The 72,089-nt window shown below is 35.7% G+C and overlaps 2 protein-coding genes across 5 annotated transcripts; both read right to left on the minus strand.

The window, feature by feature from the left end:
* Window positions 1-10,479: 10,479 nt before the first annotated feature.
* On the minus strand, window positions 10,480-35,489 carry LOC145643076 (nuclear pore complex protein NUP160-like). Of its 4 annotated transcripts, none has more exons than XM_081694253.1 (28): window positions 35,336-35,489; window positions 34,881-35,083; window positions 33,899-34,031; window positions 33,498-33,762; window positions 33,337-33,397; window positions 32,965-33,113; window positions 30,619-30,704; window positions 30,038-30,142; window positions 29,676-29,773; window positions 28,430-28,550; window positions 27,521-27,703; window positions 27,178-27,370; window positions 26,475-27,043; window positions 24,871-25,033; window positions 22,954-23,231; window positions 22,668-22,855; window positions 20,878-20,954; window positions 20,447-20,793; window positions 19,979-20,047; window positions 19,574-19,889; window positions 19,092-19,217; window positions 17,902-18,010; window positions 17,732-17,803; window positions 17,440-17,560; window positions 14,696-14,803; window positions 13,922-14,059; window positions 11,324-11,497; window positions 10,480-11,234 (listed from the first exon to the last, which is right to left on the minus strand). In XM_081694253.1, exons 2-28 carry the CDS (start codon window positions 35,069-35,071, stop codon window positions 11,196-11,198), a joined length of 4,479 nt encoding a protein of 1,492 aa, XP_081550379.1. In that variant the 5' UTR covers window positions 35,072-35,083; window positions 35,336-35,489; the 3' UTR covers window positions 10,480-11,195. The 4 variants fall into 4 exon arrangements, with proteins under 4 accessions (XP_081550379.1, XP_081550373.1, XP_081550382.1 ...); XM_081694247.1 differs by having other exon boundaries at window positions 10,481-11,234; window positions 19,092-19,220; window positions 35,340-35,489; XM_081694256.1 differs by having other exon boundaries at window positions 10,481-11,234; window positions 19,092-19,220; window positions 32,965-33,107.
* Window positions 35,490-62,003: 26,514 nt separating this feature from the next.
* Window positions 62,004-64,247, minus strand: LOC145630624 (uncharacterized). The gene has a single exon (XM_081682848.1). The coding sequence runs from the start codon at window positions 64,245-64,247 to the stop codon at window positions 62,004-62,006; it is 2,244 nt and encodes a 747-aa protein (XP_081538974.1).
* Between the last annotated feature and the right edge of the window lie 7,842 nt (window positions 64,248-72,089).

Consider the following 72,089-nt stretch of genomic DNA (forward strand, 5'->3'; position numbering starts at 1 on the left):
GCTGGTTCATGACTGGGGAATACTTTTGGCACTTGTCACACTTTTTCACATATTCCAGTGCATCTTGCGTCAAAGTTGGCCAGTATGCACCCCTTCTAAGAACTTCTACTCACAGTGCCTTTCCACCGATGTGGTTGACACATATTCCTGAGTGTCTCTTCCATGATTTTCTCTTGCTCCCACTCTGGGATACACCTTAGCAGAGGTTTTGAGAAGCCCTTCTTGTTGAGTTCCTCGTTCATCACCACGTACCAATTAGCGTCTTTCTTCACTTTCTTAGCTTGCACTTCATCGTCCAGCAGTGAGCCATGAACTTTGTATCCCATTATGTCTGTGAACCAAGCTCGTTGCTGCCCGATGCAATTGACCTGCTCCTTTTCTACGATACTGCTTTCCTCCAGGACTTCCACCATCACCGTCCTTGTGAGGCTCTACAGGGTGGAACTAGCTAACTTTGATAACGCGTCAGCTTGGGAGTTTCCCGCTCTCAGGACCAAGTCTATTTGGAAGTGGACTAGCTGAACTTCCAGCTCCTTTACCTTGGTTACATAATTTAGCATGGTGGATTCCCTAATCTCATAATCCCCCTTCAGCTGACTGGCTACAAGGTGGGAGTCAGTCTGCAGATGGACTTTCTTGGCCCGGACTGCGATGCTCATACGCAGGCCTGCCAAAGGTGCCTCGTACTCTGCCTCGTTGTTTGATGCCTTGAATTTGAACTTAATGGCATACTCAAATACATTTTCTTCTAGGAATGTCATTATGATCCCTGCTCCGCTCCCTGCTTGAGCTGATGATCCATCTACCTCTACCTTCTAGATTCCCACATCATCTTATTTCTCCTCGTACGTGACTTCCATGATGAAGTCTGCTAGAGCTTGCGCTTTGATAGCTGCCCTAGGCTTGACCTTGAACTCATACTCGGAGAGCTCAATGGCCCACTTCAAGAGTCTGGCTGACGCGTCCATTTTTTGTAATGCTTTCTCCAGTGGGTGATTTGTGAGGATTTGTATTATGTGCGCGTAAAAATATGGTTTCAACTTCCTTGTTGTAGTAACTACCGCAAAAGCCAACTTCTCCACCAATGGGTACCTTTGCTCGACCTCAGTCAGCACGTGGCTCACAAAGTATATTTATCTTTGCTGCTTTTGTCTCTATACTAGAAGAACAGCTGCGATTGTTTGAATTGACGCAGAAATGTACAACTGTAATTTTTCTTTCAACTATGGGCTGATCATTGTTGGGAGCTTAATCAGATGCTCCTTGATGCCCTCAAAGGCTTCTTTTTCTACAGCTCCCCACTTAAATTCCTTGTTCCCTTTCAGTATTTGGTAGAACAGTAAAAGCTTTGTCGGCTGACTTGCTGATGAACCTGGTCAGTGCGGCCATTCTGCCTGTCAGCCGCATGATGTCCTTAATGCACTTAGGCTTGGGCAAGCTCAGGACTGCTTCAACCTTCTTCGGATTTGCATCTATCCCTCTCTCGCTGATCATGAAGCCTAGGAACTTTCCCGAGCTTACCCCGAAGACACATTTCTTCGGGTTAAGTTTGATGTTATACTTGTTCAGGGTGGCAAATGTTTCCTCCAGATCCATGATATGCCCTGCCTGCGTGACGCTCTTAACAATTGAGTCGTCCACGTATACCTTAACATTCCTACCCTTCTGGTGCATGAACACTCTATCCATTGTCTTTTGAAAAGTAGCTCCAGCATTCTTCAACCCGAAGGGCATAGCTATGTAATTGTACACTCCCCCCCGGTGATGAATGCAATTTTCTGCCGGTCTGGGTTATGCAGACTGATTTGATGGTATCTTGAGAAGGCATCCATGAAGCTTAACAGGGCGTGCCCGCTAGTTGAATCTACCAGCTGATCGATTTGCGGCAACAGGTAACAGTCTTTTGGGCATGCTTTGTTGAAATATGTGAAATCAACGCACATCCTCCACTGGCCATTTGCCTTCTTCACCATGACCACGTTGGCTAGCCACTCCGGGTAATCGCAGGGCTCAATGAATCCAGCCTCCAGGAGTTTTTCCACTTCTTCCTGGATTGCTTGATTTTTCTCCGTGGAGAAGCTTTGTTTCTTCTGCCTTACTAGTTTAACATCTTCCTTCACGTTCAGCCTATGGACCATGACTGCAGGGTCAATTTCGGGTATCTCATCTGCTGAAAATGCGAAGATGTCCTTGTTCTTCCTCAGCAATTCTATGAGGTGCACCCCCACTACAGGATCAATGTCCTTTCCGATTTTTACTTTTCTTGAAGGATCACCTTCTGTGAGCTCAACTATAACATGCTCCCCGCTGGGAACTGGTCTAGCAATATCCTCCTTTGCGGGCTCAAAATTTTCCATGGCCAGCTTATGTTTATCCTTCTCCCTGTGATATTCTTCGCGCTTTTTTTTCTTGACTTTTTCCTTAACCTGCTCAATGGATCTTTGCTTTGAGAGTGGCTGCTGTCTGGTTCTAGCGGGCTGCTTTAGGGCAGTTATGTAACATTGTTGAGCTGTTTTTTGGCTTCCCCTGAGCTTTGTTGACCGCCCTTCATTGGTTGTGTAAGCCATGGCAAGATGATAGGTGGAAACCACTCCGCCAATATTGTGGATGAGTGGCCTCCCCATGATCACATTGTAAGGTGAGGGGGAGTCTACCACCAGGAACTCTGCTTAAATATCGCGTCTTTTTGACCTTTCTCCTACTCGGACTAAGAGATCGATTATACCTTCCGGGGTCAATCTAGATCTGTTAAACCCGGTGACTTCATAACTCACCCTTTTTAGGTCCTTTCTGTCAAATTATAGCTCTTTGAACGCGCTGATATATATGATGTTGGCTATGCTCCCCCATCTATCAATATTCGGTCAACCTCCTAGTTTGCAATTCTCATTGTTACTACCAGAGAATCATCTTGAGGATAGATTATGCCCTTTTGGTCATGTTCATCAAATGTAGCTCGCGGCTGCGGGGGAAGAGGTGGCCACCTGCGCTTCTCATTATGGTTTATTTGATGTGTCATTTCCCGCAGGTCTGCCCGCGCCTTGTTCATTGTTCCCCTATGCACCGGTCCTCCGCTGATCACATACACCCTACCTTCTGGCTTGCTGTCTCTGTCTCTATCCTCAGCGGGATCTCTGTGACCTCCTCTACGGTCACGGGCTACTCTATCTTCTTCTCTTCTTTTGGGGGGATCAGCTTGTTGTTTGAACTGGTTTAGGTACCCCCTTCTAACTTACGTCGTCTTTCAGGTGTGTACATTCATCAGTTGTGTGGTCGTGGTCCCTATGGAAGTCACACTACTTGTTGGGGTCACGGTTCCTATTAACCATCCTTTGAGGTCTCTGCCACTTGTCATCAGCTTTGTTCATGCTGAAAATGTGGGATCTCGAGTGAGTGAGCAGGGTATACTGGTCGAACCTTCCAGGTCTTCCTCCCCTCTTCGGTTCTATCCTTCTCACCCCAACAGCTCGATCTGCCGCCCTGCGACCTTGCTCAGCTTTGCTGGGTTGGTCAGCCCTGGCTGTGTTTTCTGCCCGGGTGACTTCTGCCCGCTTAACTAGGTCGTTTGGCTCCTTCCTGCTAAGCATTGCTCTGTCAGTCTCGTCTGCCTTAATTAACTCGTGTAATCCCCCGTATTTTTAAATATTTTATAAATGAAATTTTATTTTATTTATAATATTTATTTGTACTTTTTCGGAATTTAATTACAAAAGTTTCAAATTATTAATATTGGTCAAAAATTATTTTAGCACAAACTATTTTATGAACCTATGTTCTACAATTCATGATCATACAAACAAAGCCTAGTCCATTTCATTTACCTAATTGGCCCAATAATTTTATGAGGCCCAATCTTCTTACTTACCCTACAACATTCTCTCCTATAAATACCCCATTAATCCCCAAAAATTTCCCACACCAAAAGGTTAGTCTTATTTTCTCTCTCCTTTGTTTTATTAATTTGTATAATTATAATTATTGATTTATGGATTTTGATTTTATTGGTTGAAAGTAATTTAATTAGTATCAAGTTGTATTTTGATGACTAAACTTTATAATTTTAGATTTTATAAGTATCATAATTTTCAGATTTTGTAAATTTTATAACCTAGGGTTTTTAATTATTGAAAATCATGATTTTAGAGTTTTTATGAACAATTGATTTAGGGCTTTTATAGTAATGATGTTTTGAAATTTTGGTGATTATAACTAATGATTAGTTTAACTTAATTCCAGATAATTTTGAACATGTAAATTCGTGTTTTAGTTTTTAGATTTTCGTTCGTTAATATTAATCCCGTTTTAATCCCGATCAGATTCTGAACTCATCCGATTTTGATGAAAAAATAGTGTTTTCCATGTGAAAACAACGTTTTAAGAAAGACTCACTACCTTTGGTAGTGAGGACCACCCTCTCGTGGCCAAATTCAGCCTCTAAATATGATTTTCGGGCAGTTTTTGATTTTAACGAAGTTTGTTTTTTACTTAAAATATTATCCTTGAGTTTGATTAATAAAATTAATTATGTTTAAAGTTAATTAAACATAAATATATTTTTTTATTGAAGTTTTAAGTGTTGGAAATAGTTTCTAAGTACTACTTTTAATGTTTTATAAAGAGGGTTTAATCACCCATTAAAAAGGGAGATTTTTAGGGGTTTTTATATAATTTTCAGATTTTTATTAGATTTTGAACTTGCTGTAATTTCATGTATAAGAGTGTATTTTAAGGTTTTTATGAAGAAAATTTAAAGAACTATATATAAGCCTTTAATTTTAACTAAAGGGAAGGTTTTAAAGTGTTGTTTGATTTGGATTTTGAAGGTTTTAAAGTAAGTTAGTATTGCTGTAAATTTGATTGATTGGGTATTGATTGAGATGTTATTATTTGGCTTAGGAGAGGAGTTTATTGAAGGTGATTTCTAGTTAGTAAAGTGGCATACCAATTCGTTTGCTCAAGGTACGTATAAGTTACGAAACCTTTCTTTTAGGTGCATGTTTAAGGACGACAGATCGAGAACTTAGTATCATGTATAGGGATGACTGAGTTAAATTGTTTGGTTATACATTGTGAATTTCGTATAACGTGCACTATTTTATATTGCAAGTATTATTTGTGCTCTAATTATGCAAGGTGCGCTTAGAGGCAAAGGTATATTATTGGTGTAATGATTAATTTATTACTCATTCATGATTATGCAAGCAGGATGAGTAAAGGAAGAATTTAAGTCTTCTAAGACGAGGTTAAGGTTTTGGGGTGCCTTATGCACTCAAGGTGTTTATACACCGAGGTAGTAAAGGAATAAATAATAAATGTTGCTTGCCACTAATAAATCAAGAATTGAAATTGAAAAGTTGTTTTACTTGATTGAATTGATATTGGATTGATTGTATTGTTATGCATATGAGTCATCACCAAGTCTAAACCTGTAAATCACGTAAAGTGCAAGATGGATGAGCAATAAAACTCTGGATTGGTGCACTTCTGGAGTAATGACAATCAGAGGTTGGGGTACATGGGGTATTAGCCGTGTACTTTTCTCGAGGCCGTCTGATCTACGAGTCTCTTATTTCAAATATTTTTCAAAACTAGGAGTTAGGTGAGATCTCATACTAACTACGGTCACGGAGTCGCGCCCGTGGTCGTTGGATATTTATTGATGTTTCCGAAAGGAGGCATGGGGTTTTTCTTTTATTGATGTTCCAAATGGAGCATGGGTTGGACAACCTTGTCTATTGCGTAATCCAATGAATAAAAATAATGATTTACCTATTATTAATTAATGGAGTCTTAGTAATATAAATAGTTGAGTCGTGTGTTGAGTCTATAATTTAATGATGCATGATGATTGATTATTAGTAGCATGTTATGGATTTCTTAATTTATTTTGCAGCTTGTATGTACTCAGCTTTGCTGATTGCGTGCTTTGTGTGTCTTTCTTTGGTCATGGCCTTCGCCTTTCAATGACCCTGTGACGATCCAACTTTTACACTTGTAATATTGGGGAGCAGAATTACCACAGGTTCTTACACATGCAGCATTCATCAGGGTTGTGGGATCTTGAGTAGAGAGTTGATTGTTTGCATTTTATTTATTTTGCAAGTTTGAATTTATTTTAATTCGATTTTATTTGACACTAATTCTTTTGGGTTTGAATTTATTCGAACACTGGAATTAATCACTTACTACTTTTATTGGGTTTTAAATAAGGGCCTTAATGGTTCCAAGTTGTATGACTTAATTTGGTTTCATTCGTTGGTTTTGAAACTTATTTATAACTGATTTAGTTTTTCCGCTGCTATTTTCTGATAAAGCCTTAACGTTTGAACACGTGGCGGTAGCACGCCAGTAATTCTCTTGAATGTTGTTCAGGGTCCTCACAAGTTTAAAGAGAGAATTATTGGGGTGTTACAACTCGTGCACTTTACCTAGCGCTTCAGCTAACGTCTTGAGGCTCTTACGCCCCATATACGCTCTGAATGGTGAGCCTGGTAGCAAACCACTCTGCATTGCTAGCAACGCTACCTCCTGGCTAATGTATGGGATGGTTGTTGCCTCCTTGTTGAATCTGGTGATAAACTCCCTCAGGGGCTCATCTTTCCCCTGAACTAGTGACATCAACTCAGTTGTCATCTTAGTTCGATCTACCAAGGTGATAAAATGCTCCATAAACATCCTTTTCAGCTGGTTATATAAGTACAAGGAACCCTTGGGAATGGCTCCATACCACTCCTCTGCCAGCCCCTCTAGAGTTGGCGAGAATGCTTTGCACCAGACTGAGTCCGTCATGGTGTAGAGCACCATGTGGTTCTCAAAAGCCGAGATATGATTCTTAGGTGTTGTAGTTCCGTTGTACCTACAACTTGGCATCTTTATCTTCTCCATCGGTTCCTCCAAAATCTCCCGGCAAAATGGGAATCATCTGGAATAACCTGGATCCATGCTCGCTTCTCCCTATCCAGGCTCGGTCCTTACTCAGAGGCTGGTGACCTGCTGCGGGCAATTTGTCTCTCCGAGCTTCCCTTAGCCTGGGATATTTCCTCCACGCTCCATTCTCGGATCAGATTTCGAGCTTCCAACTCAAACACCTTCTTCCTCAGCTGGACGAGCTCCTTCTACTCGGGAGTGAGGGTTGAGGGTGTTGCCTTCTTCACCGCTGGTTCTGTAGCTGCTGCTACTGGTGATGAGCTCGCTCCCTTACCAAAGTTAGCAAGGATTGTTGTCATCGTTGCCAACTGCTCCTTACTGCACTTAGAGAGGTTTTGCAGAATGGCTGGCATGTTTACGGGCTGCGGTCTTTGGGTTATGGGTGCTGAAATAATGGGTTCATTGTTCGTGCCTGTAAATGGCATACTGTACTTGAAAATGGAACTAGATCCTACCGGATCGACTGGTTTCGACGTTGCTTTAGCTGCAACAGACGTCGATCCAATGGGGTTGGATTTTTGTGAGACGGTGGATTTGGGTTTCTCAGCGGATCCTTTGAGATCGATGGTTGCTAGTGGTGTTATTTGTGGGGTTTGGTTGGCGTCATTGGCTTTGGGTATGGGTGTTTGTACAGCTTCCTCCCCAGCCATGGTGGTTTGTCAACTAGCCCTAACTCAGTTGGTGAACCTCGGGTTAGATGATCATACCCCTCCTTCTAGCGCCAATTGTTCCAGGTGTGGATCCAAGGGTTCTGCTGGATGAGCTGGGCCCCGTCGACAACCTACATAAGGCAACACACGTAAACTCCCCTCGGGGATGGCTCGAGGAACCCCCCTCCAATGCCTAAGTTAGAGAGTGTTTAGAGAGAGAAAGTGTACTTAGAGAGATGTAGAGAGTGTAATAACTTGTGTGTCTAACCTCTTTTTCGTTGTTTATAGGCTGTATAGTGTATGTGGGAAGGGGGTGTAACCGTGTAGGTAGTAATACACACTAGGGTGTAGGTATTAATAACTAAAATTTTAAAGTTCATTTCAAGCCTTCATAATCCCACTAGGCCTAATTTCCTAGCCATTATTCATACCTAGTCCTAACCTAATTTTCTTTGCCTTGAAATCATTACATTAGCCAAAATTTGTGCTTATTTTATTCACAATTTTTTTTCTATGCGATAAATGTGGATGTACATCTCTTGAAAAAAACTTAATTGACGGGAATAATCCCAACTTTGGCCGATTCGCTTAAAATAATCCCAACTTTTGATTATTTTTTAATAATCCGAACTTTAATATCAATTTGCTTCTAATGGTCCCAACCGGTCACCTAACTTGTTATAACAAGTTAGATGACACGTGTCGACACCTAATTGGTCAAAAAATAAAATAAAAAAAAAGTTAAGATTTTTTGTAAGAATAAATAATTTTAAAAAATTACTGTATTAATTAAAATTAAAAAAAATTATTAATTAAATAATTAAAAAAAAAAAAAAAACAACCCCAGCAGCCCCAACCACCATCTCCGCCACTCACCCCGCTAACCCAACCCCCCTGCCTCCAACCTTGGCGTCGCCCAGACCTTCTCCTCCCGCGCTGACGCCGCGCCACCCTACCCTCCGAACCACCAACCCTCCACCCTCTCGAAATCCTTTAAAACTAACGGCCCACTATCGAGTCATCCATTCCTTCGCTTCCCTCCCAAGCGCCGCCCAACATCGGTTTCTTCTATGGCAGCTTGTTCTCTACCTTGGCTCTTCCGATCGCGACGATGATTCTGCTTTAGCCACTGTTCTTGGACGCCGTCGTGGTTATGGCCTGGTGGTTGTGGTAGGATTGGCTATTGGGTCGGGGGAGGTAGGACTAGGGTGGTGGGGGTGGATGGGTTAGGGTTGGTTACCCAGGGGAGGTAGTGTGGAGGTGGTTGGGTCGTTTGTCGTTAACAAGTTGGTGTTGGTGGAATGGTGGCTGGCGTGGTTTGTAATTATTTAGTGTGGAGTTTTTTTTTTTTTTTTTTTTTTTTTTTTTGCAATTATTTAGTTTTTAAATTAATTAATTAAGTAGTATTTTTTTTATATATAGTTTATTAAGTGTTAAATTTTTTTTTTGAATAAATAATTAAGGGTTGATTTTTTTTTTTTTTGAGGGATAATTAAGGGTTGATTAATAACAAATAATCATATTTTTTTAAAACATTAAAATTATTATAAAAAAATTGACCAATCATGACACATGTAAATTAAATCTAAAAAAAAAATATCTATTCAACAGGTTATTGGTCACCTGAGACCATTAAAAGCAAATTCATATCAAAGTTTGGATTATTAAAAAATAATTGAAAGTTGGTTTGGGCGAATCGAACAAAGTTGGGATTATTCCCATATTAGAATTTAAATGAAATATGTATATATAAGGAAAAAAAATATACTACCTCCGGTCCAATTTAGTTAAAACCATTTACTTTTTGGGCCGGTCCACATTACTTACAACTTTCCCATTTCTTTCCTTTTTTTGTAACTATTTAGTGGTAAAATTACCATTTTACCCTTTTTTTTAAAACACCCTAATTACAAAACTGATTTTATCTAATTAGCTTTAACCCTAACATTAATTAACTTATTTTCACCAAAATCAACCCTTAGCCACCGAAACCAATTCCAGCCACCTTCATCTTCCTCCTCAACCCTCATCACCATAATTCATCAAATTTCTACATCTTCTTCCTCATCCCCATTTTTTTTCTCTCTCCTCCTTCGACCATTCCTATTATGTTTCCAGATCTGTGGGTTTGTGGGTTCGTGGATCTTTGGGTTCTTGGGTGTGTGGGTTCATGGGTTTGGTGGTACGTAGGTGGGAGGTTACTGCGGCTCGTCGGTGAGTTTCGGTGTTGGTTGTTTCGGCGGTTGGTGGGTTCGCCTGTGGTGGTTTCGGTGTTGGTTGTTTCGGGGTTGGTGGTTTCAGTGTTGGTTGTTTCGAGGTTGGTGGTTTCGGTGTTGGTGGTTTCGTGTTGGTTGTTTCGGGGTTGGTGGTTTTGGTTTTGGTGGTTTCGGTGTTGGTTGTTTCGGCGGTGCTGGGTTCGGCTGTGGTGGTTTGGTGGTTGTTGGGTTCGTCAGTGCTTAGGTGGTTGGGTTCGGTGGTAGGCGGTGGTGGTGGCCTGGTGGGTGGTTTCTGTATAGCTAGGTGGTGTCGATGGTGGTGGATTTCTTTTTTAAAATTGGGTTGAATTTGTTAGTTTTTTTTTTTTAATTACTTGATTAATACTTAAGTGTATTCCCTTATCTTTCAATAAACATGATTAGGAAATTTTGCCTCAGCCTCCGCAATCACCCCCAAAGTTGTAACTAAATTGGACCGGAGACAGTATTTAAAACGGACAATCGTGAACAAGTCAATGTTACCGTTAAATGTAGGTTTCTTAGCGAATGAGGCTGAAATTCTACCATATAACAACTTATTCCACCCTATTTCCTGTACAAATAATGTGCCCTTTCTTTTTTGCCCAATTGACACTATTGAACCAATCTGATTGTTATGTGTAGGTATATATTGACCCTCTGCCTCTATTTAACAGCTTTTCATGTCTACACCTATTATTGATCAATGGAAACAAAAGGCAAGCATAGGCAGAAACAATCAGCAAAAGCACATTCTTTAGCTGGCTATCGATGAATGTTAATTAGTAGTAATGCACTTCTAACCAGGGGGAATAATTAACATTAACATATACCTTCTGATATCTACTAATAGAATATACATTTGAGCCGGGATGTGAAAAAAAAAAAAAAAAAAAAAAAAAAAAAAAAGATAAAAATTCTCAGCAGAGGTCAGCTGGCAGTTGCTATATGCTAATTGCATTTACACAGCTAATTTCTCCAGGCAATCCAGCTGCTAAGCCATGCTTCTACTGACTGCCAAGACACAGGATGCATACCATGCTTGCAATCAGGCTACGTCCACGAGTCTTTCCGTACTCAGGCTTAAGGAACAAACTTTCTCCAAGATTACAGGGGGCTTGCTATTGCTTCTTTTATGCTCAGCTCCTTATGATTGGCCAGATTTTACATTGATGATGTATATGCTGCAGAGTGCTGGTTTCTTAACATGTACAGGTTTCATTGAACTCAATCCATAATCATTAATTAATACAGAAAGGCAGAATGTGGAAGCAGCTTCTGCGACCAAAAACGGCACCTTTTCTCATCGAAATAAATGTTAAATGATGCCCAACTCTGGACATGATGTTATATGCCATATCAAGTCAAATGCAAATGATAATTCTCAAACAGAAGAAACAGCATCCTCCGAGTCGGTTTTCAACTAAACAAACACAGCAAAAAAAAATATTAATACACACTAGAAAAGCAACTAGACCAGTAAAATCAGTAGGAATGATATAATAAGCATACCAGTATGAGATGGCTCCGTAAGGCTCCATGCAAAAGAACTTTTAATTTTTCACACTGATCAGTCATGTGACCTACACGTATTGACTCTTCAAGGTGACACCACAGGCGTTCAATTGCTGTGTAAGGGAACCAAGTTGCCAAGGGTCTTTTCCTATATACTAAGCCAGCTGGTCGCTGCAGAAAAATAGAATTCTTCAGTATGAGTATAAAACTTTAAGTATATACAACAGACCAGATGTTAGGGAATATGAGCAGAAATGGAGGGAAATCTATGAACTAGTCAAAGTAGCACAAAGAAGGGCATGAAATATCATCTATCAGAGGCTCAAAGATTGTAAGTAGTTGGCATAAGCTGCATAAAAATGGAGTATTTGTTCGACATTCTAATTTGATATTCAAGCCCTTGCAAGCAAAACATTACACATAACACCAGACATTTTACCCAGACTCAATGGTTATTTAAAATACGTGAATTTACCAATTACTAAAATAAGTTTGGACTATGATTAATATAATTCTCTATCCAATAAAAACATTACAATAGAGCATTTTATTATTTTACAAGCACCACAGTAAGAGAGAGAATCACCCTACTGTATCCCCTCGGACCCCACCATTAATCCCAAACCCGAACATTAATTAAGAAGGCAAAGCAAGAAAATGACACACAGACTCCTATTTACTTAATCTAATAGCAAAAGCCAAGACCTTTACACTCCATTGCCTTGTCCTAAAAATTCCGACTTTGGTCCAAGCATTACAGCCATTACTAGACCCTTACCCATTGTCATTCCTATAGATGAGTCAACAATCCCATATCCCATTTACAGGATGTAAGTGGTGTAATCTGAATAGACCATTGTCCCTTATTCGTAGTTGCCGTTGGTATGTCACTTATTCATTAGAACCATTAACAGTTTATAAGTTTTCATAGCTAATTGGTGACTCCTTACGATCCCTGAAGTTTGCCCCTTTGATCAAAGTTAAATCAAATACCATACGGCATATGCCATTCACAATCACATGTGTTACATTCTGTATAAATAATCCAACCCCAACACTTAACTATCTCAGTCAGGCACCATCTTTCCTATCACCAACACCAATACCCCTAATAGCCTCATTTTAATTCTCATGGAAGCATAGTTATGCCACTGTAGGTACCAGATTGCTCACACCACACACCAAGCAGTTAGGATATGTTTATATTATCTAGAAAAAATGCAACAATGGATTATCATGCCTGAAGCTTATAATTTAGTCAACGCAATTATAAAGCAATAAGGCCAGTAACCAGTAATATTCAGCTTCGAAAAACTCTTTGATAAAATGCAATTGTTTTCAAACAGGACGTATATACTATATAGTACTCCCTAAGATCCTATATATTCTTCCTATTTTGACTATGTACCTTTGACAATGCATTACTTAGATAAAACTAAGTGATCAACTATATATTTAAGCTAAACTTCATGGTAAATGTTGGATTCCACCACAAAACACTTATTATCACTAAATTTCACAAATTTTAGTTGTGATGATGAGAAGTATCTCAGAAGACGGTCATGTCCGTCATGTGTATCCCTATATTTACGAAATACTTTAAATGGATAATAGAAAAGTAATCAATCAAAATCAACCTAATGTCCCAACTGAAATCCTGCTTAGGGAAAGGGAAGGCCAAATACTCAAATGCTCAGTCAAACTTCCTATCAGAGAGTTTATTTCCATTACTATTTATCTAAATGAATACAATTAGCTACTATTCCAATGCAAAACATGTTTCTTTCCTAATGTGCACATAATTTAGAAATTTGCAATTTAACGTTGGTTTTAGAATTTAAAAATAAAATAATACCATATGCTATCACCTATGTTACTCGGGTATTGTCGTCAGACCGACTCAACAAGCTAACTAAATAGCATTGATAATTTCATTGACAAAAACTTATAAAACAGAAATTGGTCAACTAGCAAGATGAATCAGATTGAGCTTCAAGTTAAGCTCTCCTCTTATAGATATACTTCTTCTGTTTCTTTTTATTTACAACACTTCACATTTCACATTTGGCAATGCATTATTTCAATCGCACATGTCTTTCATAACTAATATGTAAAAATTATAAAAATTGTGTATAATGAAAGCATAAACTGAGACGGATCTAACAATATCCCATGTCTGTTTTTCTTTAGGTAAGAACAACACAATAATACTTCCTCCGTTTTTTTATTATTGCACCATAGGGGTTGGGTACAAATATTTTGGTAGTGGAAAAAAGTAAGAGAGAGAAAGGTAAAAATACAAAATTGCCCATGTGACATTGATAAATTAAAAAGTGTGAAAAAGCAAGGGTATGTTGGGTATTTGTAGTGTGAACACAAATAATTTTTTTTCCTAAAGAGGAAATGGTGCAATATTTGTGAAACTTCCTAAAATGGCAAGTGGTGCAATAATAAAAGAACGGAGGAAGTATAAATGTTTGGAAATAGACAACTGAATAGACGCATAGAAAGCACATGATGACACAAAAACTTCAAATGCAATCAGGATCTAAATCTAAGTACGTAAACATAATGCCTAAGAAGAAGAAAACCTACCACTGAAGCATAGGCCTCTATGTATTCAATCAAAAGTTCTATGGCCTCCGGATATCGTCCATAATCAACATATAACCTGAAAAGAGTTGCAGGATTTGATTCTTGGCCAGTCATGCCCCTACTTTCTCTACGTGCACCCTGCATGAATTCAATGATAATTACACATCAGGGTACTATCTTCCACTTGGAATTTAGAAGCTCATCTCTTCATAACCAGCAACTTGACTTACATCTCGGCATAACATGGAGAAACACCCACCAAATCTTTTCATATTCAGAATCAACATTTTTAATATAATTTAGCAGCTTGTACTGGCCCTCAATATTTCTCTGTAGCTGATTTTGTCAGCTTGAAAGAAAACTCTGCATATAGGTAATTTTCCGGTCCCCATTTCCCTCAAAAGGCAAGGGAAGAATTGTTTAAGAAGAGATCCTCTTTACATCAAGAGACAGGGAAAGGATAACCCCGGGTATTGGTTGGTGGTGATGGGAGGAGGAAGACTAGAATCCAGAAAACTTTAGCTTATAAGCAATATAAAGCATCCTCTTAATGATTCAGTGGTATAGCAAGACATATAGGGTAATATAAAGGACCAGCAGTTAACTATTTTCCTGCTCCCTGAAGGTAGGGGAGTGGATGTAGAAAAAGTGCATAACCAAACTTCTAATGAAAAATTAATCAAATGATGAAAGAAATATAAGACTTTCAGATTATAACTTATCAAAAGTCTAAAAGTCAAACTGTATAGTGTATTCAGTGGCCTGTAAGATTACCTTGAACATGTTAACTAACCAAAGAGGCAGTTCAATCTGAGAATCAGAGCGGAGGATAGTTTCTGCAACTACTACAGGTAGTCTTCCATGAAATTCTTTGTATTTCTCCTGTAAAACCCCACCAAAAAAGAAGAATAAGAAATGTATTGTAAGTGATATTGTAAGGCTTTCTGAGCAAGAAAGAAGTAAGCGTCACTATTTCCATAAGCTAAGGTTTTGTCCCAAATACTTAACTGAATGTGAGAAGAATGTAAGAAGTATGATAATAATTAGAGATATCCTAGTGTATAATAACAACATACACCAATATTTTTTCATACAAAAAATAAGTATGATTTTAAGTGCAAAACAAAAGAGTATCTACAATCACTTATCGTACTATACATTGATCGACCACATCAAACCCAATTAAGGAGTATTTTATCGTTACCTGAACCAATTGTTTAATCTACAGCTGCAACCGTTTAAATGTATGTAGTTACTACCTCCGATCTTGTTTGTTTGTTACGTTTTCTACTCTAGTATGTTCTTTTTAAATGGTTAATTGGTTACGCTCTTTCTTTTTTCGTACTCTAATCCCATTTACAATGCTCCCTTTATAGCTTATTCTTATCTAAAACTAGTAACAAACCCTCTCTCCTGTTTTTACTTACAAATGCCCTGCTTTCTACACTCTTTTTCACTCTCACTGGTTTATGTTGCTACTCTTACCATCATTACTAACAAAGGTCGTACAGTATACTAGAGAGGTTGGATTTGAAGTATACTAATTAGCATTTCTGATTATCATCTACTTAAACTTAACCACCATGCAGGACATTGATTGATAATTACCAGGAAGCAATAATCAACACAGAGTGACAGGAGAAGTGCTGCGTTATTGACTTATGCATAACGCAGAAAAGTTGAGGATTAACAAGTTAACAACATTTTGCAAGGGAATAAAAACTCTACTTGGCAATATAGTCATCGGACTAAAATTACTCAATTGGCATACTCATGTACTGTGAATTTTAGTTATTTTCCCTTGGTATCTTTATCTCTATTATTTGCTGGGAAAAAAATTTAGTCCCAACAAAACAATCAAAATCTTATTAGCCCATTGACAGCTATATCTTCATTAAAAACAGGGCCTTCATTCACAGAATAGACAAAGTCAAAACAAAAGTTACACATATAACTCATAGCTATCGCATACATCATACACATGAGAAGCATCCAATAGCTAACCTTAGTTTTAAAGGGCACAAGGCGCACCAAGGCGCAAAAGTCTTTGGAGCCTAGGTCACTAGGTGCATAGCACAAGGTGCGCGCCTTTGGTAGGTAAGGCGAACTATATTTGTATAGAAGAAAAAATGTATTGAATAAGTCTAAATAATGGAATTCTGAGAAAAGGTGAAAAGACCATGTGATCAATAGCCAGGGTTCTTCAAGTTCAATTGGGAGATATGGGATTTCTCTCTAGAATGTCCATCACAAAGTCTCATGAAGCTTTACAAAATAAGGTGCAATAAGCATCCTAGAAAAAAGCAAATAGGCAAATGCCTTTTGTAAGTCTTTGAGCCTCGCAGAGCTAAGGCGAAAGCTCTCGCAGCTCATTGTTCCTTGCGCCTAAGGCGCACTTTTTAAAACTATATAGCTAACAATTCTGTCCTTGTTCCAGGTGAAGCAAAGTTTGAAATTTCCACCAATATACATCTCCCTGCAGGATGTTAACCATGCTAGAGCTGTGTTTCTACTACGTTTAGCCAAAAAATAAAAATCACTCTCACTTGCATGCTATGTTCACCGGACTCGGCCAAAATCCCGAAGTGTCCGTGTCGACACGACACGACGCGGACACGGACACGGAATTCGTGTCAGATTCGGCAGTGAGCACTCGGACACTTCAGAGAGAGGCTGAAACTCCATTTTTGCCAACTTGAAATCGTGACTTAGTATAAATTTTTCGCAGACTCCATTGTTTCCGGCACGAGTTGGTCGATATTAGCAAGAGAAAATGAAAATTTTGGTATTTACTCTGATATGAGTGAGGAAAAGATGGAAAAGTGGGACAGCCCTTAATTAATAAGGGTGGAAAAGTGGGACAGCTGTGTGGTAGATTTTGAATTTAGTTACTTTATTTGTCCTTTGACTTTTGACCACTCATTCTCTCTCTTTTATACCAGTACACTTATTACTACATACTTACTTTTACTACAAGTATTTTTTAATCTATATTATTTGTCATGCTACTGTATTATTTAAATTAATCCATTTGAAATTATTTTAAAATAATATTATATTTTAATTTCCAAGGTATTAAACAAAGAAAATTAATGAAATATTTAAATAATTTGTAATGTACTGTATATTTTTTTTTTGTAAAATATGAAAGTGCCGTGTCCCCGCACCCGTGTCCAAATATAGGACAGAGTCCCCGTGTCCTAAAATTTTGGAAATTGACGAATCGGACACTCGGACACGTATCCGTGTCTGACACACGTACCCGAGTCCATGTAACATAGCTTGCATGTACTTCTTCATTCATGTATAAGGAGTGAAAAGGTGTTACCGTGTTAGATGAATCAAGAACTTATTTACAATAAAAATTAAAACTCTGGCAAATACTTAATAATTAGGCTGCTTTTCCCTAATATTTGATCACCGCCATAATTCAACTTACACAAACAGAGATATCAACTTTAATGTCTTCAAAGGAATGCCAATTGTCTCGTTACATCAAATGAAGAGAAAATACTCACAAGATACTGCTCAAGCGCTTCCCACTGATTTCTCTTTGTTAGGACCGATTGAGAGCCCACATTAAATAGTTCTTCCATCACCAATTCATCCTTTGTATATGTTAACAACAGCCCAGGTGATCTACATACAAGAGTAAAGTATAATTATACAAAATAGTAACAAATAAAGCGAGAAGACTTGGAAAGAACAAAAATGTACGGGGTAACAGATCTTGTTTTGAAGTTCTGATATTCTTTTTTTTTTTTTTTTGTAAAAAAAAGGTTAATGGTGCAAACATGAGAGACATCTTACCCAACCATTGGAGAACTGGCTTTATTTGGACAGCATTTCAGGGCCATAGCAGAGAACACTCTTTCAAGTTCCCTGAACCAGTGCAAAAGAAAGCATAAAGACCTAATCAAAAAGAATAGCCCCACTAAAAAAGCCCAAACAATATTTGAGAGAATCAGGAGGAGATATACCTCTTCAATCCAGAATCCTTCCAAAACCGTGTCACTACTGTGAATGCCATATCATACAAATTTGACTCAACTAAAAGGTCCGTGAGATCTGATGGATACTTTTCATTTCCTAGATAAAAAATTTATATTGTAATTATTTTAAAAATTAAAAAATAAAAAAAAAAAAAAATCAAAGAAAGCACATTAAATTTGCAACGAAATGAAAGGATAACACGGACACAAGAAAGACACAAATAGAACAAAATTTGAAATTTTATTTGCAAGAAATCATACGCCATCAAAATTATCAATTAGCACTGTTAAAATCCAAGAGTAGTCCCTCTGTAAAAGAGATAAAGACTCGGGGTAACTGACCAGGTGTTACCAAAGAGCATTATGTGTCATATGACTAAAACATAGGTCAACATTTGCTGATAAAAAATTCATGTGACAATTGTAATATTTGTCCCTCCTTAACAATCACAGTATAAGCCACCTTTAAGATATCTTCAAGGATCAAGCTAAAGTTAATTTTGACTCATACACCTGCCGACTCTAGAATTTTTTTATTAATATCAGTTCCATTCAGTAATCAGTAGCTTTAAAGGCAAAAAAAAATGAAGAAGCTTCAAAGAATCAATTTCTTGAATCATCATAGAAGAAGACATGAAATGAACAGAGCAAAGTGGCTTAATAATCAGCCAACTTCCTTCCACACCTGAGGTCTAGGGAATAAAGCCGCCCCCCCCCCCCCCCCCCCCCCACACACACACACACACAAAAAAAAAAGAAAAAGAAAAAAAAAGATAAGTGTAAGTGTAGGCCTATAATACTAAATAAAAAACGGAAACCAGTGACACATCTCCTTGGCGAAAAAGATTCTCCCCAAACATCTCAATTCCCCTGACTCCAAAAATTGTAAAATTCCCCTTCCACAGCTCTCTGCTTCTAAGCAAATTGCTCAACCTCAGATTTACTAAAACAGACTTCACAAGTTCGCAGCAACCTAGCAAACTACAGAAGTATAGATGAAAGTAAAGAGACAAATAAGTTAGACTAAGGTTACAAACATAATAATTTGATCAGAAACTGCATGAATATAAACCTACCCCCACCCTGGTAAGATAGGTAACAGAGCACATGGACATACAGACAAGCACAGATATTCACACCAGCACACATATTTCAGAGATAAACAACAAGGCTCTTACTTGCATGCGTCCATTTAACATTTGCAAGGGAAAGCAAATATTCTGCAGATGTCACCACAAACTCGTCTTCAAGTTTTTCAATACTAATATACAACTCCTGTCTTTGAGCCGATTCATCAACTCCACCTGCTATATCAAAGTGAAAGAAGTAAATATCGCCATTTTCTTACACTTCCATAATTGTCAAATTAATTACATTCATAATATACCCCAACCTTTCCAATGTAAGAATCCTAGTTCACTTTCCACTAAAAAAATAAGAAAAGTTAAAAACCAGAAACAGGAAAGGAACAGAACTATGCATCACTGAGTAGATGGTCCATTAAAAACATCAACAAGACAAAGAAACTAGAAAACAATTGAAATTAGGAGAGAAAACAAAATGCAAGATCAACATTAGACTAATAAGAGTAAAAGACATTCTTTAATATGTGAGCCAGTGGCTAAGAATTATAGATCAGAAGGGCAAATGTGATGATTACGTTGTTCTTCCATAGTTCTAGCCTTTTTAGTTGGATGAGACACACTGTGCAAATGACATCCACCCATCCGAGAGTCAATCCAGGCATACATAGGGTGAACAAGGTGAAGGCAATTGATAGCAGCAGAAATTCCGTTCAGCCTTTCTTGAAGAGCAAGATTAGTATTCTGGTGACTTCTCAGAGTTATTTCATTTTTCAACTGAACTGAATACATATATATGTATGTTGCTGCTTTTCGCCAATTTTGCTGATGCATCTCAAAGGCATACAATAATTTGTAAGGGCTTGGCCTTGCTGAAATATCTGAACATGCTGCCTGCATAAATGATAATATTTACAGTCAAAGACATGCCATAAACCAGATTTCAGCTCTCAAAGTTCTGACATTCTGCAGTATAAAAATACCTTCCAAGCTAACTCCTGTTCAGCCTTGTCATTTAATCCAATAAAGGGAAGATGGCTGTCACAGAGAATCTGCCAAAAACGTTCACGTACACATCAAATTTCTTTCTATTTGATGAAAGTGGCCTCAATATAAATTCTATAATAAGCTAGAATCACACATTATATATAGGCATAGAGATACTGATAAATGCCAAAGGATAATTAACTTGGAAATTGTCTGCCTTAAAAGCGAAAGCAAATTAATGAATGTGGATCTGACTGCTATTTTAATTGCTACTAGCTCACAGTCTACAAGATAGAAAAAAAAAATAAAAATAAAAAATAAAAAAACTGTTATTCGAGGAAAAATTATGGGCCTTGGCCCTTAAATGGGGCTATTTAATGTAGATAAACAATTATTCTTGACAAAAATAAAAATAAATAAATTAAAAAACTCAACTTGACGCAAACAAAATTTAGACTACCAACCTTTGTTGCACCACGTTCATAAAGAACTATTATGAATCGTCTTAAGCAAATAAATCTGTTCTCATCATCTGGATTTGAAACTAGTGCACAATATGCATCATAGTATTGATCAAGGTCCAAAGCAAACTTGAAAACATTTGCCCAGAGCCTCCCCTTAATAGAAGTTGCTGATTCATCAGAGAAAGAGACCTTAGAAGTATTATCATCAGCCGCAACAGCTTCATCTACCTGCTCAAGGGCGGCCAAAGCAAACTGAGAAGCAACATCACTGATGTTATATTGCTCAAATTTCTGCATGACCCATTGATAATAATGAAGCTTCCATGCAGCAGCAGAGGCACATTTGGCTGTATTTAAGAAAATGCATTAATGATCAGCAAAAAAAAAAAAAAGATCCATCACTAAGGCTGGAAAGAATCTTAGTTACATACAAATTTCCAAATGTGACAGTCCAGCCTCAGCAGACAATTTCTGCAGTGCTTGGGCAGCCCCTTCTCCGGATGAAGCCCTGAAAGTAGAGCAGCATCAGCAAATGTCTATCAGACGATGGATAAAGAGGTCTTACCAGATATTTCATCCTTCAAAGTGCCAAACATTGCCTTTTATATATATAGGGATCCGGTGAGAATAGATCCCTATGTGAGAACACTACATATATACGAGAACAAATCTAGGCCATATGATCAAACAATATCAACGCCTCACATCAAATACACCCCATTAATGGCAAGATTGTAAAAAAGCAAAACTTTTTCCTTTTATTAGATATACTATCATCTTGTTCAATGCTGACAGATTAAAAATTAATAAAAAAAAAAAATCACCACTTTCTCTCTCCTCTGATTCAATACAAGCACAAATTTCTCCCAAATTTGCTCAAAATTCAGTTGAGAACTAGAGATCTACTAGCTTCTCACTAATTTCTTCATATAATCTTCTATCTTTCAAATTTGTGTTCAATAAAAAAGGTTCAATTACAAAATATAAAACCAAGGTTTTTGAGGTTTGCAAACATGATCAACAAACTTCAATGATAATCAATGAACAATTCAGCAGTAGTATTTTTTCGAATTTATGGTTATTAATTTTGGATTTTCCGGCAATTATTTTTTCGAAGATGTTCTTAATTTCGAATTTGCTTTTTTGAACATTAATAATTGATATGATTTCAAAATTTGTAGTGATTTTAATAAGTAGTATATTTTTTTAGCTCATCTGAATTTGTGTAAATTTGCTAATCTAATTTAAGATTTTGAACATGTGATTAAGATTTAGAGTGAGTTAAAAACTAGAACATGTGAGTAAAAATTTAGAACGTGTGAATAAAAAATTAAATAATTTCAAATCAAAAACATATGATTGAAAATTTAGAAAATATGAGTAAAAATTCAGAACATGTGGTTAAAAATTTACACTCATATGAGTAAAAATTTTAGAATGTATGAATAAATTTTTAGGGCATATGAGTACAATTTTGAACATTTGCGTTAACAATTCAGAACACCTAATTAATAATTTGACCAAATGAGTAAAAATTTTAGAACATATGAAAAAAAAAAAAAAAAAAAAAAAAAAAGAGAGAGAGGGAGGGTATCAACACATATGAGTAAAAATTTAAAACATTTGAGTAAACAGCTTAAAATATATGAGTAAAGCTTTAAAACATATGAGTAACAATTTAGAACATATGAGTAAATAATATAATTGAGTAAACCATTTTAAACATGCGAGTAAAACTTTAGAGCACATAGATAAAAACTTAGAAAAATGAGGGGTTCTCGCACATATTGGGTTCTCACATAGAAGGGGTTCTCACAAGGTCCCTACCCCCCCCCCCCTTCCAACACACACACGCGCGCGCGCACAGTCACACACCTCACTTTCAACAAAATTATTGTCTAGGAACCCCAAATAGAGACAAATAACAACACGGCATACACACATACAAGCAACTCCATAGTCTCCCAATTTGAAGTTATTTTTTATTAAAAGCCAACAAAAAACTTCACCTTCTACAGAAGATTGAATGGTAATACCGTAATAGTAAGTTAAGGTAGGGAAAAATGAATCTCAAAGAAATTTTGCAAGTTTTTAGGAGTCATAAGAATAGCCACTTAACTATAAATCCATGAAACCTTCCCAATACCACTCAACTGATGGAAAAAACAATAATGAATATAGATAAATACAGGTAAAACTCATATACTTAACAATATCTTACCTAAAGAAGCATCTCATGGCTTCACTAACTTTTTTCTCCTTTGAAGGTCCACATGGTACCCTTTGAGCCTGAGCAAGAAGTGAGCATCCTCGAAGATGATGAAGTACACACCATTGACCATCACTATTTTGAATGCTTCCAGACAACTTCTCATTTCTCAGATGTGCGTCCACAATCTTAAGCAAATTCTATTACCAGAAGGATGCAGGTAATAAATGGATTTAGCCAAATAATTAAAAAAGACTGCCTGACTATAATGAACAAATAACAAAAAAAAAATATGAACCTGAACAGCATTATACTGGCCATGTCTCAGTAGGCTAAGAGCAATCTCAGTTGAATGCCCAAAAATATATAAAGGAGGTTCGCTAGACATGCCCCAAACTAGCCAACCACTGAAATGTTTAACTAAATTAATGAAGCTTCCTGGATTAGGAAGACAACTTAAAGACTGATAACTCCACCCTTCGGATGAACCCTGTCCATCCAATACTAGAATAAAAGCCAAGGTGAAGTCAATTGAACCAAGCTTTGCAATCCATGATCCTTTACCATTGTCACTATCTGAAAAGAAATAAACAAAAGGACCCAGAATAAATAAAAATAATATTATGAAATAGTATACGAAAGCCTCCACTAAACCCCAACAAGTATACATGGTTGTACAAATCTTCTTCAGACAGCACCATATATTTAATAATTTAATATCCATCATCTGTTAACATCGTACATGTCAGCATATATATGAACAGACAATGCATTTCTAATTTTATCCGCTGCAATGCCTCTACTTCCACATAAGAGCCAAAGCATTAAGATTGACAATGATGATCATAAAGCAATAAGCTGACAACAATATATAGGAAATACACCAAGGGGGTGTCACACTTATAAAAAAGGAAAGCTATAGACAATTAAAGCCCATGCTCTTGACTAACAATCTTTAGAAAAGCAATCTATCTACAGCATAAATATATAAAACACTGATAAGGAAATACCGGACTCCAGATATACAAAATTCTCAAAATTTAAACTTGAAGCGTAGACAAGAAAGAAGCTACAACCTTAAAAACACTAAACAATTAAACTCTTTCTTTTGCATTAGGCTTCCAGATAACCATCTTCCATGCTTTAACAAGCCAACTTTGAATCTCCTTAAATTTCCAGACAGCAAATTCATCCTTCACAGGAAGTTGCAAAAGCCATAAGCGATACCAAAGTAAGAGCCACTCTTGCCAATTTTCCATGCTACTAAAACATCTAATCATTCCTCTCCAAAAGACCTCAAGACCAATTTATCTACAAATTCATTTGAAAGTCTCAAAAAGGTAACATTCTTACACTTCTGGTTACCATTCCATGATAAACTTCGAAGAGCTCCATAAACAAATAAAACCCAAACCTGCTCCTCTGTCCTCCATTTTCCCCTTACCACATCTCGCCTTCCTCAAAGTCTCAAACCCTCCTCCTTCCTCTTTTTCCCTTCCTAAGCCAAGACATCCACCATGCTCATTGTAAAGAGCTCAATAACACTAACCCCGCAGCTATTACATACAACATATTCCCTTCCTCCACCTAAGAAGGAAGATCACTGCAACTTTAGAAAAAGATAAGCAAACATCACTAGTCATCGAAATATTTAAAAACGTATTTGGTTGTTAAATGTAGCGGAATTTCCTCAAGTTTCTTTTCGTCACCACATGGCAGTCGTTGGTAGAGAATCGGTCATATTTCAGAGATGATTTTTCCAGGAGACAGAAAGACACAGGAACTTAAGGGCTGCTATGGTAGTGAGAGCCAGAGGATTATGATGTCTGTGTTGAAGGTTTTTAATTTGAAGGGGGAGGGGGCAGTGGTTATGCTGTAGGCAATGGTGGGGGATGGGGATGGAGGTGGGGTGGTACTAGACTGTAAATTAACCTTCTTTTATTTTTTATTTGATTATAGGGGTGGGGGTGTGACAGAAGCATATCTCCCCTAGTCCCCTCCCCCCCCCCCCCCCCCCCTCCCAAATACCTCAAGGGTTTTCATAGCTGGACCCCACTGGTATCAAATTTACAAGTTGTATAAACCTAATAAATTATTTGGGTTTAATTGTTCAAGTACTTTCAAACCCACACCATCAACTAAACGCACCTTGGCATACTATTTTACAAATTAAAAGGCCGATGTAGCGATACACAGTCATACAAAATTACCATACCTATATTTAATGAGGATAACTGAGAGCTGAAATCTTCTGCTGAATGAGATTCTGATGGCATAGTAGCCAGAAAATGGATGATAAGCCACTCAGCTATTATTTCATGAATCATAGGAATAAGTTCAAGCTGGATTCTAGAAATATCATCAGGTTTCATATGAACCTAAAAGAAGCAGAATCAGGATTTATCAGAATACTTCAGAAGTTGCCAATAGAAGCTTCTTGTTAAAAAAAATTCCTCGCATAAGCTAAAAGCTAAACAAGAGGAAGAAACTTTCAAACTCAGAAGATGAATCTTTTAACATTTTTTAAAACTTAAATGATTAAGCAGGAGTAATTTCTTTGTAACACATATAGTCATATACCCCTTAAAAGACAGAAATTAGTTTTGCGCATTTAATTCTCAAACAAGTGGCTATAGGCTGAATTTGCAATCAATTGGTACTAATTTCTGTCTATCAAATAAGAGATCTGGCAAAAGGCTAGAGGCTGATCCAATAACCCAAATACTAAGGAAAATCAGCACCCTAAAGATCATGTTTTGCACATTAAGAATTTAGCACAATGTAGCAAGCTTGCAACATTTCATTGTATTAATATCAAACCTTTTAACTTTCTTTGGAGAAATATAACTCAACGGAGTGGGGGAGAGGAAGGAGGGGAAAGCAGGTAGAACATCATTTTATGAGAGGATAGTTAGCCAAATTGGTTGAAAAAATAACAACCTCCAACCAGACTGGTAAACAAAAATGCAACATATGACTTTTACACCTAAATTGCTTAGATTTACGGTCTTTTGCCAATGCATGATTTCAAAATTCAAATTTTTATATCTTCAATTACCAACAAGAAAAAAATAGTATCTAACAAGAAACCACGAGACTAATTTTTTTCTTGAGTATAAATCACAAAAGGTCAAACTAACTTATGTGAATAGTGCCTAAAGTCAAAACAAGTCAACTATTATAAATGAAGTAAGATGTTGTGATCTGAAATCATCTCTGCTAATATAAATTCAAATAATGATAAAAACTTAAATTATTGCAGACAAAATTATATCAAATCTATCTTACAAACAAATGGAAGTGCAATGGTACTAAGAATTTATGTTCATAACAGCCTGAGTTAAACAGCACAGATTACCTACAATAACAAATGAACAATGATAATCCCGTTTCATAAGCAGAAACCTACACCTTAATTTTACAGATCAAAAAATATATACAAAGAATCAATAAATAAAAAGGTACAATACAGCACTTAAAAGATTAACAGTCTCCGGAAAGAAAATATTATAAGTATAGGTCATGTTCAAATTTTGGCAGCACCAATACAGGTCTACCTCTTATTATGCAATTGAGATTTGGTCGCAAGATAGAGTTATATTCTATCTCCTACTTTTCTATCATTTATAATGATGCAAACATATTGGACAAAAGAGTACATAGGATGCACAATATAAAGCAACCCTATGAAACAATTTCATGAGTTACAACTCTTACAAGACTAGTATAATTATTAATGAATTAAATTCATATGCATCAGATCATATAGGTATTTGTGATTGAACAATTGGAGTAATAAATATGTATAGCTTATTTTACCTGGGCACTGATGTCCAAAATATAACTTAAAAATAAAAGCACATTCAATGCAGACTCGAACATCATTTCAGCAACTTGTGAGGTGGCCTGAATCATGATGGATATGTTGGCACTCAACATCATATCTGAATTCAGACTTTCTGTGGGCTTTCGAGGTACTAGAAGATTCAAATAGCTCTCAATGACATTCAACACTCCAACCCATCCATTAGCTTTCTTGCACAAACCGTGAATGGATATTAAAGTATCCATGGTGAATTTCCTCAAAGTTTTATGCTCCAAAAGTTCCTCTTTCCAAATAAAATCAGCTCCAAGATCTGATACTGATGCCACAACAGATGCGCTATAACCACATTTCACAGTATTCAGCAAGCGAGTCATTACGTCCTCAGAAGAGGACATTGATTCGCCGACAACTGATTCATAAACAATAGGTGAGATGATTGGGCCTAATCTTCGGCCTATACGCCTAGAGCTGCGAAGCACTTCAAATAGTATCTCACGTTCAAGACCATAGTTAGACGAATCAACCCCAAACTTAGGAAAATCTTCAAGCTCTTCAAAAGTGCCTAGCAAAACAGAAACATTTAAAGTACATACAAGAATGTAAGCAAAATGTTATATAATGTAGAAATTGCACAGCAAATAAATTCAACAGATATGCCAGGAAAAATTAACTAGGAAATGAGGGCAGAATACCAACCATATACAAGCAACTCAATATCCTCTAAGGAACGAAATAGAGATACAGTGTTTTCTCTTATCAATCCAACAGCTCCACTTATTGAATCAATAAGCAAATTGAACGGTGTATTGCTTTTGCACCATCGATCAAAGTACCGTAAACAAAATTCTTTCCAGCATTTAAAGGCTGAAAATGAACTTCCATTGATGGCCTAGTACATAACAAAATTCATTAGAAAAACTACAAATTTGACCACCTCCAACCTCAGAAATTAAATGAGATAGACAATGGTGAATACTTTCTCCAACTTAATATTCCTTTTGAGAAATTAAATAATTAGACATATAGTTAGTATACGAACCTCATGTTCAATAAGCAACAGGATTTCCCTGCTCAATTCATCAATGGTCAATGCCTGAAATTCATAATCTGTCCAGCGCTTGTCATAATCTTCTAATGTTAAACGCAAAACATAACTACTATACACTCCTGGATGTAGCAGCCTGCGTAATATTATAGATGAAACAAATCCAATGATTTGTGTCTGCATATAATACAAAAGGAAATCAGTGAACAGAAAATCGTAAAGCAAAAAAAAATAAAAAAAACTCAAATTTGAAAAGTGAAAACAAACTTGCTTTACTACATCCAATAGTTCGCAAGCATTGCTGTGACAGTGTGACTATATACATTACCAAATGCATTCATGATTCTAGCAATTATCTAGCTGTCTTCCGCAGAGAATTACAATTCTTTTATTATTTTTCTTTTTGTTCAGGGATCTGGCACGAGGATGTCAAAATGGTTTACTCCGTACACAAAATAACCAGTCTTTAGAAGTACAAAGTAGTACCCACATACCTGTAACTTACAACGGTGTCCTAGAATTATATATATTGTAAGAAAAAAACACTCTGAACTTTGACCATAAATCCACACATATCAATACCAACCTGAGTCCAGCTAGCATAGTTTCAATGTAAAATGTCAACGTGAGATAACACTTAATAAAACATGACTCTTAACGCAACTAAAAAATTCTTCACGTAACACGACTTTGATGGTTCCACATAATCTTATTCCACATCATGTGTTAGCATGTTTAAATTCTGTTTGTTTCATATTATAACGTTTGACCTAATATTAACTTATGTGAGCTTAAATTACTCATTTACCCCATCCACTTATGACTAATAGTCCTGTTTGGAATTTATATAGATTCCAATTAAAATGAAATCTAATACTCTTGATAAATGTAAATTATTAATACCTTTGACAATGAAAAGATTGAGCAAGTGGTTTGGTAAAGATCGTCTAGAGAACGCTCACAACTCTGGAACAATTGCTCTGCAATGAAAGCTTCCTGCAGGGAGTAACATTGTCCTTTTTCCCTGCCAGAAGATATACATATAAGAGAATGTAATGTTCATGAGATCTATATACACACCATAACACAATAACGCATCTCATAGTAGTTGTCACCCCTCCAGAACACCTAAGTTAACCTTAACAAAACATAGGTTCAGGGCTACAGTACACATCAAATCATGAAAATTTCCCCATTTAAAGTAAAAATAATTAATTTAAGATTACTACCAATCCTTTTGGAGCTTTTGGGTGTGCATTCTGCAGATACTATAAATGCTCCTTCCGATACTAATTATGTATCGCTTTAAGGTTTTGCACATTAAATAAGGAGGCAGATGAAGTGTAAATATAGCACCTTAGTTTAGAATTACTAGAAAGATAAAATTTTGAGAGTGAGATTAGGGGAGAAAAAACATTCAGCATCAACATTACCTCAATGTCTGCATACATGACTAAGGGATAGATTTACATTTAGTGGGTAAATTATAAATGTTGCAATCAGTCTTACTTTGTTTTCACATTATTGATGAACAAAAGTTCAAGAAGTGCATGCCAGCTAATTTACGTTAGCAATTTGAGTAAAAAAAAAATTAGCTACCACTGATCACTGACAGATAGGTGATCATATTAACTTTGTTCTCACATTCTCAAATGTAAACTATGATTTTACATTAGAGCACCTATCTATTATAAAGAGATTTAAATTTGAATGTTCCATTAATTATATGTTCTACTCTATGCTGCTTCAACATAAATCAGAAGCAATACTCGAGTCCAAAAAAATTGTCATTAGTATTTTTTTTTTTTTTTAATAAGAAGATTAAAAGAAATTCATCTAACTCTATCACAATAGTTCCAAGAAAGGAAGCCTGAAAAAGAAAAAAAAAAAAACAAACAAACAAACAAACAAAACAAAAAAAAAAACTTAGATTTTTTTACTGCTTCAGCCATTTCCCTGTTTTATGGTACTTCTCTAATTTGATAATTCAAAGTTGTGCATGAAAGCGAAGATAGGGCAGTTTGTACTTATAAAGCATACATGTGCAAAGAAATAGCTATAAGAAATCAGAAATGAAGGATAAAGGAAAGAAATTTAAAGAACAAGTTTTCTCAGATAAAATGAGAAATTATACTCAAGTACAACTTACGTATCAACATTTAGAGAAACAAAGTCATGTTGCAGCAATGCATCTTCCATTAGAACCCATATCTTGCTCAGTGAAAATTTTACATCAAACACCTTCCCCTAAACATGAAAAGTTTTCATTAGACAAAGAGAGCATTTCATAAAAGAAACCTGAAAAGAAAGAGATCTTATAGCAGAAGATACCAAGAATTTTCTTTGGGGAAAGGAAAGGGATCAGTAAAAAAAAGCAACAAATTAGAAAGGCACTAAGAAAATGCAGCCCTTTACATAAGGAGGACCAAGAACAGCACAAGATATAAAAACTTTCAAGAAACTCAAAGATCAGCACTGGATTGATAGTCAAGAAAAGATGATATTTATTACCTGAGCCAAAGGGATATACTGTATTGATGAACCAATGGACAAAATGTACTTTTCTCCCGGGGGAAAATGGAGATTACAGATACCAAGTCCCTGTGTGCTCACTCCCTTCACAGTAGAGATGCCAATATATTATAAGAAAGTAACTAAATGAATAATAATAATAATAATAATAATAATAATAATAATAATAATAATAATAATAATAATAATAATAATAATAATAATAATAATAATAATAAAAATAATAATAAAAATAATAATAATAAAAAAAAAAAAATAATAATAATAATAATAATAATAATAATAATAATAATAATGATGATAATGATAATGATAATAATAATAATAATAATAATAATAATAATAATAATAATAATAATAATAATAATAATAATAATAATAATAATAATAATAATAATAATAATATAATAAAAATAAATAAATAAAAAAACTGGGGACCCATTAATTATAGAAGACATAGGAAAACTCATTATCCCCCTCAAAAAAAAAAAAAAGGGGGGGAAATTAACTATCTACTGGTAATATTATGGCTTGACAGTTGACATGACTAAAGCACATACCATGGATTGTGTGTACATGATTGCGAGAGGAATTGCATTTGCATCAACATCTACAGGCCCAACCCATAGCCGAGAGAAAACAGTTCCTGTAAACACCACAAACTATGATAGCATGCCACAACAATACAGAAAACCTACTGCAGTCCTCACAAACATAATCACCTAAAATAAAAGATTTGGGGGGGGGGGGGGGGGGGGGGGGGTGTTGTTTTCTCTACATGATAGAAATAATTCTTTTAAAAAAAACATGAGTAATCATAACACCTATAAAGAATAATATACATGGACACAATGTAGCTTTTCTGCTAAGAAGAAAACAGATTATTGTAAGTGTTGATCAGCTAATGGCAGCTGTCAGAATGATAAATTACACCTAACCTAAGATTATTTTTAGATGTCTACTGCAGTCTTGCCGTGATATTCAACGTGAACATCAGCCTTTGACACTTCGTCTATTAGGATGATACCTTTCAAGAAGACTGTGTTGCCTTAGTGGTGAATTTTGGACTGGTAGTCAGAAGCAATTAAAGATGATATTATGAATAACACTAATGTTAAAAGGAGGTGCCAACATAAATATTGTTTGCATGATAGCAGCACATATTCCAGTCAAGAGCCTTAAAGATCAAACTCTCTGCACTTCTTTGTCAGCCTACATGAAGGTTTTCAGGCCTATAACTCTGACTTATGTAACTTTAGGTGCGAGTATGAGAGGTCTAGGCAAAATGTGGAACAAAATATCAACTGTGACATCGACTCTCAAAGAAGATACAAGCAAAGTAACATTGCTGGTTGATTAAAGGAAAATTGTGTAAATGCAATCTCTACCAGATAATAAAACACCTACTCATTGGTAATAGAATACGTATTTTTGACTAGAAGGGGATACCTAGATGCAGAGTGATTAAATATGTAACAAAGAATTATTGTTGATCACCCTATTTGAGTGTATTTGAAGTGGAACTATAGTTGGGAAGCTGTGTCATAAAGAAGATAGCTTTTGTGGGGATACAGTGTCAAAGCTGGTCTATTATCTAGGAAGCAGAGAGCATCATATTTTGTAATCTACCAAGAGATTGCTAGTTAATTAATCAGTAACCTAGAAAAACATCCGTACGTAAAAAATTTCTACACACAAAAGTTTAGCACAACAACGTGACAAAGAATCCTTTATCTGTTCATGGCAGATCACCGTAGTGTGCAACTTTGTGAATTTCTAGGTTGTTGGCTTCACATCAAAATATCAAATCAATCATAGATATTAGCCAAGGACACAGTATTCACTTGAAAGAAAGGAAAGGGGCAGAACTATCAAAGAGGGGTGGCAAACACACAAATGAAAAGACAGTGTCACAAATTTTAGTACATAACAACTTATTTTGTTATCTACTTGGAGCAAAATGTTTCACTATACGCTAGTCATCTTTTAGAACCTTAATGATAGCAAGATAATAAAATAACATTAACGGGTTACTAGCTTTTTTTTTTTTTGTCCATAATTCTGTAATATTATATGACCCCCTTAGGGTGCTCCACTTATTATCTTGTACTACTTGCATTGTCAAGAGAGGGTGGCATTCACGTAAAATCTTACTCCCTTTAGTATAGAATAACTATACATGTTCGACTTTTGAGCTTTCAATTGAGCTTCTATCATATGTTTTTTCTTAACCGAACGACAAAAAATTAGAAAGGTACTAAATAAATCTCTGACTGAGATGTACTACGTATCTACTAAATTTTTTTTGCATAAATCTAAATTTTTTTGAAGCAATAAAGACCGAACTTAGAATCTTAGCCAGATAAAGTAAAATGTGGAAAATAATTGAGGAGGAAAAAGTCAGTAACACTTGCTTAATTTTTAAAGTGCTATGATTTATACTTAAAAACATTAGCATGAGAAGGATCTTAAACACCAAAGAGATCAATGGCACTAATTTATCAGATTTCATTAACATAAATAAAATAAAAGTTCAGCTATTGAATGCATACACATCAGCCATTTTGCTCCTAATGTTCTACAAAAGCATCAAAAGCAAAATACCACAATGTAAAGTTTGTAAACTACAAAAGCCTCAGAAGTTGTGAGAAAATTACTCTACCCACTATGAAATTTTGCTAAAATATCAACTTTGAGCCATAATGATTCCATACATAATGTGCAAGTTGCAGAGATCAAAAGTAACCATCACTTAATATTTATGACAGATTTAGTATTTTTTTTTTTTTCACAACTCACTATTCTTCCTAATTTCAAAGGAGGACCCATTAGGAAGGAGAGAGGGAGGGAAGGGGGGGAGGGGGGGCGTTCAACTGATTACAAAATTATAAAGTTTAATAGCATACCTGGACTACTTAAAGATTGACTAAAAAGCTTGCTATGACGGAGAAGATCCCAAACTTGTAGACTTCCATCAGAATGAAGCACAAAGACAACCTTTCTGCCATGAATATCTGAGACCACCAAATCCTTCACAGACCCAGCTAATCTGCTTCTGCAACATCGTTCAGACTTCAGAAAAGCCGCATGAATTCCATTTTTCACAGTCCATACAAGCCATAGAAGGAAAATCTAATATAACTATCATTGGATCATCGTTAAGGATTTTACTATTAGGCTTAAGGGAGTAGCTTGAAAAGTAATTCTTAGGTACTCCGTCAGTTCGATAGGGCAACTTTCAATAATAATCAGATGAGTAGAATATGCAGAAAGATAACCTGGACATTAAACCCCACAAGCGGCTTAAAGCTGCCTCATCACGCAACTCATACATGAAACCTGGGAATCAAAACATGCACATTATGAGTGGGTAAAAAAGAAGATTTATGTTTGACAAAGTTGTATCAAAACATAGCATGGAATAAAAAAGGACATCTACCAGGAGCTTTTTCATCAAGTACACCAAGTTTGAAACAAATGACTGAACCATCATCTCTCCCAATAATAAAACAACCAGTTGTAGCAGTGGCAGAAGTTATGGGTGAGCAATCAGGGGAGAAATTTGTATCAAAGTGTAGAATCTCATTGGATGAGAAAACAAAAGCAGCAGCATAAGCAGAGACACTTTTGAGTTGGAGAGAGTAAGCAATGCCCGAGACAGATAACACATACAGAAGATAAATATTGCCATTAGCTGAATTTATCTGTTCACATGCATTTGAAAACCCCATCAGCAACATTTAACTTACAAATATAAGAACTTCTTGGCATTTTTTTGGTACATACTATCACAAACACACAGTTGGACACAAAAAACCAGATAAAAAGAAAGTGATGAACCTCATTCTCGCAAATATAAGCAAATGGAGACAATGCCTCAGGGAACAAGATGCGCAACCCAGCCCTTGGGATGTCTTTATCAGCATTAAGCTCTAATATTTCAATAGCATGTGGCAATCTTCGACAAATACGCCTAACCAAAAGAGTGAGCACATGTTAAGAACCATGCAAAATTCAATGCCGTTCATCCACGTAAAGTCAACTAACATCATCATTCCAAACCTCATCAGACTGGCATTGAAACTCTAAACTTATGTTGCTTTTGTTGTCACAATTTAAAACCCCTTATTCTACCGGATAAGGAATACTTGTAAGAAAATGTTATTTAAAGCTGCCATTTTAGTAAATTTTAATTTCTGACAGTCTCACTTTCAGTAATTGCTCATCAGAGCTATGCACATGTTCCTATAATACTTGCACTAGAATACTTTGTCTTTTTAAATTGCAAATTTTACACTATGCACATACACTACTTTGATCATCTTATTTGATTTATAGATTTGGAAAAATATATTCATGTGGAATGTGGGATCTTGTTTGCTTTGTCTTAATGTATACTTTCAAAAATCAGCTTTTATACTTTTTACTAAAATATAACGAAAGGCATCAACAATTGTACATAATGTGCATTGGCAATCGTAAAATCTTCATTGCAATTAAAAAAGAACGGAGGAAGTATTAGATATGAATAACTTGATAATGGTGAAACACAATCACTTGGTTATGTGAGCCACAATGCCAATAACTTAAGATGTTTGTACACTACTATGCTTTACAATGCCTAGATTTTCACCTATTAAACTAGGAGCAAAAACGAGCATGAAAAAAGACTTGCCATAACAACTAGAATCCATGTTCGTAACATGTAACAAATAGATACTAGCACATCAAATTGGTAGTTTAAAAATATGTTAATTAACACTTCCCTACAATGTACTTGTAGGGAACTCGAAGCACAATGAAGAGGGGATAGAGACAATACCAAACGAGGTAAGTTGGAGGACTCCCAATAACAGAACATGAAGCACAATCTTTGGTAGGCGGAGCAATAGACCGAGAACTCGAAGAAGAAGCATGACTATCGGGGACAGACGCCTCAATCCACTTGATTGAATCACTGTTAATAAAAGGAACCTCCATTCCAACTTTCGAATATGCTCGTCCCTGAGCCATTTTAGCAAAATCCTGCAGCATATTTGCAACCAAATTCAACTTAATCATCAAATTAGGCTCCAAAAATCACACAAAAATTCTTCTTGCTTAAAAGTATTAACAAAATTGCTCGTTATAATTATTCATAAGTTCAGCAATCATAAACAATAGTTCAATAATCCACCTTAGAAGAACCCTAAATTGACTATACTGGCAATTAATGATAAACCCTACATTGTGAAATAGATAATCGATGATTGAAAAATATGAAGGAATATATCTTACTTACGAAGCTGCTTCAATGGAGGAGAGAAAGCTTAGAAGTCGCTTCAATGGAGCACTCCGAATACGCTTCAATGGAGGAGTGATAGAGAGTGAGGTGCAGCGGAATAGAAGTGAAAAGGCTTCGATGGGCCAAAAATATGAAAATTTGTGAGAATATGGGAATTGGCGGAAAATCGGCTTACTTTCTCCCTCCTACTTAAGGCGTAGAGGTATCAAGGCGTAGAGGTATCAATTTGGGTGATTGAGTTGATATTGGTTGAGTTGAGTTGAGTCAAAATTAATTCAAATTTGAGTAATATTTTGTACTTCCTTCGTCCCTAAATTACATTTCTCTTTGGAAATTTACACGGGAATTAAAGAGGAAAGAATAAGACAAATAACAATAATTAGATAATGCAATGGGAAGTACAAAACATTAAATAATGTTTTTGAGTAAAACAAAGATAGATGAGTGATTACTCATGACATGTCATCAATCCTTTGCAAAAAAGAATGACCAATCACATGCTCCTAATTGAAAATTTTTAACCAATCATATTTATTGTAATTTGGCACAAGGATTTTGAAAAATTAAAGGGTGAAAAAGTACATTAGTCAACCAAACATTAAAATTGGAATGTAAATACATTAATTATACATTAAAAGTACAACTGAAAAAGAGAGTGTATTTGGGATATTTAGAAAAAAAAAAACTTACTAAAAATAGAAAGGTGGAATGTAATTTTGGAATACCCAAAATAGAAAGGAGGAATGTAATTTAGGGACGGAGGGAGTATTAAGTTATTCTGCTCATGCGAATTGAAATTTAGATCACATTACTTTCACGTTAAATTGAGTCACTTTTTTATATATTTGCAAGAGCATATGAGATTGACAAAAAAAAAATGCCATTTAAAGGACACTTTGGTGATATTTTTTAAAAGAGAAGGGTGATAAGGTAAATTTTGAGCATGAATAGACTTAACACCATTTGCTCACTGTTAGTTTAAATGTTTAAATAAACAACATTTGCCTAAGGTCATTTAATTATTGTTAACCTTTTTTAAAAAGGTAAGAAAAATTAAACATTAGAAAGTCCTAATTTCATTATTGTTAACCAGTTCCAAACTTCCAATTAATAAACAAAAAGTTAGAAAGAGAAAACAAAACTAAATGTAACAACCAAGCTTGATTCGATCAAAAGCAATGAAGTTGAATTTCTTCAAATTGTAGCACCATCTTCGCATGATATCAATTCCTTTGAAGATTTATGATTTTCTAAATCAGCAATGCTTGGTTGCAAATGGAGCAATACAGCATCTTGGGAAAAAAACAGCATCTTCCATTGAGGACCAAACAACCGTGGATTCAATCACATGAACATGATTAATTAAGTGATTTAAGAGAGGAGAATAACATGGACATATTTAATCCATTCTTAACAGCCAAATCTAACTAGCATTACCTCTAATCCTCACAGTTTTTATCATTGGAATCATCCATCCATAAGCAATTATGCATAATCAGATGAACTCAAAAACTTTGCAAGATATTAGAATTTATGGTAGACAACTACTATATTTTATTTTTAAAAAAAAAAAAAATAAAATAAAAAAAAAAAAAAAAAATAATAATAATAATAATAATAATAATAATAAAATAAAAAAAACAAAGGGTCTTTTAATGCGTGAAACTTAAAATAACTACGGCTACTTATTAATGTAGTAATCCTCAGTATTCCTCTCTTGACATGTAATAACCTCTTACTCGAGGGTATATCTTACATTAACTAGTATATATAAGGAATAACCTGCAGAAATGTCTTACAAAGTTACAAGGGACATATGGATTGAATTTGCACATCTGCAGAAAACAAAGTGCACTCTTCTGAGAAATTTATGCTTGCTTTTGTACAATGGCATCAATTAGGGCCTATTCCGATTTACTGAAAACAACTAAACTACACTGAACTGAATTAAATTGAACTAATTGGGGCTAAACTGAACTGAAATGAATAGAGCTGAAATAAATTGTTTATGAGAGATGAAAATTAGGAACTGAACTGAAATTAAGCTGAACATATCAGGCCTTTAATCTTTGTTACTAGCTCAATAACAATGTAGAGTTCAAAAGAATACACATAAGAGAAAACAAAATGAAGAGAAAGGAAACTAACACTACTTTCGCAAACCATGGTGGAGATCATGGCCCTGGTTATATCTCCTAATAACACAAAATTAAATCATTTAGTAACATTATATTGTTACCTCCAATTGGGGTTATAAGCATATGCGTTGGCCTCGCGCGATATATAAGGTCTATAATGAGTTTAAGCATTTATGTGTTGTATGCTTAACTTTCTCATCCTTTATATGTACGTTGCCCTGCGGTAGGGTATCTTCTCCTCGTGCCCGAGCCTTTTGAAGTTGGAGGCTTGAATCGAGGATTAGAATTCCTCACAATTTGGGAGACTAGATAAAGAGGAAACAATTATATATTTAATAGTACAACGTAAAGAGCCGCCTAAGGATCTAAAGACAAACTCATAAATCTCATTCGTACCTCCCTCCATGGTATGCACAAGGGTTTATATATGATGCATGGGTTTTCCCTCTAATCCCGCCCATCATAAGTTCTAATATGGACTCGGTAACCAGGGTACATACGAAAAAGCCAATCATACGAAGTGGTCGATTCGGTCCTAAAACGTCCTCTACTAGCTCTTCTCGTTCACAATTTTATCACTAGGCAAATGCATATACAGTGCGAGACCTAATTACTATTGGATTAAATTTATTCAAGAAGAAACCATGAAAGTAATCAAGTCTTTATTCTAATTTAATTAATACAAGCATGCGAAAAACAATTAAAACTGGTTATAACCGAAATTCGTGCGTGACTACAGTGGTCACTGCCAAACGCGACCTAAGTTGCTCATAGACGTTTAGCCTTTTTTAGGTGATCTAACTGATTAGTTTGAAATGAATTAATTGATAAATCTAATTTAGGATGTGATTAAACAACATCAAAATCAATTTTTAAATATTTAAAGCATGCGAATATGATTGATTTAATTCCTCAAAGAACGTAACGCTTCTCTTTAGCCAAAGTCTTGCCTTGTGCCTATGGACACTTCGTACTCCGTGATTCCAATGATTTGGTAAGAAAATTTTGATTAAAGGCTAAAAGTTTGAGGAGGACAAGGAATAAAGGAAATCTAATGCAACACATCCAAGTGAACATGAGCCCACTAGTAGATTTTGCCCTCTACTTTGAGCCCTATGACAGGCTAAAGTCATATCACCTAATCAAAAGTATTACCTAAGTCCTCTAACTAATGTAGATAGGGAAGTAGGGTCGAATCCACAGGGAAACAAGTCTTTCTATTCCTAATTGGTTATTAAAATCTAAACTATCTGTAACACCCTAGAAATTCCTTTCCTTTGAAATACCTGTTTTGCTCTTTTTAAAACTCATAATAGGAAAATCTAATACATTACCGCCACCGTGAAAACGGCTAAGACAATTATCAAAGACACACGGCGGAAGACTAATCAAAACCATTCAAAACAAGTCAACTTAAAAAGTCAACCAAACGAAAGTAAAGTTAATACCAAAGTCAAACGAAGTAAAATAAAATCAACCTACAATTTGGAACCACTGTAGGCCCTTATTAAAACCAATCCAACTTCAAAACTTTGCGTTAGTCTCATGAATAATAATATCATAAATAATTAAAGCATTTAACACATCATAAACTTATATATAGAAACTAGCATGATTTGCTCTTCACTCATGCCCCGTCATGAATATGCCTCAATCACCTGAAAAGCTTCTCTTTACTTGTTTCCACTACTCTCCATTAAAAATGGGTCATCATACGGCCAAGGTAAAGACAAGGCCAATGAAGACACAAACACACAATCAGCAAAGCTGAGTACATAAGCGTATTTAAACACACTAACACGCTTTCACCTATCAACAAACACTTATCTCAATGCACCCGTTTACAAGCACACAACAATCAACAAAAACTTTCTCAACTAGACAACTAAATAATTTATTTAGTATTGATTACACATCGAACGGGTTTCCCACCTAACCTCTCCCAATAATGGGGTTACTGACACGGGAGCTAACTGTGCCAGCATCAATAACCACTCGTAAGTGGCGAAATTCCTGCGCATAATAATAATAAAAGGAATGTACAGCGTCCTGTACTCCAGTAGAAGTTATGGTTAAATATAAAACCCCATAACTCCCCCCATATGTCCATACTCAAGGTATATACGTTCCAAGAGTTTTGGTGCGTAATCTCTTTCACTTTATGTTATTTACATATTATTAAACTTGGTGATGACTCTCAAACCATAATCATTCAATCAACATTAATTATTCAATCAATCAAATATACCAATTTAATTCTTGAATAATTAGTGACCACATAATATTTAATGTTGAACCCTTTTTAAATCTACATCGGTGTCAAAGACACCTTAAACGCATAAAGCGCCACAAATCCTATCCCTCGGTGTTAAAAACACCTTAAGTGCACGAAGACACCAAAATATAATTTAACCCTCGTGTACAAAGACACTTAAATAGCTCTTTCCTCATGCTTAAAGCATCAATAAAAATTATATGAACCATAATAAAATTTCTTTTCAATATTCTAAACCAAATTAAACATTTAGTTTAATTAAACATGCATTCTAACATGCCATAAATAAAAGTGTGATTCATATAAAACATGCTAAAATATAATTTCCAATCCATAAATCATCACAAATAAATCATGCTTCATAATTCAATCACCAACATTAATAATCCACAATTCCAAACATAAAACTTAGCGTGATACTACTTGTAATTCAATTAACCAAACCTAGCATGCTACTACATCACCCATAAATATGCCAAATACGCGAACGTACCTTAATTAAGCCCTTAAGTAGCCGATTACACTACAACAATTCCCGAATCAAGTCTCCTACATAAAGAGACAATAACACTATATTACTTCTCTTTGTATACACAATTTCCAGCAACGTAAATTAACTTTAGACTACTTAAAATAATCTGAAAATTATTTTAAAACCCCTAATTAAACTCTTCTTTAATGTTCTTTAATGGGTAATTAAACCCTTTTCATAAAACCACAATTATACTACGATAAATAAAATTCCAGCATTGAATGATCTCCCCGTATGTACTCTCGGACATTTTGTCCTCTGATTAATGCATTAGCTCGGCTTTCCCTAAAAAAAAAAAAAAATTCCAGCATTTTAAACTAATCAATAATCCTTTAAAAACTTCATCAAAATACATCTTTATACTTAGATTATCCGTAAAAACATTGATTTATAAAATCCCTAAATTAATTTAAACAAGAACCCTAAAAATCAAGTCTTGAATAAATTAAAACCCTAACTTTTAATACTTTACAAAAATCCAAAATTAAACCTCTTTATAATCTGAAAATATAAATTAAAACCTTTACATTAAGGTTTTGATACTAATTAAACCAATCTTGAACAATAAAAACCAAGATCAAACTTAATAACAAAGCAAGAAAACAAAGAGGAGAGAGAAGAGAGGAAGAAGGGCGGTACGATGGTGGTGGTCTAGGCGACCACCAGCAAGCCGCCGGCGAGGAGGTGGCCGGCCGGTGCATGTGGGTCGTGGTAGCAGCCGGTGGCAACCAAGCAGCCAATTTGGCTTTGTTCTTCACATAAACAAGAAAGGGAAAAGGAAAAGTAGGGAAATAAGAAAAAGGAGAAAAGAAAAAGAAAGAAAAAGGAAAAAAAAATAAAGGAGAAAACTAACCCTTTTGACTTTGTTGACTTATGTGAGGGAATATTTTGGGGATAAATGGAGTATTTATAGTGTAGTGTAAGTTAGGGTAGGTTTGAGCTTTATAAAAATAATAGACTTTATGGATAAAATTGTTGGCCCATATGTAAAAGAAAATAAGATGATTGGGTTCACAATGGGGATAGGTTACATTCGGATTAATTATTGTTGACCCAAAAATTAAACCTTGTATTATTTAATCCTCTAATTAAAATAATTAACCCAAAAATATATTTTAAAAATAAATAAATAATTTATAAAATACATTAAAAATACGGGGTATTACACTATCGAGTAACCAAAATTGTTTTTATTAAAAGGGAATTAAACTACGAAGATTAAAAGGGAATTAAACTACGAAGATTAAGAATAGGGAGAAATCAATAATAAGAAAGCCTAGGGTCACGGGTTCACCAATAATTAATAATCCGAGATAAAACATAACAATCAATAATTAACATTGCACATATAACGTGATTAACAGGCTCTCGCAATTTATTAATCAACATAGATCTAACAGGCTCTCGCAATTTACTAGCTCTAAGTTCCTATTGAAAATAGCCTTTAATATCAAATTAACATCTGCTCGATTCATCAATTCAATATTGCTATACTTTTACAATCAAATCACATCTGCTCGATTCATAATCTAATTGTAAAGAATTAAAACAATGCAATAAGAAATTATCATGCAATATTATTAATCAACAATAACAAATCATCCCTTCATACTAATTATGGATCCCCCAAAACCCTAGAATTAAACTACTCACACATAATTAAATCTAAATTAAACAAAGCAATAAAAGAAGACATGATTAAAATTAAAGAAAGAAAATAAAAAATAAAGAGAGAAGAAAGAATATCGAAAAAAGGAAAATTGGAATTTCCCTCAAAAGGTAGAATCTTGAGTTAAAGAACAAAAACCAACTAAAAAGCTCTCTAGATTTGAGTATGAGAGAAATAATAATGAAAAACGTAACTAAGAAAGATTACAAAAAAGTATTAAAAATTAAACTCGAAGATTAGCCAAAACGAAACTCCTAAACCGCCTACAAATATGCGCGCCCGATCGGGCTAAGGTCCGCCCGATCAGGCCCGCCTTTTTTCTTCACTTCTGCTTCTGGGAAGCCGCCCGATCGAGCTAATGGTTGTCCGATCGGGCTCGGCTTGCCTTGGTCGTGGCTTGAGCTTCACTTCATCAATTATTTGGGCTCCAAAATCAAGGCCCAACACTTCTCTTCTTGGTCCATTGCTCGGACCGATTCCACGAATCGAGCCCTTAATCACCGATATGATCGATCTTGGGCTATGATCAATGGTCATGATGTGCTTCAAGCTCCAATATCTCGTAGTGGCCGGAAAACCATAGAAAATTCCGACAAATTCGGGGAAATCCTACAAAACAAATGCCAACTCTACAAAACACTAGAAAACACACATTAGTACCAAAAATAGCTCCAAAGAGCTTAAATATGCATGTAAATGACCTTGGGTTGGGGGATAAAATAACATATAAAACATGAATATCAAACTCCCCCAAGCCAAACCCTTGCTTGTCCCTAAGCAAGGCAATGAATCAAAACAAATCATAACTTCACCCTGAGTCACATCTAAAGTCCATAACATAACTCATGGCAAATCCAACAAACAAGTATCATAATCAATCACTCAAATCCATCCGACTTCATGTCTTCCCTAACAATTGTCAAGTAGAGCAAACCACAAGAGCATATAGAATTCAAGACTAGTGCTCACACACTCGACTCTCATTTATGTGTCGAGTAAAGAATGTGCCCGATTGCTCTCCAACCACCCCTTTATTGTGAACAATGCCCTCCCAAACTTACAACACTCGTGTGTTTAAAGAGATAAGCACTCAACCTAGATAGTCGACTCGGAATACATCAAGTCATCCTTCGCATTGATAACAACACTTTCACATCCACACAATTCTATGCACAAAAGTCGGAAGGTCTTTAAAGCTTGTAATGTAAGGCTAGGGTGAAATGTAGGATAAATTTGGGAAAATAGAGAGTAAGCCATGCTTAAAGGGAGCCAAATTCTAGCAAAACCAAGGTTAAAAATTATGACCAAAACATCTCCAACACAACTCAACTCCATAAAAATTCACCAAACAATCAAATTGATGTCTTACAAAATCACCATCACTTACAATTTCACTCTGTAGATACCAAATTTTGATCCTACTTTTGTAATTGTCACTATTAATTATTTTTTATAGTTATCGTTTTTTGCAAATAATTATTATTATTTTGCTAAATATTTTTATAAACTTAATGACGTTTGTTTTATTATTTAAAATGAAGAAAACAAGTAATAATAATGATTTTTATTTATAATTTCCAAAATACATGTTACAATTTGTACTTCTAAACTACTAAATTACAAAATATTGAAGTAAAGCTAACACTACATGTATTTTTACCCTGCTCCACCAAAATAATTTTCGGGCTTTACTTGTGGATTAACAAGTAAATTAATACAACCATTAAGAGGACCACTAGCCCCACAATGTACATGAAGTACACCCTTATCATCTTCATGTCTTCCTCAAAGGTGAAGACAGACTAATCTTCCTGGTTTTCTTGAAACATGGTGGCCGAGTTTAATGGTGATTTTTGTTTGGTTTTTTCGGGTAAGGAGGAAGATGGAAGAAGATAAGAATTAAGTGGTGAGTGAAGGTTTTGGATAAGGGTAATTTCTTTTTATAGTAAAAAGTAGGTATTTTAGACCGTATTTTTATACATATATGTATAATAATTGTATAGTATAAAGTACAATATTTTTTTGTCTTGACAGGGGAGTATGTCATTTTCTTTATAAACAAGCATTGTTTACTCCTTTAGAGTAAAATAAGTATATTCGTATGTTCATTTAGATTGTTAGAGTATTTTTTTATTTTTTTTCTTTATTTTACCTAGTGATTTTTGCGATTTGTGCAATACCCTATTATATGACCAGTTTACCTATAAAGTCCACACTCTAAAGACTCATGCCCAACCCATATAGGGAAATGACAAACATTCCCACACCTAAATGAGTACTACATGTTGTAGTGCTAAAGGGATCTCTTTTTATGTACACTTAGTAAAATATCTTTGTCTTTCTGTCACACACTTCATATTGGATCCGATAAGTATCAATTCGGATCCGTTGAATCAATAATCATTTATTGATGGGAAACGTATATGTGGATAATGACCGAAATATATAAGGAAGCAAAATATATTATTGTTAGTTGTTGGAGTATAATATGAACTGTAAAGCATATGAACTCATGGAGTGACATGGATCATACGTATAGCGAGGATAGGAATGCAAAGGACTGCAGTAATAATGTGAGTTGAGATAAGGAATGCAAGAAGCCTGTATCAATTCGTGGAATGGGAATGAATATGGAGCAAAAGTAGTGGTTTTAACAATCAGTTACATTCCACTATTGTGAAGCTAGTTTTAGGATCGTATCCCCTTGGATTGTTTTTTTTTTTCCTTTTTTTTTTCTTTTTCTTTTCCAATCAGTTTGTTTTGCTTATTCAAACTAGTTTGTGTGTTCTTTCGTCAATTTTGATAAACAATTGTCAATAGTGAATTAATGTTACCTTTTTTTTATCCCCCGCGGTTAATATTGTATTCAATAAATTTCAATTTGGATAAATTGTATCAATATTTATCTAACGCTAATTAGGACAGCTGGATTTCATACGCGTCATATATTGCATTTCACTATTCAAAATACTATTTGACACTATTCCAAATAGTAATTTCCGTTACGTTGATTTGAAAGGAATGGTGTCCTTCGAACAAGTGTATTATTCTGATAGCGGGTTCAGAATTATTAGAAAGCTAATATATTCAGTAAGGTCAAGTGATCGGAATGCCTGGGTGGAGGCCGCTTTCGATCAGTAATATTAATATAATTAATATTACAGCTTAATCTTGACTGAACCCTTCGGGTCACACCCAAGTAAAATATACAAACCGACTCGACGAATTAATTCGGAAGAAATTAATTCGTCGCCCGAGTGTTAAATATTTAGACGTCGGTAATTCGAGCTTGGAGCGTCGAAACCGATCGTCGGAAGTCGAGTAAAATATAATAAAAGACGAGACGCGCAAAATAATAATAAATCGACCATATTCCCAAAATATCCCTAGCATCGGAATGCCCCGAGCATCCGAATGCTAGGGGAAAAAATGTCCAAGCATAGGTGGCTAGCAAGCGCACCAAGCCGAGCCTAGCATGGCTGGCTAGGTGCGTGTTAGCGCACCGTGCTAGCAGCCACGCACAGCAGCAGCTAGCAGCCGCGTGCACGTGGTGCGTGCAGCAGCTAGCTGCCGCAAGCTAGGCGTGCTAGCATCGCACGCACTAGCAGCCACGCACAGCAGCAGCCCGCATCTTGGTGCGAGGTTGGGCTCGGGCTGGGCCATAGGGCCGGTCACTATGGGGAAGCTTGAGGAATATGGGAGCAAGTGGGTAAGGACATGTGGCACAAGAAGAGTATTGAGTGGGGAGCAAGTATGGTCCCCTACTCTCCATGTGGTCCTCACCAACCCATTTCACATGGTAATGCCACTTGTAGATTTATTATTAGTTTGCAATTTTAATTTAATTTAGCTGTGGTACCCATTTTTTGACTAATTAAAATTAGAAGTCAAAATCCCACGTAAGTCGATAATTTGACTAAAAAAAATAAAAATTAGAGTCGCCACTCTATTTTTGCCCGAATAGAGACGGTCTTTTTGTTTATGATCGTTTTCAAATAGAAAACGACATTGACTACATTAGACGAGGCACTATATAAGTATGGTCTTAGGAAAATCAAAAATCTAGGTACGGGGTATAAGTTAGGAAGATCGAACGTTTGGAACTCGTCTCTTCCTCTGTTCTAACGAACAGGCTCTTACTAATACATTGTTAATTGGTTATGATTATTCACATACTTTTCCTTAAACTAATGCATAAAAACATGAAAATTTCCACATTGTCAATCACACTCAAATGTAAAATAAAAGTGAATTAAACCTTACGATATATGGTGGGTTTGAGCATTAAAGTTTCACTACGTACCGTTCATTGTGGGATTTGAATCCACTCCCGGATCAAAACCCTACGTAGTTCTTACGAACGTCCATTTATACATTGTCGAAATTTCATACGAGGTTTCAAGAAAGTTTATATTATTTTTTTTAGGAGAGGTGGTCGATCCATATAGGGTCATTTGAATGAGGTTGAGCAATCTTGCTTTCAAGGTGGAGGTCAAATTATCAAGGTTGAGGAAGTCACTAGAATCAGCGACACCATAGGAGTTTCTTTGAGGAGAATGATTTTGTTTGTAAAATGCGTTTCAATTAACGACTTTATTTAGGGTTGACCAACTTCCAAAAAGAGATTGTGTGGGCTTATTTGAGTGTGCTAAAAAGGAATTTTATTTGGTATGAATTTGAGAAGAATATGAAGGAAATGTGTTTAGATTGTATGAAATTGACTTACGCAGAATGGACATTCTATATGGCTTAAATCTAAATGATAGGTAGTATATGTTGAAAACCTTAATCATGTTAGATTAAGTAAGCGATCTATCAGAGATAATAAAACTTTAAAGTATAATTCTCTGCGGCAAATAGATCATCTTATAACCTATCATGATTGAATATTCAACTTTACCCTCTTATTTAAATATAAGCCATAAACCATAACTCGAAAGATTTATTTTATTAATGAAATAATACAAGCATGCAAGGCCATATTTTGCTTAATTAAAAGTTAGTTGTCTCTTTATTAAGAAATGCATAAGGAAATTTTGCTCTTCCGAACGATGATGGAATTAAAACTTAAACAAGATTTATTTAAAAATTATAAGACATTCTATTCCAAACTAAATGAATTATTTATAATGCTCCTTTCATATAGCCATAGAATGAAGAAGACTTTTTTTTTAAATAAAAAAAAAGTGTTAGTCTTAAAGTGATACAAATGTGTCTCTTTTTTGGATTAATATCAACTTGAGGCATGAGTAATTTATAAATTCTTCAAATGACTTAAAAAAAAAAAAACAGAGGTATACATGATAGGGTGACACAAATTATATAATAATGTTCATTCCATTTTTCCTTAAAAAGCTTAAGGGTTTAAAGTGTCTCTAATATTTCGGACACCATAACTCATGTTCTAACAGTCGGATTTGAGCATATGATAGGTCTTTGGAAATGTCTACAAGTCTTATATAACATATCAAAAATTGGGATTCATCTAACTGTTGAAATGAAAGATAATGAATTTTCTTTAAAAACACTCCAGTTTGGGACGTTCATGGGGAATTGGGTGATAATGGTCAAAGTACTTTGGAATTGGCATGGTCCTTTTAATGGTATGTTAAGAACAAACATTTAGATGATCTGTAGAAAATTCTCCCTTTTTAGAAGTTATTTGATATGTCAAATAAAAAAGTATTCTTGGTTGGGAAAAACAGCCTCAAATCAGTTTGACATTTTAATATCTAGATTTGTAAAAATCATAAAAAATAGAATATTCATCCTATGAGAACGTGTGACCCCAATTTACAAAGCTTAAGGAATCTACTTTCTAGTTATTTAATTCAAATTTTATTATTAAAAAATAAAATTGGTCGAAATTGGAAAATGGACAGACCTGTAGTAAGGAATTTGTGGTGTTACTTTGTCTTAATGTCTAATTTTTTGTGAGTTGGTTAAAATTTATTTTTATAAAATTCCAAGTCTCATACACTCCTAAATACATAAACTTACTGTAAAAAATTTATTTTTTAATTTTATAATGAAAAACAATTTTTTACATAATAAAAAAAAAGTAGTCGAAAATGCTATCTTGCTAGAATTCCATCATTCATTCTTTGGAGCTTCCTTATGCATTTTGTACAATTATCATTGCTTCCGTTTCATACTCTACATAAGGATGATACATACAAGAAAAAAAATCAAACAAACCATGTATACTCACTCTCAAACTCGCTCGCGGTCGGTCAAATTCTACTTGGTTTCTGATACGACTATCGCGCGTCTACCAAATATAAACCTAACTAAAACCTCCTAAAATGTAGTAGGGTAAGCTAGGGTCGATCCCACAGAGAATTGGATTATCAAATTATTACTTGTGTAAGTTAGAAACCCCTGTTTTGAAGAAACAATGATATGATCTAATAAATAAACTACTGACTAGATAACAAATAAAGCACGGAGAAGTAAACTAATAAAAATTAAAATACGATAAAATCAAAAATAATGAAATAGGGAATCGGGAGATGTATTATAGCATTGGAGTATCAATTATTGCTCATCGAATTATACGAATTACATTTATATCTTAATGTTAACCAAGGAACACAAACAAGCATTCAAAACTTCCCTTAATTGCATATATACCAAACAAGCTCTCGGAATATTGTCTAACTAACTAATAATCTAGAACAAGCTCTCTAGACTCGATTAATTAGCCGCATTAATAACAAGGAAGTAGTTAACTTAAGCCACGAGTCTCACAAGCTCGGACTTGTGCAACTCAAAGGGTTGATAATCTTAGGTGTGAGACAAGTTTTAGTCACCAATCACACACCTAATCACTACTAATGGTATTAGCTAGAACAATTACGGATCACAAGCTAAAATTCTAGTCGTCAAACTAACAAATTATACTAAAGATGGCCGGTCTCAAACATAATCAACTAGTTCGTAATTCAAGCGGATTATCAAACCAATTAAGAATATAAACATAATACCCAAGGACTACAACATATCAATTCTCACAATCCAATAATCCAATGCATAATTGATCTCCCTACCCCCCTAATAATTTAGCCTAACATAACAAATATTGAGGTTATCATACTAGAACATATAGAATTCATAGTCAAACTAGTTAACAAAGCAAAATAGAAATAGATACTAGAAATTATATTAAGCAATCAAAGTATAATTCCTAGGAGTAACTGACGCATTCAAGAACAAATTAAGGAAACACTAACTTTATTATTTCCATTTTCTAAACAAAACTTCTACTGCTAATCCAAAGTAAAAACAAGTAGCTGACAATTGAATGTAAACAAAATATATAAAATACCAAAAGCTTCCAGTAGATGATCAGAGTAACCATGCACAGAACCAAGCCACCTCTGTTCACTCGTCTACCACCTCTGTTCACTGTTGGATGTCGCAACTCTCCGCCGAAATTCAGATTATATTCCCTCAATTTTTTGCTCCCCAAAATTACGGATCTGATAACACTCAAAAACTTCCCTAACAGAAAGATAAGGAACTAGCCTTTGATTCATCTCCGTTGCTCCGAGTATTTCGCTCCAATAATTATCCAATTTCATCTTTATCATCTTGTTTGACGGTTTGTTCTCCGTGAAAGTCGGTGAAAAACTCTATGCTTTACTGCAAGGAGAAATGTTCTTGAGCTGCCTCTTTTCTTCACTCAGCTAAGTAGGAAGATATTTTCATTCAAGGCCCAAATGTAAAAGCCTACACAATAAAACAATATTGGGCTTGAAATATTTGAGAGTCAGCTGGCTTGTAAATTTTGCGAATGCAATTTGATGCCGATATTTTCTTTCCTGCAAACAAATAAATAAAATAGTAGTAACTCATGTATAGGATAGAAAATTACTTATTATACTCTTAAATTATCAAATGCCAATATAAAATCAAGAGTTTAATATATAAAAATAATATACTTTTACGGTCCTATCAGTTTCCAAATTAGGAAACCGACACGTATAGTGCCCTAGGAGGTTATGGAACACACAAAAGTAGAAAAGTTAGTAAATGTATGTAAAAAATAATATGAAATCACAAATAAAAAGAAAGAAGATATTACCTTTGGCTTTGAGTAGCTATCTTGAGGAATTAGTCAAGGTAGTGTCAAAATGATCGATTTAATTTTTTTAGGCCAAGTCCTTCTACAATTTTTTTTATATTCTTTTTTTTTTTTTTTTTTTTTTTTTTTTTTTTTTTACTGAAAATAAAAATTTTGATTACCTTTTTTTTTTTTTTTTTTTTATCTAATTATAGTGCTGAAATAATTTAGACTTCTTTTATGAGTTTTTTTTTTTTTTTATAGCTCCTTTCTTAACTATTCTCTTCGATATTTTTTTTCCCTTTCGTGAAGAGTGGGGTGGTATATATATATGGGAGCAAATGGGAGCTAAAATACAAAATACAGAGAATATACTGTTATACGGAATAAATACGTACGAATATAAGAGTTAGGTAGAAATTATAACCAAAAATCGTCTTAATGAGGTAGAGGACAAATAGAATAGCCTACTACTTTATGTAAAACTTAATTACTATTGACCGAACAAAATACAATATTATTAATGAATAAAAATAATTAAAAGTACTAATATAATTTGAATACAATGATTAATTGGTACTACTTTCCTTTGAAGAGTGTACTTACTCTTCGTATATTAAACTTACCATAGCAAAATACGACTATTACACAACCCACTTATCAGAAAATAACAAGGAAAAAAGTTGTTTGCCATTGATTGTGGATAGTCATATCACCTTACCGTTTGGGAAGAAACACGGCTCAGTGATACAACGTATTGTCATATCACACCATTTTCTGATTCTCGTTGCTAAATTACAACCATAGCTTACCATTTTCTTTTTCTGTAGAGATTTGACATATCAAATGAGTGGTAATGGCAAAGGTATCTTTGCTTAGAGCCACTCTTTTACTGTCAAATATTGTCGTCGTTGCAATAACCCGGAAGAGAAGTAGCATGCATACTTACACTTGTTATTTCTGAGTATATGAAACAGAGAAAAGATGACTCATGAAGGTATAGTGGTAATGGTGTTTTTGTGAATAAGGAAGAAGATGAAAATTGGAATAGTAGTACGTTTTTGACAAAGCAAAATGGTAGAACTAAAACAAGTTATAATTAAGGAAGTTGAACAACAACAAAAAAATAATAAAAAAAAAACAAAAAAAATAAAAAAACAAAAAAAAAAAACAAACAATGGGAGCCGTGAGTTTTGGCATTTGCCACTTACATTACATGCATTTCATGCATGTTTTGTGTCTGACCTTGGGTATTGGTAATGGCTTAGTATGCATGCATGCTTTGCATTCTTTTACATAATCAAAATATGCTAATTTGTCCTGTATGATTTGTATTTTTCTTTTTTTTTTTCTTTTTTTTTTTTTAAAAGATGATTGAAAATATTAGAATAATAATAATAGCAATAGGATACATAAAATCAGTTAGTACTAAACTTTTATCCGGGGTTAGAAAGTGATACTTTAGAAACGGTCACGGTTTTAAAATTGTACAGATAAAAGGGTCAATATTTTATATTCTCGATCAGGATATGTCAAACGGAATAAGTGTTACATATGTCAGTGGTAACACATTATTTTTATTTTATGTTATTTTTAAAAGATACACTTACTACTATAATTAGACTAAACAATTACACGATTAGGATATGATAAAATACGGATAAGATTTATCCCCTATAAAAGGGAGATTTCCCTTATCCGAAATCACCCTTTACTAAAAAAAACACACCCCTTGCCTTTTCCTCTTCGGTTTCCATGGCTCCCGGCAACCAAAACCGTCAAGCTCCATCTCCGTTCGACGAGCATTTTCGAGTGCTAAATTTATATCTAGCTTTGATTATGGCGTTAGTGGTACTAATAATGGCGTTAATGATTTTCATAATCATGAATAAATGACGACTTGAAGTTTCCGGTATGGAGTGTACAAGGTTCGAGTTATGCTACAAATTAGCCTCGTGTTTTGTTTGTAAATTAGGAGTACAAATTGTAAGGGTTTTGTATACCCCAAAATTATAAATAAACACTACTTGAACTTGTCTCTTATGTCTAATTATTGCGGTTGTCGTTAGAAAAATTAAATTTTGTTATTATAATTATGAAATTACACAAAATTAACTGGAAAATAGGGGATCAAAATTTGGTGTCTACAGAATGCCCCTCATTGATCGAGTTTGGAACAAACGATGATCAATGATTAGAAAAAGATAGTAAATTTTGATCCTTAAATAGAGTTTATAAAGAAACTAGAGTAAAGTAAAACAAAATGCTAATAATCATGGAGCATTTGCTTAAATATGGCGTGAGAATATTTGCGGTCAAATACGGCGTATTGATTGTGGTTAAAACTTAATCGTCAATTATTTGCAGTTGAAAAATTGGCTAAAAAAAATTGAATAAGTGATTAATAATCAGTTGTGGTTGAAAAACCAGCTTTGATAAATCTCAATTACGGTTGAAAAACCGGCTTAAAAAGTCTTGGTCGATTAACCAATGATCAAGTGTGGTTGAAAAACCAACTTTGGGAGTCTTGGTTGCGGTTGAAAAACCGGCTTGAAAATTTTGATCTATTGATCAGTCGTGGTTGAAAAACCAGCTTTGGAAACTTCGATAAAGAACTTAATCGTTCATTACTTACGGTTAAAAAAAAACGGCTTGAAAGATTCCATATAGGACGGAGATAATAAACAGCTTGAGGCATATCAAAGTGCAACCGTAAAATTAGCTAAAAAGACATTCATAGGATTAATTTGATTCTGTTTGACTATCCTATTCATGTACAAAAAAGCAAGTTTCACGGGTACTTTAACCATGAGAATATGGAGTAAAAAAAACAATTGATTGTTGTCATAACACATGCATGTAAGTAAAGTTTGCATGAAGAAAAATGGCATGTTGTGGGGGGACTAAATGCATGAAAGCTTATAGGTGTTTCAATGTAAGGTGGGGTTTTTGCTTGCCTATATAAGACATGAGTTTGGGTGATCATAATCATCTACTTCTATTCTCCTTTGAAACAAGAATACTTAGTCTTTCTTGTTTTCCTTTCCTCCTTTTCCTCAAGTTTTCTTTCAAAATTATGGATATGAAAGGAAAAGAACCCAACTACTTGAATGAAATCAATGAAGTAGACTACAAAAACACTTTATTTTCCATGGGGGTAGAGGTTGCTTTAGGAGAGAAAAGTTATGCAAAAATCTTCTTTGATTCCCTTCTTCCTCTTCTCAAACTTCCACTTTGCTATGACCTTATTTATGCTTCTACTAAATACTGGGATGAGAAAAAGCATGTTTTTAGGTTTAAAGGTGGGGAGATGGTGCCAATGGTAGAAGAAATTGAAGGCCTCTTGGGTTTTTCCTTGAGTGGACCATTGGTTACAACAAGAAAGTGTACTTCTACTAGTGGTTATTTACATGAGGCTTTAGGCATATCTTATCATGATGGTATGACTTTCCATCATGAATATTCCATCCTTATTAATTGTTTCCTCGAACCTTTTAAAGCAAAAGGTACCAGTCTTAAACTTAATATTTCATATGGCTCGGCACGAAGTCGAGCATGCTTGATTGCCCTCATGGGTCTTTTGTTGTTCAAGGAAGGTCTTGGGTTGTGTCATAACAATGTAGCTAGCTATGTACTACAAATGGTTTATGGGGGCCGATTAGGGCCATTGATCTTGGAAGAATTGGTCCTTAGTCTTGATCATCAAAAGGAACATCCATACACCTTCATGAAGGGGAGCCCACTGGTGCTTCACTTGTGGATGATGGAGAAGTTTAAGTTGGTGAAACCTTTGAACGAAATCAATTACCATCCTAAGATTATCCTTAGTAGGGGTTGTTCACCCTTATATCATAAGATAAAGAAAAGTAATGCTTGGAGCTTTACCCTTGAAGGTGAAATCCAATGGGTAACCTCTCATTTGGGGATCAAAGAAGTCATATATAGTACTGCTAACAAAAGGGGTGTAGTGCTTCCAAGTATCAACAAGATCACTTTTTATTATCTGTGGAGGTGTCTTCGACAGCTCGGGCAGCGACAAACCTTCCTAAAGGATCTTCCCACTGATGAATGTACTACTCATTGGATAGATACCAACATGTTGAGGGATCTGTTCAAAGTTTGGGAACGGGTTAAGAAAATTCCATTTCTCCCGGTCTTAAGAGATCCGACTATTGATGTTTATTATGAAGGGTGGCTTCTCAAAGATGTGGGTTCTTTTAAAAGGCCGAAGATAGAGGATGAACCCTCGATCAGCAATTCGAAGAGGATTAAGGAAGAGAAATGATAAAGTCAAGAACGGAAAGATTCAAATGCCCCCCGTTTTTTTTTTTTTTTTTTTTTTTTTTTGCACTTGAACCTTTCACGTAATAAGTCTAGGTTTTCCTTAGCACTATGGGCATTTGAAGCGTCGAATTAGGATCGGATGTCATCTTATGTAACATTGTGTTTTTAAGGTTGGAATTTCTCATTGGAATGAAGTTTTTCTTTAAAAGTCAACTCAATTGTTGCTCTAAACATTGACATTTGTTACTTGAAATTTAAAGTTTATGATCACGAGATCATGATTTAGAATATTCCATTTTATGAGCCCAATCATGTATTTTAACCGAAAATGGAGGTCCAAAGTTTAGACAATGACATTAAAGCCTAAATATACAATCGATAAATCTAAAGGAGACGAAATTATAAAGATTATAATTCGTATGCAACCCTTAGAGTTGATCGAACGTCATACATTGACAAGTAATTTCCCGTTTTATTGACCAAAGTACGTGCGAAGATCCCTTCTTTTTTTTTTTATTTATTTTAATTTTTTTTTATATCCGTATTGACTTGGGTATGGATACTAAGCGTAATACTTTTTGAGCTGATCAAGATTAGTGAAGTGGAGGAAAGTATCACCATTCATATCGACTAATTGTACTGCCCCGGCAGGAGTGATATGTTTGACCAAGAATGGTCCTGACCAATTTGGTTAAAATTTGCCCCGAGGATCATGAAGAGGAGCGCGATTTTCTTTTAGCACCAAATCACCCTCCTGGATGTCTCTATCTCGAACTTTTTTTGTTGAAGGCTCGAGCAATGCGTCGTTGGTAAAGTTGGGTATTGTGAAGAGCCTGTAACCTTCGTTCATTTGCTAAGGCAAGTTCATCATTCCGAAGTTTGAGCCATTGATCTTCAGAGATTTCACTTTCATTCATGACCCGTAAGGAATGAATTTCGATTTCTATGGGAAGGACGGGCTCCATCCCATACACCAAGGAGTAAGGAGTAGTTCCTGTTGGGGTTCGAATAGAGATTCTATACCCCCAAAGAGAATACGGCAACTTGTCAGGCCATTCCCTTGTTTTTTCAGTCATTTTTGCGATTATTGTCCGAATGGTCTTATTGGCTGCTTCAACTGCTCCATTGGTTTGAGGGCGATAAGGAGAAGATTGATGATGTCTAACTTTATACTTTTCAAGAGTTTCTTTCAATTGCCCTTCGAATTGCGACCCATTGTCCGAAATCATTTCAAAAGGTACTCCATAGCGACAAATAATGTTGTTTATCACGAATTTCGAGACTTGTTATGCACCTAACTTGGAAAATGATGCTGCTTCAATCCATTTTGAAAAATAATCAACCGCTACTAAAATGTATTGATGCCCATTTGAAGCTTTCGGATGAATTTGTCCAATGATGTCGATGCCCCAACTTGAGAATGGCCATGGTGAAGTGAGATTATGTAGTGAGACGGGTGGCATATGGTTGAGATTTGCAAAGATTTGACACTTCTTTCATGTCCTTACAAAGTGTATGCAATCTGTCTCCAAGGTGGTCCAATAATACCCGGCTCGCAAAATCTTACGAGCCAACATTCGTCCGTTCATATGTGGTCCGCATTCTCCTCCATGGATTTCTCCCATGACCTTTCGGACTTGTTCACCATGAATACATAGTTGCAAGGTTCCATCAAAACCTTTATGATACAATTGATCTTTTAATATCACAAAGTGAGCGGCTAGCCTTCGAATTGCAAGTTGATCTTTTTTATGACTCCCTTCGGGATATTCCTGAGTGGCCAAGAAATTTTTTATGTCGCTATACCAAGCGTCCTCTTCGTCCCGTATAGTTAATGATGCGATCATTTCTTCATCCATGATCACTGGGGAACTTTTTTCTTCTACAGTTACAGACCAAACTTTAACGTTATCTTCCCAGGTTAAATTTACTGCCAGATTTGCTAGCGCGTAAGTGAAACTATTTTGTTCTCGAGGGAGATGTTTGAAATCGATTTCCTCAAAGCAGGGGATAAGTTTTTGGAGATGGTCAGTATACATTTGCAACCTTTCATCTCGAACCCTCCACACTCCAATTGTCTGAGATATAATGAGGTTTGAATCACCATACACTATAAGATTTCTTGCCCCTGCTGCTAAGGCTGCCTTTACACCGTAGATGCAAGCTTCATATTCAGCGGTGTTATTGGTTGTTGGAAAACTAAGTTTTATTGAAAAGGGAATATGAACTCCATGTGGATCAATAAGTAACACACCTGCACCATTCCCCCTTCTATTAGATGCTCCATCAAAGTACATCTTCCATTGTGATGTATTGATATTGAATAAATTTTCATCCGGAAAGTCATTATCGAATCCATCTCCTGATATAGGCCCATCAGCTAACGCTTCAGATATGGCTCTCCCTTTAACATATTTTTGACTAACACATTGAATATCGAATTATGAGAGAATAACATGCCATCTCGCAAATCTTTCACTCAGAATAGGTTTCTCAAAGATATATTTGATAGGGTCTAATCTTGAGATAAGGAATGTTGTATAAGCTTGTAGATAATGTCGGAGCTTTTTTGTCGCGTAGATTAGAGCGATGCATGCCCTTTCTAAGGGAGTATATCTAGTCTCATATTCTAAGAACTTTTTGCTTAGATAATAAATAGCAATTTCTTTCTTCGTACCTTCTTGATATTGCGCCAACAATCCACCCATGGCAGTTTCTGTCACTGTAAGGTACAAGAGCAAAGGCTCCTCGGGCTTGGGTGGCATCAAAACTGGAGGATTAGAAAGATAATTTTTCATTGAATCAAATGAAGCTTGACACTCATCATTCCACTTTTTTGGCACATTTTTCCGAAGAAGTTTGAAGATTGGTTCACATCTAGTTGTAAGTTGTGATCTGAACCTGCTGATGTACTGAATTCTTCCCAAAAAACCTCTTATTTCTTTTTCATTCTTTGGAGGAGGCAATTCCTTAATGGCCTTAACCTTATCTGAATCAACCTTGATTCCTTCTTGACTTACAATAAATCCTAGAAGTTTTCCGGAAGTTACCCCAAACACACATTTCTGGGGGTTTAATCTTAAGTTGTATTTCTGAATTCTATCGAAGAAAGACTTCAATGCCGATATGTGTTCCATACGGTCATGGCTTTTAACAATCATATCATCCACATATACTTCAACAGTGTCATGAATGAGGTCATGTAGGATGGTTGTTGCAGCACGTTGATAAGTAGCCCCAACATTTTTTAGTCCGAAGGGCATCGCTTGGTAGCAAAATGTCCCCCATGGGGTAATAAACGATGTTTTTGGTGTATCATCCATCGCCATCAGTATTTGATTATATCCTGAAAAATCATCCATCAATGAGAACATTGCATGTCCCGCAGTACTATCCACCAAGACATCTATGTGGGGCAGTGGGAAATAATCTTTTGGCGATGCTGCATTTAAATCTCTGAAGTCTATGCATACTCGAACCTTTCCTTCCTTTTTGGGAACTATCACCACATTAGCCAACCATTCGGGGTGTTTAATTGGTCGAATGAATTTTGCATCAAGCTGCTTCTGGATCTCCTTTTTCACCTTAAGACTGACTTCTGGCTTCATTCTTCGCAACTTTTGTTGTTTTGGCTTGCTGTCTGGATAGAGAGGAATACGATGTTTAACTATGTTACGGTCCACACCTGGCATATCGGCGTATGACCATGCAAACACATCTACATAGTCTTTAAGTAATGAAATGAATGCAACTTGTTCTTCAGGGGAGAGGGAAGATCCTAATTTAACCTCTCTTATGTCACCTTCTACGCCTATATCTATGACTATGGACTCTTCTATAGGTGTCATGCATGATTTAGGCTCATTGAAAGATTCATTGCCAGATAACTCATGATAATCAACATTAATTTCTTGCATACAAACATGTTTAGATTCTACAAGATCTTCAAAGTCTTCATGATCAGAAAAGTCAGATTGTGTGTGGAGGGAAAGTTGGCTGGATGAAGAACTATCCGTTTCATAGCCATCTGAGTGGGAGAAATGAATCTCATTCGTTTTTGAAAAAAGTTTAAGGGAAGGGTCTTTTAGGTAGGGTTGGTTTTGAGTCTTTTCGGTTTTCATTTGGAGTTGAACATCACCCTCAACTGGTACTATGAGTGATAATGGATCTATGTCTTCAATATCTCCAAATTTTGTAGAAAATAAATTTCTCAGAACACCATGCTTCAAGTATTCTATCCAATCAAGGTATTCCTTTTGTTTAGGCTTCTCGTAAAACCACTTTTCTACTACATCCTCGTCTCTAGCCTCAGCGAAGAAGATTTCCAGTCCAGGGAGTATTTTTTGTGAGGCAAAGTCATACCATGGCTCAGGGAATTCATAGTATGGCTCGGTATCATTTTGTAAAACGAACTGTCCATTGAGTGTTAAAGATGATCTTTTGTGAGTGTGAAAGTCGTGGCTAGGATCATATCCTAAACCATGGCGATTCTTCTTGTCAATGATGGGGATAGGGTCCCTCCTTCCTTCATTGTTTCGACCTAAACCTTAACCAGGTATATAACCCATTTTCATCATTAATTGTAGACCCTTAGTAAGTGGCTGGGGCATCAAACCTTGGTTTTTTAGGATGGGATTTTCTAGTCGGCCTGAAAGGTTGGTTTGTTGAGAGGGATTGGTCATATTTGTAAAGAGAAGGCTTCCAAATCAGACGTCTGTTTATCCTGGGTGGTTACCTATACAAGGGGTATTAAAGTCAACCAAAGTTGGAAAGAAAAGATGTGTATGAATCATGCAAATTCATATGCCAAATAAGATTTTTTTTTTTTTTTTTTTTTTAAAAAAAAAAAGAAACTTAAGAAATGCATATATATGAATTTTTTTGTTTGGAAAAAAAGTAAATGACATTTTGATAAAGGAAAGAAAAGGTCAGTAAGGGTCGTTGATTAAGGTGTTAGATTAGATGCTTCTTTACATACAAGGTACCCAAGATGTTAGAACTCGCTCATTGTTTGACATTCAGCCATGCTACTGAAACCATTTTGGTATGTAAACACGGAGATGTATTATGATTAATCAATAAGGGGAAGTGATCTGAGTTAACAAAAGGGTTTATAGGTGTTCATCTCTCATGTTAAACTAACTTTGAAAAAAATAAAATAAAGGACAAAGATGTAGAACATGGGCCTGTATCCCTTTAATAATTTTCTTCGGCGGATGTCAAGAAATTCAACAATTTTCTTACGTGCTTGCGTATCTCCTTGAACCTTGTACGAGTCCAAATTCTGCATAATCCCTATTTTGTTTGCAATACACATATAAAGTGGAAGGTTGGCTTTGTGTTTAAGCAGCTGAACTCATGCCTGAGTTGCCTACGTACCCCCAATGGCGTGGTGAGAAAAGAAAGTAATGAAGGGTATGGTGATTATTGGAGTTTCAGTGTTATAGTGTGCCATGGGGGATCAAGCTGCACGTAGTTCTTAGGGTAGTAAAAGGAGACATTTTGTGGATTTTTTATTTTTTTGGTTTTTTTTTTGTGGGTTTTTCTATTTTTTTGGTTTTTTTGTTGTGGGTTTTTCTTATTTTTTGGTTTTTATGGGTTTTTCTATTTTTTTGGTTTTTTTGTGGGTTTTTCTATTTTTTTGGTTTTTTTTTTTTTTTTTTTTTTTTTTTTTTTTTTTGTGGGTTTTTCTAGAAGTTGCGTTTAAACGAGGTAGGCTAAGAATGAACGGAAGTGTGGATCATGATTATTTCTTTGTTAATGTCCTGAACCTTCGCTAGGTTCTTCATCATAACCATCCTGCTTCATTTTATACAACCATCTAGCCCATGCTTTACATACTTGAGTACATGCTTTCTTGGTTTCGTTGTCGATCCGTCTTAGAAAGATATGTGGCTCCATGATTGATTGAATAGAAGCTACTTTTGTTGCGGGTGTATCTTCTCCATCCGCAGTCACGGCAAATTCCTCATCTTTCATCCAAAAGGATTCTTCATCACTGGATGATCCATCAGATTGTGGTACTGGAGATAACCGTTCATTCACATTCATCCGTCCCATTTCTTCACTTAGAGGATCGTATGTCATGAGATTCGTAGGGTCTTCTTCATCATTAGAAGTTTATAAGACATTAATGGATATTGACCTTTTACGACTCAAATGTGATATCTTGGTGATATGTTTGATGCGCAAGCGAAGAGCGTGACATCTATCGGTGTCGTGACCATGAAGTTGGTGATAATGACAATATTTGTGGAGGTCTACTCTTATAGGGCTGGCTCCAGGTCGTCGAGGAAGTGGTTTAATAGCGCCTTCATCGAGTAATCCTCGAAATATTGCAGATTGAGATGACCATTGTTGCGATGAAAAACGTCGCACAATATTGTGTCCAGTCCTAGGCCTTGTGTGGATTGGGTCGATTATCCTACGATCAATGAGGTCTTGGATAGAGCATCGAAGATCATAACATGAATCAGTTGTATGGCCAAACTGACTGCAATAACTACAGTATCTCTCCATATTTACTTCAGGTGGCGGGATTGCACATACGTATCCATTCGTTCTTATAAGGCCTGCCTGTGCAAACGACGATACACCGTACTTAGAGGCTCATTAATTTCTGTAAATGATCTTTTGTTAGATGTTTCGGCACATGGATTGACCCTTGGTCTATGGTCTAGTAATTTATATGTGTCGATATCGAACCCATGTTGTTCCATATGCCCAAGAATATTGTATCTCATTGTAACCATTTGACGGTAATAGAAATCATTAAGGTTCTTAAGCATGATGAGCATAAACTCTTTATCTGTGATAGGATTCGGAGCTTGGATCGTACAACAGAACATCGAGAGTAGAAGTGAGAGAAAGTTTCTTGATTTGCATGTAGGGTTGTGACTAAGACCAATTTCTGAGGGTCCGTTTGACTAAAATTATAATCCCAATTAACAAAAGCTTGTGATATCTCATTCCAAGTTGCTTCACCAATGCGTTCAAAACTGTAATACCAAGATAACGCTGCGCCTTCCAAGCTACGATCAAATAATGTAGGGAGGTGTTCTTCTAGGACATCCAAGGGAGCAAGGACATTAACGAACTTACAGAGATGGATCATTGGGTCACTTGTGCCATCAAATTTTTCTAACTTTGGTAGATCTTGATATCTTGGTTCATGTTTATAGCCCGGAAACAAAATTAATTTTTCTGGGCAAATTGGCACTCTAAACATTGGAACATCAAAATCTAAATCAAAGTCATTGCGTGCGTCATTGCTATTTGCACGACTATCGCTGCTAGTCCACGACTCTCCTTCTCGCTCTTGTTGCTCATTGTTAATTCTATCCTCTGGGGTTCTAGGTTCTTCTTCCTTTTCTTGATATAGAGGTTCATCGCCTTCTTCTGGGATCTCAATTGGGTCCTCTGGTTCTTCATTACTATCCTCATCAGATACCTCTATCCACACACCACTTTGAATGCAAAAGACATTAAAACCATCCAAGCGACTCCCTTCTTCTTCATCTAGGTGTAGCACAGATTTCCCGATAGGTGAGATGTTCATGATATCTGGATCTCCCGGGATGGTTACCGCTCCTTGATCGGTCATTAATTTCACTTTTTGATGTAACGTTGAGGCTACAGCCTTGTTTTCATGTAACCAAGGTCTTCCTAGCAAGAAGTTAAATCATGCTTTGATGTCAATCACCGGAAGTCTACTTTCCTAGCCATTGGGCCATATTCTATAAGTAATTCGATGGAACCCAAAACTTCTCTGGTGGCGTTGGCATAGGCTCGAACCACTTGGCTTGATGGTGCCAAATCATCTATTGAATGACCAAGCTTAGTGAGCACTCGATAGGGACATACATTGATTGCAAATCCGTTATCCACAAGAACTCTAGGTATCGTCCATCCATTGCATTGAACAGTGATGTGTAATGAATTATTATGGTTTGAAACTTCAGGGAGATCTTCGTCCGTGAACATGAGAGTACGGTCTACACCATGAATAAGGCCTACAATCTGATCAGGAGTAATAGAAGGGTCAACCGAAGCTTCATTCAAATGCTTAAGGACCGCGCTTCGATGAGGTTGAGAGTGCATAAGCAACTTCCATATAGAAACATTAGCATTGACCTCCTTCATTCGCTTGATAGCATCATCCTCTATGTTGACTTCATCTACCATTAGTTCTTTCCCTTTTTCTTTTCTTCGTAGAGCATCTAATGGATTATCTTCTTCAAGGTAAGAGGGCTTGAAGTGTCGACCTGCTCGAGTTAAATGGGATACTTCCACTAATTCATCATCACTAAGGTCATCAAGGCATATAGGGTGCCTATAGTTGTTTGGAGTGGAGAAATAAGCTCCCGTGTTTCTTTCAACAATAACCATTACAGATGCAACATCTTCATCTTCCTCACGGTCCAATATAAAGTATGTATTGTCGTAATCTAGAGCCCCACACATCATAGCAAAAGGATCCTTGCGGAGGGTATAGTTGTGACCTCTTATCTTGATGATTCTATGGCAAGCAAGTTCATTATCTAGACACCTGCCTATTTCAGTCACCGGTGCTTCACATTCACAAGATTCATTTCTGGTGATCAATTGGGTTGGGTCAAAATTATTTGTGTAGGTAGAGATGGAATTTATGGAGGTAGGGGGTTTGTGATTTGGAAGGGGGTTATTTGTGATGCTAGGTTGCGTGTTATTTGGTTTGTTGGCTAAGGTTCCAACAGAGAGCCTTCCACCATCTATCAAGTCTTGTAGTCGATGCTTGAATGCCGTACAACTTTCAATGTCGTGCCTGGCTCCTTGATGAAATTCACAATGTTTGTTTGGGTTGTACGTTGGTGGCGGGTTCCTTGGTGGAGGTCTTGGGTTCAAAGGTTGGATGTGATTGGCCTTTTTTAGTTTGGAGAATGCCTGGGCATATGTCATATTTAAAGGAGTGAATTCTCTTTGGGGTCGGAGTTGAAATGTCGAGGTTGCCCCAATGTTGTATATCATGTTGGTAGGCTTTGAAGCAGATGCATCATTATTGGTGATCTTCTTATTAGCCCCGAACCTTGAACTATATGAGTTGCCATTGTTAAAGTCTTCCTTCTTGATCTCTCCCTTCTTTATGGCGTCTTCAACCAATGAACCAGTTGAGATAAGAGCTTTAAAAGAGGGGAAGTATTGATATGCCATCTGCTTTTGATATACAGGAAGGAGATTTTTCACAATCATCTGCAATTGCACTTCTTCATTCGGCCTATTTATCATTTTAGCTGCTTTATTTCTCCATCTAGTAATGAAGGAAGAAAACGTTTCATTAATATTCTGTGCAGTTGTCTCCAAATCCCTTCTCGTGATATCAATTTCCTCATTGTATTTATATTGGTTGGAAAACTCTCTCACTATGTCGGCCCAAGTGGATTTCTTTGAATTTTCCAGATTCAAAAACCAATGTGAATCAGCTCCATCAAGATATTGTTGAAATAACTGAGCCATCAATGGTTCATCTACACCCCAAGGGCTCATAGCGCTAACATAGAGTTTTAAGAAGTTGGTAGGACTTCCTGTTCCGTCAAAGTGTGAAAGAACATGCATCTTAAAACCATATGGGAGTCGCGCTTTAGGAAAGAGAGTTAGCCCATGGATGTACATCCATGGTTCGGCCTGAGTGATACCTTTTAACACTTCTTTCATCCTGGTCATTTCCTCTTCAATCTTGGTGGGAATTTCCCTGTCATTGTTTCCAACTTCCAGTGGGAATGGTGAGGCTACTTCCGATTCTGGCACATTAGGATGCATCTGTGTGTTTTGTTTTATGAAATTCACCACAGTTTGCTCTACAGTATCTTGTCGTTCGATTATGGCTTGCATCATCCCCTTAAGTTCCCCGAAAGGATCTAAGCTGAAGCTCGAATTTTGTTGCTCATTGTTTGAAGTTCCAGCCATGCTACTACAGCTGGGAGAGGAGAATATGACTGATATCGGGCAAGGGGAGAACTCTGCAGAAAGGGATCTTCTACAATTAAAAGGGGCTTGGCGAACAAGTCTAGATCCAGCACGGGTCCATATAGAACTCCTGTTAACGAAAATGACATGATAATGTGATAAGAAAGGAAAAAGGAAAGATGTTAGTATTCACGATTGTAACAAATAAACATTAAAAAAAATACGACTAATGAATATTTAACTGAGAGATGAACACCTAAAATACCAATTAATATGATTATATAAACTTATTTGAAAAGATTCCCCTTTTTCTAAAAAAAAGAAGTTTTGTCGGGATTCATAGGTTTTCCTCTAGCTTGTGTTAGAAGTTTGGAGATTTTGTTTGTTATCTCCTTATGTCTTGAATTCCGTGACACGCTATCGGTGGGTCCAGTACAAACTCTAGACTATATATAAGTTCATCACTTACCTTACACATAATGTAACCTTATCCCTCCTACACGATAAAAAAGAACTCATAAAAAAAAACCTTTTTTATTATATAGGAATATTTCCCATGGATCTCAACTTGCCTCCTCAAAGTTCTCGTTCATCCCGTGTGAGGAGGTTAATCCAATTTTTCTCAGAAGACCCTACTCCTTCTCTTCAAAACTTAAGGGATAGGGAAAATGAAGCAGCTCTTGCTTCCATGTCGCTGGAGGACCGCTTAGTCGTTGATTCTCCTACGGGATTTTCTAACCAAATTCTCCCCACAACTACTTCTCCTACCCCTTTGGTAAGGCCTGTGTTGGTAGGTAATTTCTCTCAAACGTTTCGTATGAGTGATCCTTCAGAGTCCTTAGTTTTAATTGTGGCAGATACTGCGGTTTTAGCCATGTCTCTAAGTCTACAATTTCCTTTAAGCTTGACTTACTCTATTTTGGCCATCATAAGCCACAAAACACTCCCTTTTCCTCATAACTCCGGAGAGAGTCCTAGCTCTACATCCCCATTACCCGTCAACCTTACGAGTCCTAGGGCACTTAGGTTGTTGTTGTGGGATGTTCGAGATCAACCTATGACTCGACTTCCCGGTCATCTCCTCACGCTACTCAAAACATACCAACCTACTTGTTTTGTGCTTCTTCTTTCGGACCCTAAAATAGGCGAAGAGGTGGCTAAGGGTTTTGGTATTCGAACATACTCAGTCTTCCGCGGGTCCGGCTCTCTCCCACCAATCTTATTCTTATGGGGCGAAACATGTTTCTTTTCTATGAACCAAGTGACTGCAGATTCAATAAGTTTATCTGCCTATGTTTTGCATCATAGGACTTCCTCAGAGGTTCCATTACGAGAAGGGAAGGGTCCGAGCCAAAGTTCAGCTAACCAGGCCTGGTTAAATTTATCGGATTTTTCTTCTCATGATCGCTTAAAGGCAGCAATGGGTGGGCCATCGAGCTATTTGTGTTTTAAAGAAAGTTTCCTCCAAAAAATACCTGAATCCAGAATTCCTTCATTCGTGATTCCTGAAACATTATGGACAATAGGCCAAAGGGGTCTTTTTTCTTTAATGGACATATTTTCAAGGGCGCGAATAACTGATCCTTGGGTGCACTCAAAACCTTACACACTCTCCTTTGCAGCTATCTCCGATGGTGCATTCAAAAGTAGGGGTGGGTTCACATTACGGAATGCTGAGGAGAACTGGGTGGTCGGGTTCGGTTCTAAAGTTAAAGGGCCTGGCTTATCACTCTTTGTCTTATCATTACTACAACAAGGTTTAAAAAAGGCTCGCCTGCTACGAGTGAAGCATTTGGAAGTGCTGGTAGATGTTGGCATTTATAATCTAGTCTTGGCTAGTTTAGACATCTCCACCATAGTGGTTGAGTTAATGTTATGCGACATAATCCAAATGATGTGCTCATATGATTGGGAGATTAGTATACGACATTTCTTGCAGGAGGATCTAAAAGGGGCTTTATTTCTTGCTGAGTACTGTCAAAGATTCCCCTGGGGTCATCATGAAGAGTTTAAAATTCCTCCCTCCACTAAAATTCTAATTGGTCCTTATTAGCTTTTGGTCCACTTAACACATGTACTTTGGTCAATAATGAATGAATAAAGAATTTCATTTTACGTAAATAAATTATCTAGATTAAGTACGGGTTTGGCCATCCTAAAGACTTTTTTTTTATTAAAAAAAAAGGAGGATTGGTTCAACAATGGGGTACAATCGCGAATTACTTAAATCATTGTCAAAAGGTTCTTTCTACTATTTCATTTCCCGCTTTGCAAAAAGTATTTATAAAGAGAGACGGAAATAGAAATAGGGCCTGTGTCCCTGTTACATATGAAGACGTTATAAGGATGGTAACGTCAATTGTCAAAGCTTTAGCACCGCGAATCCTAAAACAACAAAAAATCGATAAGTGCAAAGGCCGCGCCCGAAGGCTGCCTACGTATCCCGAAACAAGGATGTTCTTCGGGAATCAGGCCCAAACGTAGCTCTAGGAAACATGTTATTATTCCTCATTACTATTATATATATATATATATATATATATATATATATATATATATATATATATATATATATATATATATATATATATATATATATATATATATATATATATATATATATATATATATATATGTTTTGGTTCTCTTACTACCAATCATACATTTTTTTTAACTGGAAAATAAATACATAATACATAAAATAGTCCGTCGATTGCGTTTTTTTTATTTTTTTATTTCAAGGCTTGTAACTTCGATGTGGTAAACCCTTGTTTCGCTTGATGTCATTGTAGAATCCCTTTGCATCTTGTCATACAGATTGGGTTGCTTACTTTCCATCAAAATGAAGATATTGCCCACACTATACCTTTGAGGGTTGATCCATCCTCAACTATACGCTTCGTTTGTGAAGTCTCCGGGAATGGTAATTACTCCAAGTGGCGTTACCAACTTTACTTTTTGATGGAGAGTCGATGCGACCCCTTTATACTCGTGTAGCCAAGGTCGTCCTAAGAGTAGGTTATATGAAGTCGGACAATTGATGACCATAAATCTGACAGAGAAAACCATGGTCTCGTAACTTAAAGGCAAAATGATGTACCCAGTTACTTCTCGTGGAGTATCATCAAAACCAAGGATTGTGTAAGACAAAGTATTGATAAAAGAATCCGTGTATCCCAACCTATAAAGGAATTCTCGAGAGCATATGTCTAATGCAGACCCATTGTCGACCAATATGTGATTTATGTAGGTTCGTCCATGTCTTAGCGTGATGTGTAGTTCTCGCGTATGCCATGGGTTTGGGGGTAAATCAGCTTCGGTGAATGTCCATTCTTGATGATTGGTTTAAAGTTGGAGAATCATTGAAGATTCACTGAGCCTATTCCCATGACACAGAACACCAGCATAAGATTCATGTTCGGGTAGTATGGTGTCAAATGAATCAACCAATTGATCAGCATATGGTCGGTGGAGATCAAAATGGTTGCGACTCATTCCTGAATTACCAATAGCAGATACTTTAGGACAATCCTTCTCATCTTTTGATGTTTTTGCCTTTAGGATAGCAAAATCTAGCTCAATTACCGAAAGAGTGTATTCTCGATTGCATAGTATGTCCTTGGACGTAAATGCTTTGGTGTTGGTTGATTCCTCAAATAGATCAATGGTGATTGTCTTTAATTGACGAATGAGTGCATCTCGATGAGTTGGTGAGTCAGAGATCAACTCCCATAATGACATTGCATTGCCCCTGTTTCGAGATTTCAACTGATTATGTTGAAGTGTTGGGTTTTCTATTGACCTGACCACGTTACAGTATACTGGGGGCATCCTTGCCGTTGGTATATCACCATGGATAACCATCACTCCTTTCGGTGTTGAGAATTTTACTTTTTGATGAAGATCAGAAGCAATAGCTTGAGTGTCGTGGAGCCATGGTTTTCCCAAAAGAAGAGGAAAGTTGATAGGAGCTTCAACCACTTGAAACTCTGCATCACATAACCAATCTTCATGTCGTAGTTGCATATTAAGGGTCCCTATTGCCTTTCTCGGGACGTGATCATGTGTAATTATGATTGCATTAGAAATTCCCAAAGGCACACTTTTTTGTCTTAACTTACATAAGGACTCTTTAGAGCAAATGTTAAAATTCTATTTGTTATCAACCAAAATGCCTGAAATCCGGCGATAATTACACCCCAAAGTAACACACAAGGGTTGGCTAAAATTGATGACCCTTGGTAAATCGGCATTAGTGAAGGACAATATAGGTGGGATCCATCCTTTTGGGATTGAGATCTTTCCGTCATCAATTAGTTGTTGCACCACATGTGTCACATCGAAGAAACCTTCTATGTCATGCCCGTAGTCATGGCAGTAAGAGCAGTATTTCCCCATGTTTACTTTGGGAGACGAAAAAATACAATTATAATGTTTTGCTTCAATGAACCCTTGTGTCTTGAGACGATAGTACATATCCTTCATAGATTCACATTTTTCAAAGCAAATGGGCTTAATTGATGTCCATCGCCCTCCATTACTTCCATGCTTGTTCCGTGGTGCATTGAATCCCATATTGTTTGAAATGAAAATATATATACCTGTCATTTCATATAAGAGCATTATCAGTATCAATAGTTTGAGTGGTGATAAACATATAATAAAAATTAGCGGGAAATGAAAAAGTATCTCTTACATAAAAAAATTGTTTCTTTCATTTTATTATTATTATTTTTTTTGTGGAAAGAAAGGATAACAATGAAAGACTTTTCATGATTATAGAAATTCGCAATTAATTGAAGGCGGGTGACGCTAAGAAGGACCACAAAGGTTCACAAAAATGTCGAATCGGGAATTATTGAAATTATTCTTCTTTTACCCCTGCAGTTTAGGGACTTGAAAGACTTATATTCTAAGGTTTCATAGCCTAGGCCAAGCACTCGGGATTTTAGTGATTTTCCAGTTAAATTAAGTTAATTTTATTGTGGTTTTAATAGGAAAAGGATAAGAAAGATAAAATGGTCAGATTAAAAAAAGAAAGAAAATGACTAAAAAAATTGAGCATGGGATGCAAAGAAAGCAGGTAATGCTTTTAAAGAGATGGTACAATCAAAGTAGGAGATGAAAACTAGTGCACATAAAAAAAAACTTATGAAAATGATTTGACATGCAAGAATCATAATAATCACAAACGAAGGAACATGTTATAAAATCAAGCATGCATTTGTCCTTGTGTCCTAACACACTATTTAAGAGGATTATTCATTTAAGGTAATAATTAACCAGATGGCCTCTTTCGAGGTTGAACGTTCCCGCATAGCCGATTGTAATTAACGCACGGATACAGGTTTACGTCCTTAATTCATTATAAATTGTCTAAACTCTCTGAACACCGCAAATTAGCAGCTCAGAGCTTAGGTTACGACAAAGTCGGTGCTCGTGTGCGGACGCAGATCACATAAGCATACACAAATAAAGACACCTATTTTCACATAAATCATGATGTCAAAAAAGAAACACTTCATGCGAATAACCATAATCAATAGCATTATATAACATATAAGTTTATATATATGTGTATATATGCTTTCTTATTTAGGCAACGTATTTTCAGGTTTATACCTCTTAGAATTTTTAAAAAAAGTCCCCAGTGGAGTCGCCAGCCTGTGGTACCCATTTTTGACTAATTAAAATTAGAAGTCAAAATCCCACGTAAGTCGATAATTTGACTAAAAAAAATAAAAATTAGAGTCGCCACTCTATTTTTGCCCGAATAGAGACGGTCTTTTTGTTTATGATCGTTTTCAAATAGAAAACGACATTGACTCCATTAGACGAGACACTATATAAGTATGGTCTTAGGAAAATAAAAAATCTAGGTACGGGATATAAGTTAGGAAGATCGAACGTTTGGAACTCGTCTCTTCCTCTGTTCTAACGAACAGGCTCTTACTAATACGTTGTTAATTGGTTATGATTATTCACATACTTTTCCTTAAACTAATGCATAAAAACATGAAAATTTCCACATTGTCAATCACACTCAAATGTAAAATAAAAGTGAATTAAACCTTACGATATATGGTGGGTTTGAGCATTAAAGTTTCACTACGTACCGTTCATTGTGGGATTTGAATCCACTCCCAGATCAAAACCCTACGTAGTTCTTACAAACGTCCATTTATACATGGTCGAAATTTCATACGAGGTTTCAAGAAAGTTTATATTATTTTTTTTAGGAGAGGTGGTCGATCCATATAGGGTCATTTGAATGAGGTTGAGCAATCTTGCTTTCAAGGTGGAGGTCAAATTATCAAGGTTGAGGAAGTCACTAGAATCAGCGACACCATAGGAGTTTCTTTGAGGAGAATGATTTTGTTTGTAAAATGCGTTTCAATTAACGACTTTATTTAGGGTTGACCAACTTCCAAAAAGAGATTGTGTGGGCTTATTTGAGTGTGCTAAAAAGGAATTTTATTTGGTATGAATTTGAGAAGAATATGAAGGAAATGTGTTTAGATTGTATGAAATTGACTTACGCAGAATGGACATTCTATATGGCTTAAATCTAAATGATAGGTAGTATATGTTGAAAACCTTAATCATGTTAGATTAAGTAAGCGATCTATCAGAGATAATAAAACTTTAAAAGTATAATTCTCTGCGGCAAATAGATCATCTTATAACCTATCATGATTGAATATTCAACTTTACCCTCTTATTTAAATATAATCCATAAACCATAACTCGAAAGATTTATTTTATTAATGAAATGATACAAACATGCAAAGCCATATTTTGCTTAATTAAAAGTTAGTTGTCTCTTTATTAAGAAATGCATAAGGAAATTTTGCTCTTCCGAACGATGATGGAATTAAAACTTAAACAAGATTTATTTAAAAATTATAAGACATTCTATTCCAAACTAAATGAATTATTTATAATGCTCCTTTCATATAGCCATAGAATGAAGAAGACTCTTTTTTTTTTAAATAAAAAAAAAAGTGTTAGTCTTAAAGTGATACAAATGTGTCTCTTTTTTGGATTAATATCAACTTGAGGCATGAGTAATTTATAAATTCCTCAAATGAAAGAAACAGAGGTATACATGATAGGGTGACACAAATTATATAATAATGTTCATTCCATTTTTCCTTAAAAAGCTTAAGGGTTTAAAGTGTCTCTATTATTTCGGACACCATAACTCATGTTCTAACAGTCGGATTTGAGCATATAATAGGTCTTTGGAAATGTCTACAAGTCTTATATAACATATCAAAAATTGGGATTCATCTAACAATTGAAATGAAAGATAATGAATTTTCTTTAAAAACACTCCAGTTTGGGACGTTCATGGGGAATTGGGTGATAATGGTCAAAGTACTTTGGAATTGGCATGGTCCTTTTAATGGTATGTTAAGAACAAACATTTAGATGCTCTGTAGAAAATTCTCCCTTTTTAGAAGTTATTTGATATGTCAAAAAAAAAAGTATTCTTGGTTGGGAAAAACAGCCTCAAATCAGTTTGACATTTTAATATCTAGATTTGTAAAAATCATAAAAAATAGAGTATTCATCCTATGAGAACGTGTGACCCCAATTTACAAAGCTTAAGGAATCTACTTTTTAGTTATTTAATTCAAGTTTTATTATTAAAAAATAAAATTGGTCGAAATTGGAAAATGGACAGACCTGTAGTAAGGAATTTGTGGTGTTACTTTGTCTTAATGTCTGATTTTTTGTGAGTTGTTTAAAATTTATTTTTATAAAATTCCAAGTCTCATAAACTCCTAAATACATAATCTTACTGTAAAAAATTTATTTTTTAATTTTATGATGAAA

Source organism: Chenopodium album, chromosome 1 (genome assembly GCF_948465745.1).
Source record: "Chenopodium album chromosome 1, dcCheAlbu1.1, whole genome shotgun sequence".
Taxonomy (NCBI): domain Eukaryota; kingdom Viridiplantae; phylum Streptophyta; class Magnoliopsida; order Caryophyllales; family Amaranthaceae; genus Chenopodium; species Chenopodium album.

Excerpts from the sequence above, each read along its gene's own strand:
- LOC145643076 (XM_081694247.1), bottom strand. The coding sequence starts at position 35,071 with ATGGCTCAGGGACGAGCATATTCGAAAGTTGGAATGGAGGTTCCTTTT. Across the intron at positions 19,221-19,573 it reads TAGAACTATGGAAGAACAAC|CAGGTGGAGTTGATGAATCG; the intron begins GTAATCATCACA and ends ACTTTGATATAG. Across the intron at positions 18,011-19,091 it reads TGTTAAATGGACGCATGCAA|GAAATGAAAAGTATCCATCA; the intron begins GTAAGAGCCTTG and ends TTTTTTATCTAG.
- LOC145630624 (XM_081682848.1), bottom strand. The coding sequence starts at position 64,247 with ATGGCTGGAACTTCAAACAATGAGCAACAAAATTCGAGCTTCAGCTTA.